Consider the following 72,089-nt stretch of genomic DNA (forward strand, 5'->3'; position numbering starts at 1 on the left):
ATATATAACAGGGTATGTACGAGCCTTCCTTGCGTACTTGCCGATTCCTTCCTTAAGACGTCGTAACGGCTGCAGCTATCCACTTGAGCACTATGACGTGGCCTTTTACGTGTGCTTCAGCATACAACAAAGCTATGTCCATAATGAGCTGCTCGTTCGCTTCTCTCTTCATAGAACATGCGAGTTCTTGCGGAGCTGTCCTATAGAATGCAAATTATTGTCCGCCAACGCGGTACGCTAATACATATGGGTTGAGTACCTCACGAATTCCTGTTAGCCCAGCTGGAATTTAAGATGTTCTGTGATTGATGTGCCTACTTAGGCCAAAAGCAGATCCATGTTTGCAGTTTCACAGAGGATGATGCTTGCGCCTCGTGCCGTATATACCGTAAGTCCATACCAAGGCTGTTAGGCAAGAAAGGTCCTGGCCAGGTTTTCGTGGGACACTGCAATTCTCCCTTCAATAGATGTATGGAGTGGGTTAGGGCGAGAGATGTGTTCAGCGTTTCAGCCTACATTATTTCCAGCAGGTGGCTTACACAAGGACTGATTCCTAAAACCATTGAGGTACTGTATACGCTGCAAATAACACAAAAAGAGGGACGGGGATCTTTCAGGTGCTCTATATATTTTTGCCCCGCTCAGAACATAGGCAAAGTTATCTGTTTTTTTCTCTTGCGTTGCAGTGTGCCTGGTGCCGGACGGCTCTCGGTCTGCAATGTAGCCACACCAAGGAACTTGGGGTGGCTGACTCCACGTATAGGCTCTTGTCCGTCAAAAGTCACGAGATACTATGTCGGGAAGAAAGGGGGTTAACCGAGGGGCTCGATTTTTATTAGTCATATCATAAGAAGCCAACAAACACTGACACCAAGGACAACATAGGGGAAATTACTTGTGCTTAATAAATGTAATAAAGAAACGATAAATTAATGGAAATCAAAGTGGATGAATAAACAACTTGCCGCAGGTGAGAAACGATCCCACAACCTTCGCATGCGAAGGTTATGGGATTGTTTCCGGAAGGTTGTTGGATCGTTTCCCACCTGCCGCAAGTTGTTTTTTCATCCACTTTAATTTCCATTAATTTATCGTTTCTTTATTTCATTTATTAAGCACAAGCAATTTCCCCTATGTTGTCCTTGGTGTCAGTGTTTGTTGGCTTCTTATGAGATACAATGTCGTCACTTACCCGTGATCATTAACAGTACAGTTTTATTGGCTGAGCGCAGAAGCCCTTGGCGACGCCAGTAATATGTAAATTTTTACATATTTTTAAAAATAACCTGTGGCAAATAGCATAATTCCATTCCTTGACCTGTAATATTCAAGGAGCCGGGCACTTGACCGAGAAATCGAAACGCATATTGAACTAAATAACGGAAGTTGATGCACAAATTAACTTAATAAATTACATTACCCACATGTTATATCATGAGAAGCCAACAAACACTGACACCAAGGACAACATAGGGGAAATTACTTGTGCTTAATAAGTGGAATGAAGAAACGATAAATGACCCACAACCACACCCAACCACACACAACCAACCCGAACCCACAACCTTCGCGAAATGCGAAGGTTGTGGGTTCGGTTCCCACCTGCGGCAAGTTGTTTTTTCATCCACTTTCACCTCCACTAATTTATCGTTTCTTCATTCCACTTATTAAGCACAAGTAATTTCCCCTATGTTGTCCTTGGTGTCAGTGTTTGTTGGCTTCTCATGATATGACTAATAAAAATCGGGACCCTCGGTTAACCCCCTTTCTTCTCGTTTATTACATAACGAGGGTCTCGAATCCGGCAACATTGATGCCTTCAGGTAGCATACGTGGGTTTATTGACCAGTTGCCTTCACCCAAAAAGATCACGTTCTCGTGACGCCTGCGGCAACAAGGACGTTCCACGTCCGCCGCCAATGTCTATGAGTGGTGGCGCTGGCTAACACTCCCAGGGTTTACTAGTACACATAAAACACACAAGAAAGTGGATGGGGAAACAGCGCCGTGGTAGCTCAATTGGTAGAGCATCGCACGCGAAATGCGAAGGTTGTGGGTTCGGTTCCCACCTGCGGCAAGTTGTTTTTTCATCCACTTTCACCTCCACTAATTTATCGTTTCTTCATTCCACTTATTAAGCACAAGTAATTTCCCCTATGTTGTCCTTGGTGTCAGTGTTTGTTGGCTTCTCATGATATGACTAATAAAAATCGGGACCCTCGGTTAACCCCCTTTCTTCTCGTTTATTACCCACATGTTGCAATTTACGAATTGTAGCCGATGAATTTGCAGGGCGTATCCACTTATAATAAATATTTAGGATAAAACAAGACGTCGTTATATGAATTGAAACACAAAAGTAAACTGACACCCCAATGCACACCTCCGCAAAACTCGGGAATTAATAACTCGAAACTGGTGTCATCCTGAGATTTCCTTCCAAGTGGATCCGCCTTGCGAACTCTACGGCAAGAATTCGTAATTTGCAATATGCGCCATATATAAGGTAATTAGTTAAAAACTTAATTAATGATTTTTGTTAATTAGTCCATTATGTATTCCATTCTTTTTTTTTTTCAAGTAATGTCCGCCTATTCGAGCAGATCAGCTCATGAACTAGGATTGTGCTATCAGCCACAGGCAACCTTTAAAATTTTTTGAAAGTGTTCGCTGAAACACCCTGTCTATAGCTGAGCAGTAAGAGTTTCGTTAAACAAACTCTTGCAAGAGCCACCGCAACCAATATTTTACCATCGAAGGCTCACGAAACTGACTTGGAAAAAGAGCGCCTATATAAGACGTCCGCCTCACCGCCGCCGCCTGTTGCCACCGTCACAAATGGCACGGCCCCGTCAAGAGGTGCCTTGCGGATCGCCTCCGTTCTTGCCGCGCAATGCCGTGTTGCCTGCGGCACGTTAAATTATATGCACCATCATTGTGTCGTGCATCGCACCTTCGGCGCAGCAAGCTTGCGGCACTCAGCGTTCGCCGATACCGGCATTAAATTGTTTAACTACTTCCATGCTATTGAAAAAATAGACGAAAAAAAAGGGAATAAAAAGTCGAAAGTACACCTGCCGCGAGGTATATCGGACTCGCGGGGCTATCCATGCCAGTGGCAATGCGATGAAAGGTGTAGTGCCGCGAGGTCGACGCATGGAGGAAGAAAAAAAAGAAAAAAAAAGCTAGGAGCGAGCGTTGCGCAACGCGACTGAAGCCAAACGAATCGGCCTAACACGTGATCGCACGTCTGGTCGCGCTGTATGTTTTAGTGCTCCGGCTCTGCTGGCGAACCCACGGCAGAGTAGCCAAATAAGTGTGCATCGATTATAAACTACCGCGAACCAAACATTCTCGGCCGATACGCTGCGTCCCACAATTCACGTGTTGGGCCGATATACTGCGAGGAAATATAGCTTCACGCAGAATTGGCTTGCCAAGGCTGGCTGCTGCGCCACGCAGTGCTCCCGCTTATAGTTTGTTTCCTCCCTCCACGGGTCGACGACACTGCTTTTCATGCGCATTCTCGTCCAACGACCACCAAGATTTACTGCCATATAAGGCGCATCGAATCGCGGGATCATCGTTTTCGTGCTCGCTTGTATCGCGCGCGCTTTAACGCATAGAAGATCAAGTCCCGCTGTAACCAGAGCATGCATGCCACGCAAGCAACGAGACTGCGCTCGCGCACAGGGAGCCTTGGTGTTCGAGAGAGTGCGCGCACAATGGAGCGCGCGGCGAGGGAGTCCGAGACGCCCAGAAGGCAACCGTCTGATTCGTTTGACTCCGCGGGGATCGACGCTCTGCTTCAAAGGAACGAGAAAGGATGCCAACCGAAGGATTACCGCGGCTCCGATGGGCAAACACTGCGACCCGCGGCCATTGTGCGCCGGCGACAGTGCCCACTTTGTCCGCTCTAAAAGAAGGCTCCGTGGCACAATGTGCGCCGGCCCTCTTTGCATACGAATATATATATGTACACATAAGCGGCCGCTATAGACATGAACGCCCGCTCCCGAGCTGCCAGACGAGTGTGTGCCACACACGGGATCCCTGCAAAATGGGGATTTAGCTTTCGGCAAATCCCGACTCTAAAAGACGCGCCAGACAAGGAAAGAGAGCGACAAGGAGGAACCGAACAAAAAGACGAGGGGAGAGGACGAGCACGCGGAGAGCGGCGGCGAATTTTGCGCCGCCTTGTTAGCGTTTACTCGGCCACCGCGCGAGAATGTTCGCGCATTAAAACGCTCCGGGCTATCTATAACGCCGTCGAGAGATATATATGTGTCTATTGGGAGGACATAATAACGGCGCCTACAATCACCATAATGGGGCCGGCGAGAATGATCAGCAAACAGGATTCGCCAATGGAGCTGCAGGCGCTTTGCGCGCGTGTGCGAGCGCCAGCATGGCGATGAATAAAACGAACCGTGCGCCGGCGGTCACGCAGGTTCCCAGGGAAGCGCGGAGTTAACGCGCCACCCGCGCCTACCGTCACGTTGCCATACGTGGCGGAGGGGGCGACGCCGAGCACGGGCTGAGGCTCGGCAAACAGCGGAGTGAGTGTGCATAAGGGCCGCCCACACTGAAAAATGGGGCCCGCTTTATGACGGCTTCATTTGCCTGCACTGTTGCTCTCAACATGGGGCGAGCCTCCGGTGGGCTATAGACCACCGCGGAGTGATCGCTCCAAGTCCCGGTTGTGGGTTTCACCGCAGTGTTTGCATGGACAGGTGCGCCGCATTCACTGCTTTAGTCACAAGCACGAGCGCAAATGGTCGGGGGTGCGCATGCTGACGCTATCATTTATTTGGCACTGAGGATCATGATAAACGAGTCTGCGGTCGGGAACACAGGTACATGGTCATCGCAAAATTTTTTTACTGGTGGACACTATATGCAGTGCGCTGAGCTTTCGTGCGATGGTCCCACACATAATTTTCGTTTTGTCTTTATATGGGGATACTCGCTTAATATTTTTGGTGTTAAGACCTTTGACAATCATGTTCATCTTTTCTTTGCTTAATTCTTTCCTTTTATTGTGTCATGATAAACTTCATTACGAATCACTAGTTTAAGTCAGACCTACACCACTGTCATATAGAAAGATTTACCCTTGAAACAAATTTCTTATCCCTACATAGTCAAGCGCGTCTTCATTTATTTATTTATTTATTTATTTATTTATTTATTTATTTATTTATTTATTTATTACTTTAACGAACTTTACATGAAAAGAAAAAGGCAAACATCTATGTAAGGGGCCCCTATTCAAGTTTTCACGCAAACAAACGCAGTGCTCAGATTACGTCATGACGACCGTGCCCGCAATATATCACACTGATGAAAGCGGCGATCACAGCTGAAAATAATTCACCGGCGATTACGATACTCCCTAATGCGAAATTTTAGCGCAGCTGTATACGTCTTTTCATTTCGCGATATATTGGCTGGCGCGGACAATCTGTCTCGTGCGACACGTTGCAAACAGAGCGATGTGTGGCGCGACTGCCTCGCTAATCGGGGCATCGCGAGAGGTAGCGGGTGGGCGATGCGTGGACACGATTCACAGCAGGGGAATATAAGGTAAAGCTATTCCAAACTTTTCTATTACAACTCTGCAATGAGCCCTCCGCGATTGGTCAAAAGCTTTTTGTGCCACCCCCACTTCGCCTGTCAGTCACGCGACGTCACGCAAACCGCGATAGCTGCCCCCCCCCCCCCCCCATCTAATATGACGTGTACACTCTGATTATGCATGATTGGACTGAACAAAAGAAAAATAGCTATTTCTGATTCGATGCCTTTTTGCCATTAGCCCTCGGATATTGGTCAAAAGATTTTGGGTTGCACCCCCTTCACCTGCCTTCACGCGCCGTCAAAACCACGAAAACAACTCACCGTGTCAAAGTGACGTGTGCGTGTTAAAGATGCATTAATATGCCGAACAAAACTGAATTTTTTTCTGAATGGCCGCAGGCTGCCCCTTCCGAAAGGAATAAAAGTGGCTGCCGCCGATCGCTCAGGCACTGGCTACTAACACCTGCCGGAAAGCATGTGTTTATTTGCATACAATAAAACTTTTCGCGCGGCCGTGTAGCATTTTCGAGCACTTTCGGCACGTTTACGACCTCGCTGACCCAAATCTTCTTTGCTGAAGATCCGTTTTAGCGTCATTCTTGACCTTCCGTTGCATGCCGCCGCGATTTTCGACCAGCCATTGCAAGCTAAGTAAGGGAAAACGGACCAATCGCAGACGCCACCACCACCCTCTTCGTCCGGTTATCGATTTTCAGTGCACTGGCTCAACCCCATCAAATCCCTCTCCACTTGAGCGTGCCCCTCGCCTCTTATCACCCAATTAGATAAGACAAGCCACTCAGTGCGTGAAATGCTATTCGTTTTTAAAGCAAACAAAAGTGACCTTCTATATAACGAGGAGAGCGTTTGTTTAGGTCTGTTTAGACAACCCTGCGGGTCACTGCCCGATGCTTGCGTCGGCAGTTACGGAAATTTTACGTCAGGAGATTGGAATAAAAACATATTTGTATAGTTTTACGTTATAGGGCCCCAGCCCCCGCAGACAGACCTTCGCTCATGCAGCGCTTTGTTTCCATATATGGTATCGGTGGTGTCATCGGCGAACAGACGACGCGGGCTGCTCCACCGCCATGTCGCAGTCATCGTCGCCGCCAAGCACGTCTTGCGCGGCACCACGCTTATCTTCTCACGCTTTCGCCATAACCACCTCCTCCGCTTTCCTCCTCGCGCTCTCTTCGCTATTGCCGTCTTTGATCCGCTCTCCGTGTTCACCCTTTCATCCTTCGCTGTGCTTGTTCGCTCGGTTACGAGGACGCCGAGGGAGTACGCCGGCGCTCCCCGCAGGAACGGCCGCTTAAGAGCTGCGCTCTAAATTTAAGTAAAAGCCCACGCGGCCTTATCCTCGGAGCAGCCAGTCCCCTCAGTAACAAAGATGGCGTCACAGGCCTAGCCTTACGCTTCACGATTCCCGCCTGCAGCGGAATGGAAAGGAAGGATTGGTGGAAAGGAATGGAACCGCACGCAATGAAGAGAAAAATAATTTAACATATAGTGCATAAATGTATAAACAGATTAAGACGCTGAAAGCAGAAAGGCAAGAAGAGCGAGACAGAGAAAATGTAACCCTTGCCTGCGATATCTTCTCGGGGCATTATATATATATATATATATATATATATATATATATCGCTCATCACATCATTAACTTATTTAATGAGGAGCGGCCGGCCTTAGGGGCTTTCGCCCTTGGTGGGCTGCCCAATGAGCGTATAGATCAAATAACAAGGCAAGAAAACACCGTCATGAAAAGGACAGGTAGGACAGGACGTGCACAGTCCTGCTTTACGTGTCCATTCTGCATCCTTGTTTTTTGCGCCTTACTCGGCCTATACGCTTTCGAATTCAAGCAGCAAAGCTTTATTTCTGATGCACTAACTTAGGAGCTCGAGTCTCCACTTCGTTTCAGAGGTAGTTTCATTTTCAGTTTCAGTTTATTCTTCATTCAAAAAACAATGAGTAAATTACAAATAGTGTGCAGACGAGGGTCCTAAAATCAATGACTGCAACGGGACCCTCGGTTCTAAAAAAAAAAAAAAGTTTACAAAACGTGGTTAAAGCAGCAAAAAAAAGTACAAGAAAAACAAATGAATGCGCGTAATGCAATACATTGGTAAGACAAAACAAACAAAAAATACATATATCAAAAAGCATAATTATACAGATAACATGTTATAGGACATGAAACTATCCACAAAAAGAAATAAAACATCTTAACTCATGTTTGAATACATTCAAAGATGACGTTAGTTAAGTGAATGGGGTAGGTCGTTCCATATTTTTAATGCTGAAAACGAGGATGCCATTTTTCCATAGTTTGTGTTACATTTAGGTAATAAAAAGTTGTAATTATGCGCGAACCTAGTATGGTTGGTATTAGTGAGTAATTTGTAGTCCACAAATTCGTAAGGAAGCTGTTCGTTAAATAATTTAAAAAGGAGAATACTTATATGATACTTAAGCAAGCCAGATACAGGTAGTATAAAGTTTTCCTGGAGTAGCGGGAGAGCATTTGAGTAAAAGGAACTGCTGGTGCTTATTCGAATAGCCTGGTTCTGTATGTGTTGAATAGACGAGAGGTGGCAGTTTTACGTGTTTCCCCAGGAAGCAATACTATAGGTGATATGACCATGAATGAACGCAAAGTATAAAGATAATAGTCTGAAAAGAATGCACGTGATTTTATGAGAGCTCTTATGTCAAAAGCTGTTTTCTGTTTAACAAACGCAATATGATTAGTAAATTTCAAGTGAGAATCTATTTTTATGCCAAGGAACAACACACAGTCCGCTGCAGGAGTAAGGTGACTATCCAGAGTTACTTGGGGGATACACGGCACGATCCTCTGCTTTGTTTTAAATAACATGAACTGAGTTTTGAGAGGGTTTAAAGTTAAATTATTTAACTGACACCATTCAACAACTTTCGCTAGTTCTATGTTCAATTTAGTGATGATGATGACCACAAAACTGTGGCGCATGCCAACTAAGAGGGCGAGGGCAGATAGAGCGAATATCGTTGTCATCTTCTTCGTCGATCCTCTTCTTCGTCATCATCGCTGAGCAAGTGCCATATTCACAAAGTTTGTCGTTCTTAACAGCTGCATGCCGTTGGCAGGCCACCTTCAGTAATAATATGGTCATTTGGTTTTCATATATCTGCTAGTATACCAATAGCTTTAATGTTTATATCGAACTTTGCGCTTAAAGTTCCCGATTCTGTGACTGCGACTTTTGAAGGGCTCGATGTCATCTACACGAACACTGCTGATGCATGTGGCGTAACTGAAAAGTCTAAAGCCTCAGGGCGCATTCAAACTGATTCTTCTGCATGTTGGCCGCGACTTTTCCATTACCGTCAACTGACTACCCCAGCAAGCAGCTCGGGTGTGCGGACAGCGGGATCATTTTTGAGCTTTATGGAACTTTTAAATATCGCCTGTGGCATACAGCATAATTCTTTTCCTTCAGTTGGATTATTCGAAGAGGCGACATTACCAGCACGAGAAATCGAAACACATGTTCAACAAATTAGCAAAAGTGTTCTAATTAAGTTCTTAATTATTCCGCTTACGCCACCTATTGCAATTTACGAATTATATTCGGTGAGCTTGCAAGACGTATCCACTTAGAACGCACTTCTAGGCTGACCCCAGTTTCGAGATATTAGGTCCCAAAGTGTGGGACAAAATACGTGGGCGTTCCAGTTACTTTTGCGCTTCAAAACATAAAGCGTTTCGTTAAAAAAGTAAGTGGAACAACAGTGAATTTTACGGCAAGTTTGATGGCGCACATGTATCTCCAAACTGGCGTCATTCTGGAAATTCGTTCCAAGTGGATACGCCTTGCAAACTCACCGGCTACAATTCGTAAATTGCAATATGTGCCGTAAAGTAATCAATGGAATATATAACTAGTGGATTCTTGTTAATTAGTAGAATAATTGTTTCGATTTCTCGTGCAAGTGATGACGGCCTCTCTGAATAATCCAGCTCGAGGGCTAGAATTATCTGCAACAGGTTATTTTTTTAAAAGTTCCATAAAACGTAAAAGTGATTACCCTGTATATGTGATGCTCTTTCGTGCCATGTAACATCAGGGTGTTATTTTGTTTTCTGCGAGAGCTGTATAGAAGTCTGACATCCGACTAAATGAGCCCGCGGCAGACAAGATGTTATGTTTCACGCGGCAAATGACAGATCGTTTTACATTGTGTGTTGCAATTTCGCAGAGCTTGTATTAATGAATGTGATTATGATGAAAACATGTTTATTGACAGGGAAGGGAAAATCCGGAAGGGGCCCCTAGTCCGGGGCTCCTGTGACGTCTTTGGTGATGGCCTGTGCGCGTCGGATCAGCGCCAGACGGAGCTCTTTAAGGTTCCGCCGCGAACGACGTCATCCCACTGCTCTGCGGTATATGCGGGAAGGCTACGAGGAAGGGAAGGTTAATGAATGGGCTACTGCCACTTTCATTGAAGCACTCTACTCGGAGCTGGAAACAAGCTCTGAGCTGATATCACGCAAAACCGTTTGTGTCAAGAGCAGTTCCTGTAAGAACGGGTGTACGCCGCAGCCGCGGTATAGTGTGTCGCGAGACGGTAGTGAAAATGCCGTGCAGATATATACACCAAGAGATTCTTATGAAGAAAGGTTTCGTCAACAGAGTTGCAAAGAGAGAGGGACAGAGAAACAGACAGTGACTCGCGTTCGTGCTAACTGCTTTAAAGGCCCAAAGTTACTCAATTCAATTAAACACGCATTGCCCAAAATAAAATTGACGAGGGTGGTGTTCAATACCATCTGTTCAATTTATGCACGTAGCTCATACACAGAGTTTAAACACCACTGCCTGTATATTTTCCCGTATATAGGGCCCAGAATTTTTTTTCTGCATTGTTCATTACTTCTGTCCTGCTTTCTTTATTTTTGCCTTTTATTGTCACGCACGGAGTATACAATGCTGTTTTCTTTTTTTTAAAGATTTACCGTGACCTCCTTGTACCGGATTTTGAAGGAGAACGTTTATGACAGTGAAGTCCACGTCAGCTGCTACTCGTCATCCAAAATGACACCGAGCAACGGTACTTCAGCACGAGCTCGATTTTTAATTTCTTTACATTGCCTGTATGCCTGTACTTTCCTGTGAAATGTAATATCTTTGATTTCGCAACTGAGATTTGCACATTCTTTATTATTAAATGATCGTCTATTGCATCATTCAGTCGACGCTTATAGCAATGTCAAGTAACTTGTACGACGTCCATATGCAAATTATGGCTGCATATATGGATGCGTTTATCCACGCCGGGGCTATCGCTGGCAGCTATATATACTCTACTTCTGCATTGAACGTACACAGCAAACTGAAAACACTTTCTTCGTGAGCTCTTTTGCTCATGAAGAATGCGTCTGCTTCGCCCATCACCTCTATTGACATAAAAATGCTTGAATAAAAAATTAGCTCCTAATGTGGAATTAGTCCAGTAATAACTATGTAGCGATTCATTTTGTCGTTTTTATTTTGCTGAAAACATTTTCAAACAACATTATTGCGCCTATAAATATATATACGTATTCAGACTTTTTTTCATTACTTTTTTTCTAATTAACCCAAAAGTAGAAGCCAGGCAAATCATTTAAGAACATAATTTTTTGTTAGGTGAGCATATTTACTACTCTGCACAGCATAACCATTGGACGGCAATACTTACAGACTCCGTCGCGACTATAACATGCAGTCTATACACGACTTGTACCTCTCTTGTAAAAAACGTATATATATATATATATATATATCGCCTGTACGCTACTGAGCTTCCGTGAAACTTGTGATCAACGAGATAAAGCGGCAAGAAACTTCGTTATCGAACCTTAGGACCCTTACTGGTAAATCTTCTGCAGGAAAGCTCTTCCACAGTGTCATAATTTCATCACGATAAAAACGTTCTTCTTCTATCACATAGTTTTGGTTTGTTTCTGGGTTCATTTTGTTTTTACTGTACACCAGCGTTCCCAAGCGTGCTTCTTATACACATGCTGCTACCGCAGGCATTTGGCTAATCGTCTTACGATAACATACAATACTGTTACGGGCCGCCAAGCACGGGGAAAGATTACAAGACAAACGAGCGAACAGACGAGAAGGCGCCCGGCAGGTGTGTCTGCTGCGCGGGCAGTGGTGTTCGACTCCGCTTAGTTAGCCACTGACGATCTCCGCGCTTTTCAAACATTGCACTTCCTGCTGCCGCAACGCGACCGGAGTTGGTGGGATTTCATTAGGCGTGCTTCGAGTCTCCCGCCGACGGGGCGAAGAAGAGCAGCCCGGGCGTCGCGGTGCTTATTGAGAGGAGGCCCGCCGCGCGAGAGGGGCACAGGCGCGCACTCCATAAGCGCGCGCGCGCGGGGCATATTGGCTGCGCGGCGGCGTGCGATTGGCGTCGCGGGCGCCGCCAATGGGGCGGCGCGCCCCGCCCCCCGCCGCCGCGGGGCGCCTGCCCACGGCGCGCGGCGGTCGCCGGCACTCGGCGGCCAAACGCACGACGCCCATGGTCGAAGCAGCGCGGCGCGATCCTCCGCGTTGCTGAGAGCGCGCGTGCCATGCTGGAGTTGGGCGCCGGCACGAATACGCCCGCGAGCAGCGCCTCGTCCATGCTGTCCATGCTCAACATGGAGTCGTCCCGGTCCAACGCTTTCCTGCTGGGCAGCCCGCCGCTGGCCGCGCTCCACTCGATGACCGACATCCGCGCCAGCCAGGCGTCGTACTCGGCGGGCTCGCCGGCACTCAAGGCGCAGGGCTCGCTTTCGTGCGCCTACTCGAGCGCCTCGGGGACTCCGCACGGCATCAACGACATCCTGGGGCGGCCGCAGGCAGCCGCCGCCGCAGCCGCCGCGGCCGCCGCCGGTCTCGGCGCCATCGGGCTGCCCCGCTTCGGCCTCGGCGCCGCCGGCGTCTATTTCAACCCGGCCAACGGCGCGTTGCACAAGATGGGCCTGGCAGAGCTGCCCGGCCGGCCGCACCTCTACTGGCCCGGCGTGGTCCAGAACCCGGCGCTCTGGAGAGACCGACTTGCGTCTGCCTCAGGTGAGCGCTTGTACCTGCTTTCGCATGCACGAGTGTACGTCACTAAACTGTTCCTTTGGAAAGAGGAATATTTGCCATTTTGGTTTTTGAATCCCCGCAGCCACATACCTTTGGTCAATATCCAAGTCTCATGACACCACCGCGTTTCTCTCGAAGGCACGTGCATGCTCTTCATTTAATGCAGCGCACGTGCTCAGCGAGCGCGGATCTAATGTTCTGTGATGGGAATCTCCGTTGGTACCACGTCGCATAACACTGGGTCTAAAGCGTCCTTGGCTCAAGTGATACTTCCTCTCGTAACACACGGCACGCCAAACACCGACGCCCGCCGCTGCATGGGTGGCGTGGGTGGCTGGCAGCCCCAACTTCAGTGCTTTTTCAGAGCGCATCTCTTGCATGTTCTAACAGCGCGCGCAACATGCACCGCACGCTTCTGGTAAAATTCAAGCACGCTGCGATGGCGGCTTTGACACACCGCTCCCGGGTGGTGTGGCGAGGAGCTTGAGAAGGGTTTCTAGCTTTGCCGGGTCCGGACATACTGAGCATGTTGTTGGGCGCTGTATAAGCACAAATCACCTCAAAGAAGTCGTTATGGCTGTCCCCGGGAGTGCATGACATAAAATAACTGTAAATGAAAGGCAAAAATGCAATAACCGCGCAGTGTCACGATTACTGTCAAGCGTGCACCAAGTAGCGAAAGCTAACGAAACAGCTCGTTTAGAACCAATTCTCAAGTTTTATTGTACCAAGTACATAATACCCCGTACTTTTTCCAACAAGATATGCAAGCGCTTCGGTATTTACATAACTTATTCAGAATTACTGCAGATCTATGTACGGTGTGAAAGATTTCGTTTCGCAATGCGAGACCACACATTTTAGGCAAGGACTAGATGTCCTACTAACTTTCACATGGTTCTTATAACTCGGTCGGTGTCTTCAAATGCACCGCTTTTCCTTAAGTTGCAAACATCTTCGAGTCAATTCAACATGTATTCTATACTACAGCACTCGAGCCATCCTTTAGGTAGTAACTTGCTGTTGAAGAGCACGCAAGCGATACACTTGCCAACACTTTCACCGCCATCAAATCAATCAGTCAAGCATACGTGTACCTGAAAGCACACCCCTGTATTTGGCAGCATGCTTCCTTTTGCTGTATGAAGGTCACTAGGTAATTACGACCAACACACAAAGAGAATGAATTGTAATGACAACAGTAATAACATTGTGAGTTGCTGATGACTGTACTCGTAAAGGCCGAACTATACTTTGGGGGTCGCGATGACTGTCAACAGATTAGTTCAAACCAATATGGCCTCGTTAAACATACCGTTGTTTCGTTGCATAGACGTGCCTGTTGGTCCCCACATATCCTGTCAGAGTAGGAACGGTACCAACTGCCACTCAGGGGAGCATTGGAAACTCAGGGTGATTTATTTAGATGTAAGTAAACGTTGGCAGCTATATTTTTTTGCCGGCTCGTCCACGAAATAAGAATTGTAATCACACGACACAGTTTACCATTACATACACGTTCAATATACCATGGCCGTTCGCATTCCTGAGCGAATACCGTTCAATAACACTGCATGTTCTCCCGAAGAGATTAGAAATCTTGCACACGTGAGCTTAACTCAGAGGAAATGCCGTCCTCCATGTGCCACTTGAGTTAGCTTTCACACGATGCTAACTGCGTGCGTTGTGAGCAGCATATATATACGGCAAACATAATTGCGTTTGGTATGTTCTAAAATCGTTTACTGCTGTTTGGCAACTTCAGGGTGCAAATGAAAGTGGCTAAGCAAGCTATTTGTTCGTTAATCTACTAGTTCTTCCTACTAAGTCTCCTGTGCAGTCAGCACAGGAAACGTAGCAGAAAGAAAGACGACGGGGAGTTCACTTTCAACTACAATTTTATTAAGAAAAAAGAAACAGCTCCAAACGAATAGTGCTTGCATGCGAAACCACGCCAATCACTCGCAGCAAAAAAAGAAAAGAAATATAATAGCTTGCAGACGATCTCTCCACACAAAGAAGTGTGTCAACGCAGTAAACTGGATGAGCTCGTGCATTTTTACTTTAAACAAAGTGATCGAATATATATATATATATATAGGAGATGGCAGCGACGGCCCTCTTGTCTGCTTCTCTCCTTTTTAATTCTCTCCTCTCCTTTATATATATATATATATAAATTGCGAGCCTGCCAGGTTCTTCGTGGTTTGGTCTTTCTCGTGTCTGTGATTGTTAGCTGGTTTTCTTTCAGCAAACTAATATCGCATTATATAATTTCAAACACGACAAGATCACACAAAGTCAGGTGCTTCATTGCCCTTACTGCCTCGAACACTTCCACTTACAGGCTTTTTTCTTGTCGAGAGACGTGAGTTTGATCTTCGAGTTCTCTACCAACCTTGTCATGTCGTGTCCTGAAATGACAGTCTTGAAAAACCAGCTCACATCCACATTTCAAGGGCAGGGGCAGATATGCTCTGACGTCGTTCTCAAGTTTACAAGCGCTTCATTTATGGGCCGGCCTTACTGCTGGATATAAATTGTACCTCAGCTTTATTGCATATAGAATGTAATGCACTATACTTCAGTTGCACCGACAAATCATTCGTTTTTCGTGCTTCTAAGCAAAACAGATTCTTTGTCGGCGTCAAGGAACTTGTGGAGGCAAAGGCACTTTTCTTCTCTAGAAAAAACAAAACAAACCCTAAAAGCAAGGTTCTCTTGAACATTAAATTATACTGGTAGACTGTGTCATGTTTCTGGCTGTCTTACAGTGGCCGTCTTACAGCACACGTGTGCGTTTTTGTGGGGTCAGGGGTTGTCAGAGAGAAGGCGAGACATGGTGTGGTTGCGCATGTCACTGTTGTGGGTGGCTTTACGCTTAAATTTCTCATCGTAATTGAGCACACTCCCCGCCCCGTCTCTACCCTCTGTTCCCTGTGCGTTCTTTTCCTCAATCAATGAATGCACGTGATTTTTGTATTATGCTCTCCACCCGCTGCTATACGCTTTTGTCAAGAAGCTTTGCCTGTGACTTTTCCAGAATTTTACTCTTTAAATGCTTACGTAGCGCTATTGTAGCACGATATTCCAAGACTATTTTATTTAGTCGCCGTAATTTTAATGTCCTTGCTTGCACTATGTCTCGTTTAGTAAAACAACAAGAGCAATAATGAAAGAATCTGCTTTCACATATATTTCATAAATGAAGCTCAAGCAGGCGAAGTGCGTGAAAAGCTCAAATGAAGAATTATGTTCTGTCAACGTTAATGCAAAATTAAAGCGAATTTGTTTCATAGCTTTCATTACTCTTTCTCGCCAACTCGTATGCTTCTTGATATAGATATTTTTGAGTAACATTTTTCACTCAGTGCTCGTGCTGCATGCGTTCGTCGTTTAGATTTATCATGCAGCGGAATTATCGTCTGATTGCTCAATCACATAAGATAAAAAAAAGAATCACTTAGTATATAAGGGCAACAAGCTGGCAGTTGAGTATGCCTGGCAAAGGATAAAATATACGTTTTCATTTCACGTTACCTAATTATGATCTCAATGTCAATACTAGTAAATTTATGATGTTATATATGCTCTTTTATTTCGACGCAGTGTATGAAATATTGTTTGATCAAGCAAAATTTATTCATAACATCTTCTTGACACAAGACAACAAAAATTTGTTGAACTAAAGAATGAAATATTTATATAGAACAGTTCTGGTGAGTGACAAAGTTCACATTTATGTGGCATTACGAGTAGGCATGTAAGTTATCAAGAAGGCGCTGCGTTTGGGCGAGAGGGAAAAAGAGAGATGACAACGCAGCTCTTCACTTTACACACAGTATGTGCTTGACAGATGTCATGTGTACGCGTTTTATGGGGGAGCTTCTTAATAAACTTGCATTTCGGTATATCGGGTGAATAAAAGAGCGGCATTACTCTTCGTTCAGACCAAACATAGTGCTGAAGCAGTCGAGTGAACTAGCACGCGGTGGGCAAATGTAACTTTCGAACACTTTATTCAACATAACAAAGAAAGATCTGGCCGTTCATTATGTGTTGCTACCGTACAATACATTTCTTCCCACCCATTAGACGGTGTTGGTATACGCTTAACGACAGTTTAAAAACGCCTTTTAAGAGTCTGTTCTAGGCTACTGCTGCTGCTGCTTCAGTGACAGCGTAAGCATTTGTATAGTGAAGACTTATTACTCGTAGAGCGATGACAAGTACTGCGCAGGAGCTCCGCTGAGCTAAAACAAGGTTAAGTGCAAAGCACTACAAGGGACACTCGTTCGTCGTGCTTGATTTTGCTTCAGACTTCGAAAACCTGCCCACTACTTCAATCGTCTTCAGCAAATATATATGTTCTGCTGGGTAACCACCTTTTCCTCTGGCAGAAAATTGAAAACTGAGGGTGAAGGCTGTTCCTGCGTCAATTAAAGGTAGCATGCAAAGCTAGGTTCGCCTGGCAACAACAAAGCATGCACACTCACGGTCTACTATCTATAACAACCATTTTCATATACGACGAGAGGATTAGCAGCTGCAGTTTCAATATCAAAACGCTGCAGTTCTTGGAGATAGCAGAATCGTCTTGCTGATAACTCAATGAAGAGTGAGCGAAAACTACGATGGGAGAGGGGGGCGCTTGGGCGAAAGCGGGGATGTATACTTGCTGTGATGAGGCATTCTGTTTGCGTGATCTTATACAAACATCAATGCCAAGTAGTTTCCGTATAGCGAGAAAAGGGGGACATTTTAATTGTCGAACTGTATCAATGTTTTGTATGAATTCGCAAGCTTTTTTCTAACGAGGTGTATTCGCAAATGAGAAAATTCCGCCTGTAAATTTTGTTATATTATCTGTAAAATTTAAATATCAAGGGTAATGGCAGTAAGTCAATCGAAAGGGGTGAGGTTTGAAAATAATTCGATAGGACCACGAACTTTTTTGTACACTCACAGTAGCAATGCTGTTTTACAGTGAGCACTAATACTATCTCCAGCCATCCTCGTGGGTGCATCTGGGCCATTTTTTGAAAAAATACAGGGATAACTTTGGTAGACTTCGCATACATGAGCCGAGAGGCTTCGTACATTTCGACGCTCTTACGAACTCACAATTCCAGATAGCGGTAATGCGAAGCTAGGTATAAAAGAGCATAAGCGAGGGTTAAGCGAGCGAGTCCGTGACGTCTGGACTGTTTTGCGTAACTTTGCGCAGACAAATATAGTGTACTGTCATCACGACGTAAGGCAGGCTTAAAGCTAGGAGTTCTTTCAAAATTCATAATGGAAAGGTTGAAATACTTGGAGTTTCTATAGTTGGAAACATGAATCGCAAAAGCGGAAAGGCAAACACCACAAAAATGAATAAATGCGCAGTCCAATTGTGTTTTAGGTCTTAGGCACTCTGATTGCGAACCACGCTAATGACGTTGATTCGCGTCAACAGCTGGCACCTTCAGGCAGAGGCGGAATGCAAAAACGTTAAATTAATAGACACAATTTTACGCAGTATCCCAATAGCCTTGCTGTCAATGACGCTGTATTTGGGGGTCTCCGGATTAGTTTCGACCACTCGAAGTTCCATGGCTTTCCGGAATTAAAGAAAATCGCCTGTTGCGGTTAACATAATTCTAGTCCTTCAGCTGGATTGTTCATAGAGGTGAACATTACTAGCAAGAGAAACCTAAACACATATTCAATTAACTTACCAAAATTATGTAATTAAGTTCTTCATTAATTGACAAAATTTCTATGAATTGCCAGAATGGAATCAAATTGGAGATATGCGCCAGCAAGCTTGCCGTAAGAATGGACTGTTGTTCCACTTACATTTTTACAAGAAGCTCTTTTATGCATTGAAGCGCAAAATTAACTGGAACGCCTATGTATTTTGCTCCCCACTTTCGGTGATATCTCTAAACTGGTGTCATCTTGGAAATTAATTTCCAAGATGACACCAGCCTCACAGGATACAGTTCGTAAAGTGCAAAAGTGCAATATTTGCCGTAAAGTAATTAATTAAGATGTTAAGTAGTTGAATATGTGCTTCGATTTCTCGCGTAGTAATATCAGCCTTTTCGAATAATCCGGCTCAAGAACAAGGATTACGCTATCTAAAAAAGGCGATTTTTAAAAATTCCAGAAAACTTAAAAATGATCACCCCGCACATAGCTTCCGCAGGAAGGCGGTCGCATGGAATGAAGCTCGTATATAGTTTCGTACCTAAAGCAGTGAGACGCCATAGCCATGAGCCACTGCATTGGGTCAATGCCAAGACGTCCCTGTACCTATAGGTTTAGGTGAACGTTGAAGAATCCAAGGCGATGAAAATTGGTCCGGATCCCCACACTACGTCGTCTTTCATAGCACATTGTGTAGCCTTTGGAGCTTGAACCCCATGAATCGATCAAACAGTTACAAGAATGCGACGGTACGTTTGCTGTCCTTTCTTTCTTGTTCTTAATAGCGCTCGCCCGCACCAGACTTAAATGACGCCACAACCTGCGTTTCCACACGTAATAGAAGGAAACCCGATTTTATCTTCACGCACCACGTAATGGCAGCTTTCAAAACTGTTATAGGGGGCTCACTAGTCGGTGCAATTCTGGCGCCGTGATTCGCGCCGTGATTGAAGTATTCGCGGATTGAATATGAATGGCTCTTGCTGATACACTATGACGCCGCCTCATGCTATTGTTTTTCTAGAGCTGTACACATGTATGCTATATGCGCGTGGTACTTGAGGCACATTTCCAGGCCGTGTACACTTAAAGCCGCAAATCCTGACCGCCTTTAATTCTCTCTGTCAGAGGAGCGCGATGGATGACAAGTCGCTCTAGAGGATTACTAGATACGATCGCACATGCACCGTTTCAGATAGGTGCCACCATATGAAGCTAAAAGACAGTGAAACATCAAGTAAGGACGAAAGAGAAAATTCACTGCTTCGTTTTGTTGAAATGTACAATTCATAACAAATGACGGTTAAATTGGCGATCAGCTTAATATTACTAATAACTAATAAGAGAGACGAAAGAAAACATACCACCGCTGGAAGTCGAGCCTAATTTGATCTATTAAAAGGCCAAAACATGCAGCACTTCTTTCGGTTTACCATCTGAATGGTAGCGCCTCTGTTTTTACGGAACACTCGCAACATTCGATAGTACACCCCCTTTTAGACCACAAATTCCCAAATTACACTTGGAAGAGGATTATACCGAAACAATTGATAATATTTCGCTTTCTTGGGGCGAATATAATTAAGGATTCCTTTCACTCGATTCTATTCTTCTCTCTCTCTCTCTTTTTTTCTTTTTTTTATCACCCACCGTTTACGACCAGCGGATAGCAGTGGTACCGTTGTCGATGCACCGTTCTGACTCCTGACCGAACGCAAGAAGAAATAGCATTGGAATACAATCGTTACATTATCCCGGCCATGCCCACGCATTAAATAATGCTCGCGTCAGCGCGCGCATTCTATTTTAATAGTATGATGACGGAGGATGGACGTTTTCTTCACGTTCTCTCTTCTGACACTGGGGACATGCAGGAGCAATTTGCGCAAACTCTTTAACTATATTTTCTTATTCATCTTAGGAGCTTATTATTCGCCTAAGAAGTTAGCATATTTTAACATACTGCATCTATTCCGCCATGGCGGCAGTGACACAAACAACGAACTGCAACGTGATTATACATCGTTGTATTTGTTGTTAACAGGTCGAGCACATATCTCCCGAAACAATAGGTTAAGGCGGAATTGCGGGCTTGCACAGCCGAACCTATCTGTCGCATTATGAATATGCAAGTGGAAGCACCAACACATAAACCTGAAACTCGTCAAGAAGTTAGAAACCGATCAATAGCGCCTTTTGCGACAGAGAGAGAGTAGAATATAGGAAGGCAGGGATGCTAACCAGTCAAGGGTCTGGTTGGCTACCCTACGCTGGGGGAAGGGAGAAGGGGAAGAGAGAGAGAAAGGAGAGAGAAGGTGTAGGTACGTGTACGGACAGTACTTCAGTTAAAGCCGCTCTCGCAAACCAGACGTTCTGAGAAAGCACAAAAGTTCCTTCACTGCCTTCTGAGCCGATGATCGGTGGGGACGGTGCTCTACTTTGCGACAGAACATATCGAACGAAAGCAACGCTGGAAAAGCCAAAAGCTGCTCAAAGGTGAGATATCTCTATAGGCTCCAAGATCGAGTATTTTGCTGTATCAAGCATAACATCTCTTTACGTAATCGCTAGCCTGATATTAACTCAACTGTTTTGTTTCTTTCTCGGGATATTTTTTTCTATGAAACGGAAACATACCTGGGGCTGTATTTTTATCACGCCACTTCGTTTTCCATTTTTCGTATCATGAATCGCGCCGAGTGGCAGATCCTGGTGACAATGGCAGTGCGGAGGCTTTCGGGCCAATGACTAAGAGCGAAAAGACTGGAAAATGGATGGGTTGTCGCAAAAATGCAGTCCCAGTTTGCTACGTCCGCGTTCTGGTGTATAAACGTATAGGTCTCATACTGAAGACAGCTGTGCTAGGCAGCGTGCTTATCGGTAAGCTAAGTATTTATTGTCTACAAACACAGCCACCGGTCTTATCTTCAGTGATGTATCCTGGCAACGCCGCTTTCTTCACGGGCGCCCCACCGATACGATTACTATCACCGGGGCAATAAATCCCTCATCGATAACTCATACAATAAATCCATAAATCCGAGCCAGCACCATAAGCCGCAATCCCATGTTCAGAAGCAATAGAAAAATGATGTATGGGTTTCACGCCAACGCATTTCCTTTGCGTTATAAACGTTGCACGTATACGACGATCCTCTGCCATTTCCAAAGAACACAACGTATACGTTTGTGTGTAATAGAGTTGAGTGTTCGCTTATTATCGCACTTAAGTGTTGTGCAACCTCCCTCTCTCTCTCTCTCATGAAGGCACGAAAACCGACGTAATTCGTCAAAAAAAGAAACGCGTCGTTCTTCCAGAGCTTATAAAGAGACAGAAGCTTTTTTTGTTCTTTCCGTTTCGTTCGACGCGCACCCCCGCAACAACAATTAATTCAGAAGGGCCTTGTTCGCGTTCGGTTTCATTGACGTGACCAATGGCATTCAGACCGCGCGACCGACATAGTAGATGGTTTGAAAAAAGCGACGTGACATGCATGCGTGTACGGTGAGTGCACTGCGAGCTGCTCGGCTCGCGAGGAAGGCCGATCAGCTCGCCCATCGTGCGCGGCCCTGTTTGTTGCGCACGCCTTGACGCCGCAAGCCAAGAGGGCGACAGCCGCGCGCGGACTGGAGAGAAACAGCGGAGGGGGACGCAAATAAATTAAGCTCGGACAAATGAGGATCGTTCCGGCACCATCTGGCGGCACCAAAGGCTGACCGCTTGACACTTAACTGAATGCCCGCAGAACAAAGACGAGGCCGCCTATCAGCACGCCAGCGGAGCCTCCGCAACCGATAGCAGCGGCCCCTACAAGGATCGTCTCGGTGGCTTTATAACGAGCGCCCCAATCTTTTCGCTGCTTTTGTTCTCCTCGAGCAGCGAAGGTGCCGGTGGGCCGCCGAACCCGACGCGAGCCGCTTAAATGAAGTCGTTGGCGGCGCGCCGAAGGCACTGCGGGCTGCGTGCCTCCCTTGGCCCCCTTTTGTCACGTGACGGCCTTCGGGTGGCTGGTGATTGGCCCAAGCTGGCCTCTCATCTCGTCTAGGCCCGCAGTATGGAAATTTGGCCCAAGCAAGGGGCGACGAAGGGAGCGCAGCGAGAGGACCGACTTAATGAACGAAGCGATTTGGACGCCTTGGCCACGCAGACCTTAGGTTTAATGAAAGACCCATGACGAGGGACAAATTAGTCCCCGAGAAGCCCGGGCCACGCGCTAGGCGCACCAGCTTGGCGCGCATATCTCGGATGGCCACTGCAGTGGCACGCGTTTAAAGTTTCGTGCGCGCAGTTGTTGGAAAGCCGCCGTTAGAAGTTGTAAAATTGCTTCCAAAGTTATTCCGTCCCTCGCTGGCGACCCAGGCCTGCTTCGGTCCAAAGTTGCGCCGAGCAGCACTGTGGGGCTGTCGAAGCTTGCCGGGCGCTGTGTGATGAGCGCCTCTGGCTGGCGCACAGCGGTGCCACTGGCCCGCGCTATGCCAGCCCGCAGGTCATGCATGCTATCATATAGGCGCGTGCAGCGCATGCCCATGCAGCGCGGTCGCCTTGACAACCTAGCAATGTTCTCTGATCAGGCGGCGGCGGTGGGCTCGATCTTTCTAGAGGAGCTCCCAGTGAAATAAAAGAAATAATACACAGAAAAAGGAAAGACGCTGGCAAAATGCGATTTGAAAATAAATGCTTGTTTTTTTTCTTCAAGTTACATCAATGCTATAAAGTGCTACTTAGATTCTCGTTCGAATTTGCCACTAGTCTTTGTTGCGACATTAGATAAGAAGGAAAGGAGGGGAAGTCATGGGTCGAGGATATGTACTTAATGCTTCAGTTCAATACTCAGTCTCATTTAGTAAATTAACACATTTAATTAATTATGTTATATTACAGGGCTGTCATGCCGGCTCAGTTTATATTGTGTAACGTGTACGATTGCTAGATTTTAGTGTCATTGTTATTAACTGCCTTTCTTTGTTTTCCTATAGCGTTATAGAATTACACAGTTGCTTTTTATTGCTGCAAAACAGCGCGTTCCTGTGCCCATAATGTCAACAATAAACTCACAGTATACCATATTGCTTTCGGGATCGCCTTCCTCGCGTAGCAGCTATTGTCTTGCTCATGGAGAGCGTGGGCACATTGACAGCGCTCGTATAAACCCGTCACGACCGCCTCAGAAGCGTCGTAATGACCAACAACCTTGTATCCGCATTTGTGACGCGAATCGGAGGCCCATAAACGCCACTTTGGCTTCGCGTCAGCGACGTGACCGTGCCATCCGCACCGCAGTTATGGTCCCGGCGGCGAGCCTTGGCGTATACGGGCCATTACTGCCGTAATAGGGCGATGAGAAATAGCCCTTTAAGGGCGCCACTTTCGGCTCCGTTGAACCCGTCCGTGGCCCGAGCTCCAATTCCGCAGCGCAACGCCGTGTGCGCGTACAGGCCACATCTCCGGGGGCCACGATCACCGCGTCCACATCATTATGGCCACGCTCCACAGCGGCCCGGCGAACGGCTCCCTTTTCTCGTCGCATGCGGGGAATTCTTTACGCGCGCACACCGAGCTTCTGGCTGAAGTGCCAGAGGAGCCACACTGCGCACAGGTCGCACTCGTGGTTGCCAGGATACCTCTGGGTGCGTGAAAAACTGCCCCTTTTTACGTCCCCAGAGTTGAGGTGCAGCAGCTGCCGCGCACGTGGACGCCGCGCCCATTTTCTTAAATACTTAAACGCATTTCCTTTGTTATCGTGTGTTATGTGCGCGGTATTCGAGAACTGTCGTATGTGCATGCGAACGGCACAAAGATAAGCTTCACCTGAAGCGCGGTGCCATTTTATATCGCAGGTTCTGAAACAGGCCTCGCGCTGGTACACATCGTTCTCTCTAAGTCAAATCCACAGACGCCATACCTCAAATGTTGACTCGGTAGCCTTGACGCGTGCGAGTTTTTTATTTGTTTGTTGGCTCGTTTCCGTGGTAGCAAAAAAATAGAACAAGAACTTATGCGTGTAGCAGCTCATGTCTTGTCTGCGGCGCTAAATCATCGCATGCCGGCAGAATAGCAGCCACCCGAAATGACTTTTCCGCCGCAGCCTTGTGGGTCGCGGGCGGGGTACAGTGCATAGGGGTTCGGTGATGGGGGCCGCAGCCTGGTCTATATAGCCGCCATGCGTGCGGTTCAGGATAAGGGGCGCATTAGAATTCCCTGGACAGAGCCGCCTCCGCACAGCTTCGCCGAAGACGTCCAGCCTCGCGTTGCCAGGGCAACCGCCGCGTATAGATTAATCCGGCTGAAACAAAAACGGTACTCGCCCGGAAACGCTAAAGGCACTCTGCTGGGCGAGAACAGAGGCCGTGACAACCGAAAGAACAAGAAATAAAAAAGAAAGATAAGGGAAAAAAAAAAGAAAACTAAAGTCCGGCATTTGTAGTGCTGTTTCCAGGCTCCGCGAAAGAAAAAAATGAAATGTAGGAGTAGATAGAAAAACTGGCACTGACAAGCAGGCCCCACATGGGTCTGTCCAGCAGCGCTCGCTGTCTATGTAATGCGATGCTGCTCCTCTTTGCGATCCGCTTCGCCAGTGTACGTCTTGGGCTGCCGCGGCTTTGTTGCCTCTTTCGCCGAGCGAGGAGAGGCTGCAAGATCGCGGACGCAGCAGCACAACGCAGCATCTCTCGGCGGCTTCTTTTCGCGCTGTCGGTCCGCGTTCATGTATGTATTACATACACACACGCCCGCTTAGATTCTGCCGAGAAACGCCTTTCCTGCTTTGTCTCGCTCTTGACTCGTATATATTGCAATGGGAGAAAATAGCACATGGTCCTCTCTTCTTTCCTTTCGCTTTTCTGTGGACGCCGTCTTCGTATGTTTCCAGACAGAATTTGAGTGCCGCGACGTCGATAAGCGTTGAGCGAGAACAATATTTCGCTTCGTGCGCCTGTGCTTGCGCGCTGTCACCTTGTGACGCTGCCGCCTTTTTTGTACTTATTTCGTTTTGTGATGATAAACATATTAGACACTATTGCGCTCCCTTCGAACCAGAACATTGAAAGAGTGTATATTGCTGCATGTACTCAAGCGGCGACGTCAATGTCGTACCATCAGGATCGACAATGAAACGAGGAGCACACCCCGGACGTCGCTGCGCTTGTACTGTAGGTTCTTTGCACATCATCTACAAGAGTATACAGGGTGTCTCACGTAACTTGAGCCAAACATTAAAAATATGTGAATGCCAAGGTAATGTTGTTTGCCGTCGCTTGGAGATACTCAGACTATTTTTTGCATTCCGCCTAATAACATGATTAGTCTTATTTAATGAATCAACTTCTACAATATTATACTTAGACGAAAAGTGTCAATGAGAAAATTGTACAGCATCATGAAAAACTCCCGACACAGCTCTCTGTTGCTCAATATGTCCTATATGAAAGTGTTTTTCCGAGCGTGCAAGAAGCCCACGAACACACGCAAAGTGCTTCGAGTGGCCAGTCGCGCTGCAATTTTGCGTGTATTGGCGGGCTATTCTTTCAGGCTAGGAAAAACGCTTTTCTGTAGCACGTATTGAGCAACAGAACGCTGTGTCGGGAGTTTTTCATGCTGCTCTACAATTTTCTCATTGACACTTTTCGCGTAATTATTATATTTGATAAGTTGAACAATTCATTAAGACTAATTATCTAATTATGCGGAATGAAAAATAATAATATGAGTATCTCCAAGCTACGGCAAACAACAATAACCTGGTTCTGTCCAGCTACTTGGCCTTTGCATATTTTTAATGTTTGACTCAAGTTACATGGGACACACGTATATAGTGCTGCTATCCCGAAGGGTGAGAATCCTGCCCAATAGAAGCGGTATACCCGCGTAAGCATCAAATAAGCTTGAAAAAGCGATGTGGGCCCATGTAAATAAATATCGGAGAAAGGGAAAAGAAACCGGAATTCAAGGTTGTCTCGCTCTGGAGCATGATTCGTGAAACATTATTTTTATATTCCGCTTGTTTTGTTTGTTTAAACGTTTCAGCGACAGTTTAACCTCGCATGTCTTCATTTTCGCCCTCGGGTCAAAAGCGAAAGCCATCGGAGAAATTGAAAATTTAAGTTGACACGATACAGTGTATAAATGCTTCGATATGAACTTTCGACAACTTGCCAATGCGTGTATATCGTTATTCATTTTGAGTTGAAAGCACAAAAGTCCGCGCAATTTTCCATAGAAGGATACATTATATGCTTGTTAAACTGGAAGAAATGCCCAACCTGATAGGTTATATATAAGGACGACACAAAGGAGCTCCGCATTTCTCAACAGCAACGTGTTTGGAAAGTTAACTATCCAGTGCCTGTTTCGACACTCTGCAACCTTAATACACGCAAGCCCCTCGTGCACGAAGGAACGGCGGCTCATTAGGCAGTTGCGCCGACTGCTGGCGCAAACTATATTGATCGTGGCTCTAATCGATGACAGCTTCGCAGTCGTTGGAAGAGGCGAGCGGCGCCCGCGGTATAAAGACCTGTCCATTCGGAGCTCATGAGAAGCATCTGCATGTCCAGCTATAGACCATCAATCGCAAGCGCAGTCTTTCCGCTGCGCTGAGCGGGACATTTCAGTGTGATCAGTCAAACGGGCCTGCCCATTTGTCCGGCTGCTTCTCCGGCGACATATCGATTCGGGTTCTCCTTATCATTCGCTGATAGATGGCTTTCTTCTAGCCGGGGCTCCGAGAAAGTTTATTGCCGGTCATTCGCGCTTCCACTCTGAAGACCGGTGGCCACTCAAAGCTTCGATTTTGTTTCCCACATGCCGTTTACTGACACAAGTAAGAGTATACACAACGCACACAATTCGTAAATGAGGTCGACACATCAACTGGCATGGCAGTGCAACTAATGCACTATGTGATGAAAATGTCCAGAAACTATACGAAGTCCAATGACGATACCATACGTCTTCTCCATTTCTTCACCGTCTGGATATATCTATATACTGTGCCAGTCAAGACGTTGTTCAACGACTTAAAGGCACTTCATAATCGGCGTACATTGCTTAACGATAGCGATGGTTAGGAGTGCTTCATTTACAACAGTCGCTCGTGTTGCGAATGGCCCCATTGTGTCCGTATTTTAAATTACAGTTTTAATTCATAAACATTACTTATGCCGCTGAACGGGAATTGTGACAGTGCTTTTAGTGATAGTATCCGAGCAGTGGCCGGCTTCGGAGGTCAATGACCACACAGTGGCCAGGCCCGAAAACCTGAACCAGCAGGGCGCGCGTAAGCCCTCGAAAATGCGCGATTATGGCTGGGTACGTGATTCGCCGCGGCATGTAGGGGTTTCAGATGTAATTGCGCCGGTTGTCGACACTATATCCAGACGATAGCACGCGGCGAGTTCAGGTGCGCAAATCAGACTGGGCGTGGTGCTCGTTCATTCCGCCCATTATTTACGCTGTTGCGGCGCTGGAGTTTCCTATTCTCTCGAGTCACGGATGCCACAGAAGAAATTGAATGGCCGAATATATAGAAGGGGAGCTCAAGTGGCAAAGCATACGCTTTCGAGTGCCCCCCTGGCGCACTAAAACGTATTTTACGCTTCGTCCTTGGTTAACCTCCCTACCTTTAACTCTTCGTCTCTCTCTCTCTTTCGTTGTAGAGCGTCAGTTCAGCGGCGATGCTATGAGTCGATCAGGCAGATTGAGTGCAGAATAGGAAGTGTAAGATGTTTATTCATCGCGTGGCATTGTTCACGTGCTGTCACGAGATGTGGTTTGTGTTCTGCTTTTCTATTATGTTGTTAGTGGATCACGTATTTCGGGAAGAATTTACCCTTCATATGCTCGGACGGCAGAAGCCCTGATGAAGGCCGTCGACGGTCTGCTCGATAGCGTATGGCCTGAGTTGTCATTGACGCATTTTAAATTGTGATGTAATTTACCAGTCCTTAAAGCTTGGTGTTAGAGCTGAACACTTTCTTACGCGTTGGTGATATGCGTCGTGGGTCAGGCCGACATCATATATAATTCCCGTTTATGTTGGAGTCGACCTTGTAGGGCTTTCATTGTAATCCACATATATATCTATAAGCAGTCAACAACTCCGGCATTGACGGCAAGAGAATGGCCCCCAAGAAATTGAGCTATGGTTATGATGATGTTGAACACAACAGTCAAATTGAGCAATACGAGTGAAAGCTGACTATTGAATTTATACTTTAGATGGCGTTCAGATGGTGGATCTGGAAGAAGATGCAAGAACCGTCTTTTTTATTTTCATTAGTGGGTAAAGTGACAAGAGCTAAACAGCGAAGGTTGTGGGATCGTTCCCCACCTGCGGCAAGTTGTTTGTTCATCCACTTTCATTTCCATTATTTATAATTTCTTTATTTCATTTATTAAGCACGAGTAATTTCCCCTATGTTGTCCTTGGTGTCAATGTTTGTTGGCTTGTTATGATATCATTAATAAAAAATCGGTCCCCTTGGTTAACCCCCTTTCTTCTCGTTTAAGAGCTAAACAGAACCACTTACAATCCATCTTTTCGGCGAGTCTAGCCTATATGATTCTAACAAATCAGTTATTAAGTTATTTATAGTTATTTAGTTAGTTAGTTATTTATTTATTTATTTAGTTAGTTAGTTAGTTAGTTAGTTAGTTAGTTGGTTAGTTAGTTAGTTAGTTAGTTAGTTAGTTAGTTAGTTAGTTAGTTAGTTAGTTAGTTAGTTAGTTAGTTAGTTAGTTAGTTAGTTAGTTAGTTAGTTAGTTAGTTAGTTAGTTAGTTAGTTATATTAAGAATCTAACTTCGATCTGTCGCGATGGCGTTTCCAGCGTGGCAAGTGCGTATATAGTGCCGCCGGTGTGAATTCGTTCAACGTGTGTGCGAGAAAAAGGGGCGGCTGCAGCCAAACCCTTTTCCCCGTGGAGAGCCGCCGGTGCACGCCGCAACACCGAGGGCCTCTCTGAAAATTTACTCGGACCTGGCGGTCTTCGTTTCCCGGCGATTAATCACCGGCGCTACACGGCAGAGGAGGGCGAAGATGGGCGGCCATCTATCCACGCGCCGCCATTTGTCCTCGCGTGGTTAACGGCACCACCTCTCCAGCAGGCTCGCCTCGTACGGGACAGCAGCTCGCTACGGACCCTAAATGATAGCCGTGGTTGGCCGACCGGTCTATAACCGCCCACCAGGTCTACTCGGGTGTCCGCGCCACACTCTGGCCGGCCGTGCGCGCTTATGCCATAAATTGTCCCTTTTCTCCGCGGCTGTCGGGGCGTTCCGGAGCGTGTAACTGTAGGTGCGCTGGGCGCCTGCTCGCCGAACAACGGCTTCCTTCACGTCTGCGGCTTCATTTTCAGTCGATCACGTTGGGAAATACATTTGCTCTAGCTTGACATAGCGTTCAGCGCGGCGCATCACTATAGCGACGAGGATTATGTCAGTGCACTCGATAACTGCGTGTGATATGAAAACAACGCTATTGGCTTTCGTTACACCAACTTCCGACAACGGCTTAACCAATCAACATGCGCCGAAAGGGATCAATGCAGAATTATTATTATTTGTTTTGAAAACATATATGCATTTAACAGGAAAGGGAAAGCGAGGAGCAGGCTGGCAACTACCACCGGAAGGGCACAGCGCTTGCCTACTCTTCAGAAGGGAGGTGACAGCAACACAGAAATGGAAGATAGGAAGGAGGGGAGGAAAGAGCATAAGGCCTGGAATCATGCATGACCTCCGTGTGCGGAAGTTTCTACTCAAGAGTTCTTTCTTCCGCACACTGCCTCCTTTTTATCTTTCTTTTCTTTTCGTTCTCTTTTTTTTCACACTTGCCTTTCTTTAAATCTTGTTTGTCTCTTTCTTTGCACTAACCCACAGAACAGTTCAGCACTCACTCTCATCCGAAAATAGTTCCTGCGATTCGAGCTCTTCTAGAATTTTTTTTATTCATTTGAACAAAGTAAACAATTCATATAACCAGCGCAGAAATTCGCATTCATACAACGACACAAAGAAACGTATACGCAGAGCGCTGTGTCATTGTGTCCTTTTATGAATGTGAATTTCTGCCATGATTAACTAACACGGATTCGCAATTCCGATTCGCCCAGTCCAGCAATTTAAAAATAAATAAAAAAACGGGTGGCATGGAAACAATATTTCTCATTTCGCACAAGCACAGACAAAAACACAAACATACACATATATACAAAATGTGGGTAGGCGTGCGAGCATTTACAATTTCTGTTGTGATATTGGGACATCTCTATACGCGTGGACATCACCTTGCGTCGCCTAGCTTCAGTCGTTCTGTCGTAACATAGCGATGGTAACATGAAAGACAATGTAGATGTGACGCCGAATCGTGGAATGGTTGCATGTTATCGCGTTTCCACTTGGTGTGGAGTGCCTCAGTGCAGCTTCTGTCACTGTGTTACGAAATGCGGAGCCTGCTTAACAATTCTGCACGTAATGGATTTGTGCAGCATGCGATATTGGCTTCATTACCAAGTGTCAGGGTGCTTCATCACACGCTGTGCTCAATATGCTGAGGTTGCGCCTGACCATGCTCGAGCATGCAGGATAGAAATGGACGATCACCATTTTATTAAACAAACACACACACAAAAGAAAAGGAAGAAGAAATCTGATCGTGTCAGGCCGTATGAGAGCTCTGCAAGTGTCAGCACCAGATATCCGCGGTGAAATACTCAACGAATTTAGTGTTCCTATGTATGACATCGTTAGTTTTCTGTATTAGTTTTTTACGAGAAGCACAACTGTATAGCACGCAGCTTTATATCTCATTAGTACCAGTACAGCTTCGGCCAGTTGTTCCATTGTTTTTAAATTCACATATTAGAGGAAGTCAGAACAGACGAAGAGGGAAATCGGTGTGAGTTTACAAGAAGCTGCACAGATGTTATTTCTTTAATGAAATACAGTATGCAATTATGGTCTCCTAATGGCAAAGATGGTTTCCTTCCACGTGCAGCTATTGGAGATATTATATAACGAAAAAAGTAACACATACCTGATGTCTGTTCACATTGTAAGCGACGCTTTCTTAGTTTTGGAGAATGGTGAGTTGAAAAATTTCGGGCCGTACCATCCATACGGTTGCGGAGCCAGCTAAGCTGTCCATCGCAGACCAAGCAACTGTGGCCAAACTCCGCGTCTAGAAACATTCTTTTTAATTCAGAATTCGCCCCGGCGAAACTCGAAGGCTGTGGCAACTCACGCTTCTGCCGCTTGGACGCAGACTCGAACCACCTGGCTTGACGCTTACGAGCGGCCTCTAGTGCGCGATCTTCATCGGTAGCTTGCGCTCGACGTCGACGATTAGAATCTCGCATCTGATTTTGTTGACGTCCTTCGGAGGTAAAGCCACTGGCCGCATACTCCGCTTTCGCATGGGCGCATTGTCGTTGGTTATAGTCGCGTCTCCGCTGTCGACGCCTCTCCTCGTACTCGGCTTGTTCTTCATCCGTGCGCACAATGCGTGGCCTTTCCGTTTTCCCCATTTTTGTTGGAGTTGCAACTGTTGCAATGGTCTACCTCTGCAATGCACAATCCGGTTCTTGCACACGGCGGCGGCTACCGCGGCGCACGTCCCCGTGCTTTCCCGCCACAACTGCCGCGCCGTTGTATTGAGGGCAGACGTTCAGCAGACGCAGCCGGCAGCAACGGCGGCCAGCGCGGGTGCAGGTGAGGCCCGCGGTGAAATCACGTGTCCTTTCTTTCTTCTCCGCCGTACTACCGTTCGTTACTACCGCCGTACTACCGCCCCCCACGAGACCACGCATACGGTTTATTCACACAGGTCCGTCAGGTAAACAGCTTCGCTGTAAAAACAACACCAGGTACATACAAGCTGCAGATGTCTTTATTTACACATTACGACGAGTCTTTGGTTTCGTATCCCTGCGCGATTGCGTATAATACCGGTCTGTAGACTGTGAAGACGCCTACTTAACGGCTGGCATGCTGACAATTGCTCTGGCCAACACGCGATAGGGATCTACACCGAATCTCAACGTAGGTATCGCGTCGTCTAATACCGGCGAGCAGCTGCGAAACGCAACTGCCGAAAGATACCATGCTGACTATTCCTGCGTATTTAAATCGCTTGTCACTATGCGCATGCGTCATCAATCACGCGAGCGAACTGTAGGACACATGTAACGCACAACCTCTAGTAAAACGCCATAGCCGACTGGGGCTGATTATAGATATCGGAAATGGTGCAGGATGTGTTGTTCGAATTAGGCATTATATAAGCCGATACAAGACTATACAGGGTGTTTAACGTAACTTGAACCAAGGATATAAAAAAAAAAGTGGTTAACCGCAACTGATAGAAAGCAACGACATATGATTTGCCGTCATGAGGCGCTCCTTAGGGCATTTTACATATTACGCTTAATTAGTTAATTAACTAACATCAATTACGCAATTTCTAGTATTGACTTTAGGCCCTACAGTGCGTTTCATTACATTGTAGAGGGCATTCCAATACGACCGATCCAATTTTTTGCGGCAACGGACATGCTGCGTGGCGATCTTTTCCGGAGTTTAAAGAAACCTCGCGAAATATGAAATAAAGCCACGTGACTGCGCTCATACGCTATCGTACTGCCGCGCTCTCAACCGTGCTTCGTGCGAAAGCACCGCGTGCGCGCACCGTGGCGAAGTATAAGCGGCCGCGGCCGCCGCGGTTCGAAGGCTTCACAGCGCGTCAGCATCTTTGACGGCGGCACACGGAAAGGAAGCCCCGTTGTCCCTGCTAAGCGACAATCTCGACGCAAGGTTGTGCGCGCTGCGATACGATAGCGCACGAGCGCATTCGCGTGGTTTCATTTCATCTTTCGCGCGCTTTAGTTAAACGCCGCAAAAAATCACCACGCAGCGTGTACGTTGCCACAAAAAATTGGATCGGTCATTTTCGAATGCCCTCTACAACGTAACGAGACGCACTTGACTCTAAATGAAATAATAAAAATTTTGCATGATTGATCTTAATTAATTAATTAAGTGTAATATATAAAATACTCTAAGGAGCGCCACATGACGGCAAACCATATGTCGTTGGCTCCATTCAATTGCGGTTAACCACTTTTTTTTAAATCCCTGGTTCAAATTACGTGAAACACCCTGTACATCTTGTGGCACGATTTCCTTGGGTTGTGGGAGCGCGGCGTTCAGTGTGCACCTGTGCAGTCGATATGGGTTGGAAACGGGCACGAAAGTGGGAAGAAGAGGCTAAAAAAAGCTTAAAAGCTTCGCCTTGTTACTTCAGATTCGTTCACTTTGCTGTAACCGTGAAGTAGTGTTTCGTGCGCGCTAAACGTATATATACAATCGAGCTGCAAAGACTATGTTCGAGCACTGGGATAGATTCATGATCATTGCACGTAAAGCGCATGATATTCCACACCGGCCAGGTTATCAGGTGGTCTGCAGTTCTTCATTGCTGAAGCTACAAAAGTGCAATATATATATATATATATATATATATATATATATATCTTGTTTTCTCCTCGCAGAACTGACAGTTTCTGCGGTCGTGCACCGCCACACGAGTAGAATAATATCCGCATCCGTTCGGAAATCGCGCAGCTATAAACAGAATCGCACCAGCTGCGACGCAGAGCACGTCATATCGGCCGGAGCCACCCACAGTAGCGGCTGGCCCGGCTGGCGACACGTGACAAGTATGGGTACACATTGAAATTCGCCGCTATTAAACTGTGCTGAACAGCTTTTCATCATCGTGCCCCGTCCGTCAATTCGGCGCGCCGATATACACATCCATTGGCGCGTGGAAGCCGTGCGCGTTTCTCTAGCGCGTGTGCGCGCGCGTCTGTGTGTAATATCACACAAGCGCGCACACACATCCGTGCGCCTTTCCGTCTTCTGTCCGCTCAATACGCCTTAACCGCGAGAAAATCATTCCAGTCATTTCCCGCATCCACTTATCGACAGAACACGTGTCTATAGCACGCGTAACGAAACAAACCACCACTGCGGCGAGCAAGGAGACCGCGGCGGGGAAGTGCGGCCGCACGCCGACCGGCGAGCCCGCAATTCGTGTAACACGCGCGGGCCAAGCACAAAAGTAGCGAAAACAGCGGCATGGCGCTATCGCAACAGGGCCGCGCGGTGTCGAGACATGTCAATATCATATATTTGACGCGCGGCTCTGCGCGGCCCGCATTGACTTATGGCGAGCGACGCCGGGCCAGCGAGCTGTCAAAAATGCGGGGGAAGGGGGGTAGGCTTTCCCTCCAAGCGCCCCCCCCCCCCCTCCCGTGCACCCCGAGCCGATGCGCGTGTGCATTAGGACTGGAGCTGGTTTATGGCGTCCTGCGATTCGCAACCCAATATCGAGAGCCGTTGGCAAAGCAGCTGCGGCGCCGCTTCCCCCCCGGCTCGGCAGCGACAGCGGGCGCCCGCGGAGCGCGTTCGCAGCCAATTCTTCGCCCACCCAAGTGCGCGCAGCAAATAATCGCTCACCGCGGCGCCCCTCGCTTTCGAAGCCGCTTCACGAGACCCGGCGGTCGCAGTGAAATCATCGACGAGTGCGCAGCGCTGTGGAGTGTGCAGCCTTTGCGCCGTGGTTGCTCTTCTCATTTGCATGCGGATGTAAGAACGCCCTGGTGCTACCAAAAAGAGAACAAGGATCGGCAGACCCCGGCGTAAGTGATGTAGTGGACCGTGAAAACACGTGTAAACGTCATCATAGATGTTTGGCTGCCATTGTCATCTAGAGTAGAATGTCACGGTATATAGGAAAATATTCTTGGCATGGCCGAACAAAACTGCGATAGCTCACCGCAATGTGGGTCTCGCCGCTTTTATTTATTCCGTGGCTTTTATTTGCAATGTCGTGTGCACGTTTTAAATAGAGTCCATACCCTTCAGCTAAATAAAGTATACATCCAAAGCCGTGCGTCAGAAACCATTCTCACGGGTAACACCTATTCCTGAACAATTATTTTTATTTGCCTCCTGCGCATTATATCACAGAGAGTTCTAAGCAAAAAATTACGCAGGTCAGAGAAGAATGAAGGAAAGCTTCTTTCTTTTCTTTTTGTAACTTGCGAAAGTGTCTCAGTGTTTGTTTTCCGTCTTTCCTTTTTTTTCTTTCGTCTTCTTGACTGCAAAATCAACACACATTAAATACCTCGCAATCCGAAATGACAACCTGCTTATCCAAAGCTCTTCGGGTACATTAAGAAACTTGCTGTGCTTGCTGGGGACATAAAGGCGCGACTGAACGTTCTCAACGCATAGCCTTCTGGAATAACCCGGAAAGTGGATGGGAAAACGGCGCCGCGGTAGCTCAATTGGTAAGAGTCATTGGTAATTACCAGTTGAGCTACAGCGGCACCATTTTCCCGTCCACTTTCATTTCCACTTATTTATTACTTCTGTAATACAATTAAGAACTGCAGACAATTTACCTATGCTGCAAATCACTGTATTGTAATACATCTTAACGTTTGTAAACTTCATTCTGATAGTGCATTATTATCCGTACTGGTGACGGGTATCGCTGCCTTCCTCAATGCCAGCGAGCACATAAGTGCCGTCATCGCCTTTTCCCACGTAACCACGCTGCTCTCCCCTGGTTGTGATCGTAATGTGGACCTTTTAGCGACACCCGTGTTCAGGGTAACTTATAGTCGCACTTACTCTTGGTCTATAGTATAGAGGGTATATAAAGCGCGATTTATTTAGAGCTTCGCTGAAACCCATGGGCAGTGCAGTTGCTAGGGTTGTCTTCTCCGTCTGATTCCATTCTTCTCATATCATCCGGCACTCTGAATGGCCGCTTCCGGTGATACAGGGGCCACGGCTATGTGGGTGTCAATGACGAAGAGCAAGAAGACTTGAAAACGTTATGGAATCGTTATACGGTATACGCATTTTAACCATACAATTTTGTTCGCTCAAGTCAGTTGCCTCTTCGCCTGAAACGAATGCCACAAGCATCTCAGAAGCTTCATCAGGTATCGCTTGTATGAATCTTTCAGCCAGTTCAATAGACCATTTTGTTTTTGTTTTATTAATAAGAAGAGCAACAGTGTGTTAGTAATGAAACGCAATAAAATAAACCAGCAGCATAAATTTGGGACCCAAGGACATAAATTGAGTTACATCACGCGGCGTTATATAGGCAATCCGTCTAATAAAAATGGATCAGTATAAGTCGTAAGAAGTAGAAATTGTGGGATAGGTGAAACATTTGTTATTACAGAAAGTTAATGAACGAAAAAAAGGAATTACAATAGAAAAAGAAAAGAAAATACCTTAGGAAACTTCAACGACAACAAAATATCATATCGTGTTCTATGGTGTTCGTGCTTGCATGTCAATGGTAATGATATTTTTGCTATGTTTTCGGATAAATTTTTAGACTTTGTAGGATATACTGGCACAGTGAATGGGCAAATGCGAAGTTACGTCACGAGGAATAGTATACATCTGAGGGATTGATTAACTGCAGTATTTCGGAATGAGAACGCTCCATAGCTGCTGTATTTGATCAAGCAAACAGTCAACAGCGGAAATGATGCTCTATAGCAGGGCATTGTTGCACGTGTCGACATAATTTAACAAAGGACCATGTGCAACGATATTTCGAAATTTAAAAGGAAGGACTGCGATACGCAAGAACATGTGATTCGCTTGCGTATTGCAATCAATAAACACGGCCATAAAAAGAGAAAAAATATCATTTGGCTATCATGTGAGTATTCTGTCGCTATCGCGCAGGGCAGCTTCGAAGTAAACGCCGCGGAGCACCACCGAACGAGGCTGAATTAGTTTTTTTTTTTCGACTTGAAGATTATTGTCCGAAGCGCCGTGCTTGATGAGGTACCGTTAGAAAGTTTGGTGTTAACAGTCCAAGATGAAGGCGCTAATCCCCCGAAACTAAAATGGTCTGAACAGGATAAGAAGCGGGAAGGACATGGGGGGAAAGGTATTGTGGCAAAGCCATCCCCGCGGTCGCTCTCCTTCCCGTGCACAATGAATGGCCGGGCATAAACTGAACGTGGTCCTCTTCTTGTCTCCAGTGGCCCAGAACTGCTTGGACAAGGACGGCAAGAAGAAGCACACGCGACCCACCTTCTCCGGTCACCAGATCTACGTTTTAGAGAAGACCTTCGAGCAGACCAAGTATCTCGCAGGACCCGAGAGAGCCAAGCTTGCCTACGCCCTTGGCATGTCCGAAAGTCAAGTAAAAGTGAGTGGACGTAACAAGCATGCGCACATGTTAATACAAAACATTTATAAGCTCGCTCCCCGGATTTTCTTCGTCGGCGTCCGGGTAGCCCCATTCGCGCACTCCGCTCCGCACCCGCAAAGTCTGTTGGGAGCAAGCGTTCGACAAATAGCGTCAACCGTTCTCTCCCTCATCCCCTCTCGAACGCCGCCGGTGTAGTGCCTCATTCAGCGGCACGTTGTGCGTGCGCGTGATTTTTCGTTCTCCCTATGCTGGTACATCGTTCTTTGTACTACAGGCTTTCTACTACAGGGGCGCTATAACTTAAAGCTATTCCAAACTTTTCTATTCCAGTTCTGCAATCAATCCTCCATGATTAGCCGAAAAATTTCCAGGGCACCCCCACTTCGCATTTCTCTCCCGCGATGTCACGAAAGCCGCGACAGCTTCCCATGTGATATGACGTTACAGACTGGTTACGCATGATTAGGCCGAACGAAAGCAAAATAATTGTTTCTGATTCGACGCCCTTTTCGCCATAATACTCTGCCATTAATCAAACGTTTTCGGGCTGCGCCCACTTCGCCTGTCTGTCAAGCGACGTCACAAAACCGCGAAAACTCACCACGTCAAAGTGACGTGCGCGCGTTAGAGACGCATTAATATGCCGAACAAAACTGAATTTTTTCCTGAATAGCTGGAGTCTGCCCCGTTCCGAAAGCAATAGAAGATGACTGCCCCCGATTGTTCTGGCACTAGCTACTCGCAGCCGGGAAGCATGGATTTATTTGCGTATAATGAAGATTTTTCCGTTGCAGTACAAGGTTATCGAGCCCTTTCGGCACGTATACGCGAGAATTTCGCAAACTCTTCTTTACTGAGGATCGGTTCTGGCGGCATTTTTAATGTTCCGTTGCACCCCGCCCCGATTTTCCATCCGCCACCGCGAGCTAACTAAGGAGAAGCGGGCAAATCGCAGCCGCCAGCACCACCCTATATATCTCATCCGGTTATCTACTTTCACTGTGCTAGCTGGGCCCTATCGAACCCCTCTCCACTTGAGCGAGCTCCTCGCCTCTTTCCAGCCAATTCTATAAGAAAATCTGCTCAACGTAGGCAATATTATTCGCTTTGAAAGAAAAAAAGTGATCTCCAATGAACGAGGAGCGCATTTAATTGGGCTTTTCAAACAACGCTTCGGATTACCGCCCGATGCTTGCGTCGGTGGTTCCGTAAATTTTACGCCAGGAGATTGGAATAAAAACAGATTGGAATAATTTTACGTTATATATGGGCCCCAGATTACGTTGGGGAGCTTCACTTTACGCTTGTGGAATATAAAAGGGCCCTCAGAGGGTATACTCATTAGTCTGTTTTTGATGGCCTCTAAGCAAGGCGGCCGCAGCGGAAAAAATTGAATCGCGTATGTATCATTGCACTTTGCTAAACAAACGTTGGCACCATCAACCAGACGCGCAATACAAACGGGAAGTCTACGCATAAAAATATCACGTTAAAACATTAAATTACATGCATTGTGCAGCCGAAAGCTTCGCATTCACATGGATTTCGACATGGCATCGGATTTGTACATATTTTCTCTCTTTAGATCACATGTATACTCCCCACTTGCCTGAAATACGGAATACCCGTCGGCAGCTGTCATATTACTCACTGGCAGTGATAGCTAAGTGGCTATGACGACGTGCTGCTTAATGCGTCGTCGTGGGTTCGATAGCGGCCACAGCGGCTGCATTACAATGGGCCGAAATGCTAGAACGTCCGTGTACCGTGTGCATTGGGGGAATGTCAAAGAACAAAAAAAAATAATTTGTGGGGTTTTACATGCCAGAATCACTTCCTGATTATGAGGCACGTCGTATGGGAGGACTCCGGAAATTTCGACCACCTGGGGTTCTTTAACGTGCACCTAAATCTAAACTCACGGGTGTTTTCGCAGTTCGCCCCCATCGAAATGCGGCCGCCGTGGCCGGGATTCGATCCCGCAACCTCGTGCTCAGCAGCCCAACACCATAGCCACTGAGCAACTACGGCGGGTGCATGCTAAAGAACCACGCGCTGTGAAAATTAAGTGTGCTTTCAGATAGACAGAATAAAGTGCAACCACAATTTCTTCTGACTCTCTGCGGGTTGTCATACCGGCGATGAAACAGATCATCGCCTGAATATGCGTTGCAGTTGACAAGTTTAGACCTCAGAAAGTAGGCACGCCAACGAGTCTTCTTATATACATGTGATCAGTCTTTCGCTTACGATTAGAATTCTTACACTTAGCAAGTGCAACTTCCTGAAACACGGGAACAAAGTCTTCCTGCGGCGAAGCTCAGGGTAGTTGCTGCGAGCCTGACGAGCTCACTTTTTTTGTTTGTTTTGAAGTATCATTATCGAAGAACTTTCACTACGGTATATAATAAAAGGTAGGTTCCGCACTTGACCCGCTTTTTATTTTCAGGTGGTTGCTGCCCTTAGTGGGGAATGAAGGTTTAACAGGACAGCCTGGAAAGTAACGGAGAGTTATAGTCATGCCTTATTGCCACACGAAAACCACCTGCCCACACGGTAAATCTTTCCGCCCTGCTAAAGGCAGCAGGCGCAAGGACCGCATAACCGTAGACATCGCTGATACAAAGAAGCAGCAGGGCTTAAACTCTCTCGGGACAGACGCTATTAGTGGGATGATGGTGTTCCCGCGCGTACAAAGAAAAAAAAAGCTGCAAAAGATAGCGAGCAAGAAAGAAGGTCCCCGAGACATCGGCTCATCTGGTAACCACCAGTGGGCAATCAGAAGACAATAAGGCCGTTTTCCAGCCTCGCGTGTTGTTCCCTGAATAGGCGTGAAATGGCTCTCCTACTGGTCCGCTAACGACCGCCAATCTGCGGACAAGAGAAGCGCCTTCCATTCGGCAACGAGAGCCGCCATATAGATGTCCTCTCGCTGTGCGAACGGTCGCGTGCGAGACCTTGGGGCGTGCAGAAGCGGCACGGGATGCCAGGCCGCTCATACGGGAAGCAGCGGGCGGCCTCATTTGCCCTAGCCTCGTCCCGAGGCCCGAATCACAAGGGACGGGGAGGGGGACGATCAACAGATGCCCGCGGTGGCTTTCATTACCGCGCGCGGGAGGCGGCCAGGCTATTCCTTCGCGCGACCACCTCGCGGAGACACACGCGCCTCGTGCGTCTTCGTCTGTCTCGCGCTCCCCCGGAGGCTCTCATGCCGATTCGTTCTGCCTTGAATATATTGGACCCTAAACGCTGTCAAGCTGTGCTATACGTGCAGGGCGTACGCGTGCTGGAGGTGTAGCGCTGTTGTCTACTGCTGCGATGGGCACCAAATCGAGCGCCTTTCGGTATCTGTCTGCTCATTCGGAAAACTGTGCAGGCGCGTGGGCGGGGCGTGTTGTTTTGGCAAGTGTCTTCTAATGACTGCGTCTCGATGGAAGTGACACTTTCGCCATCATTGTCGTTCCACAGAATGGGCGGAATACAATTGTATAAAATAAAATACAATTTCTTGTTAGTGTGATAAATAATCTAATTTAGCTGAGAAAAAAAAAATTTTCCTTGCCCTTCCGGCATTTTCATCTGAGTGCGGGATGCTGTTGTTCGAAGTTGCATCGTAAATTCTAATGATTAAGGTCACAAAACACCTCAATATTTTAATTCACTATTCTTACGTGAAATAAAACAGACTTAAGTCAACGCACGAGTTAATATTCAATCTAGCGATATTTTCGTAGGGGCCACACCCATAACGAAAGTGGGAAAAGAAACACAATCTCTTGACCTTGAACTTGTTTTGCTTTTCCTGTTCTTTTTTTTTTTCCTGCTTCGCCCCCAATGGGGGGGGGGGGGGCAAGATAAGATGCTCTAAACGACGTAATTTGCGAAATTCCCGCGATGTTATTGGTTGTTCTAGAGGCCGTAAAAGCTATCCGCCGAACAACTTGCACGTGAAATTGTATTCTATGCCACGGTGTGTCCTTTTAAGATTCAAGGGCTGTGGCTGCCTGCTTCACAATTGGCTCGAAGTTACGCTAGCAAAGAATTGTAGTGTAAGAGCTTTTTGTAATTACCGGCCCAAGATTCGACGAAAAGTACGAAGTTCAACTACAGTGCAAATTGTCACTTTCAAGCACGTGTATGTTTCTTCAAGCACTTCGGAAAGTTTGGGGCTGAGTAGATATTTCTATGGGCAGCAGTCCTCAGCTTTCTCCGATGTTAAGCATGCTGCAGGTATTCATTCATTCATTCCAACATACTGGGGTCTCAGAGGGTTGACAGAGAAATGAGGCGTGCAAGATACAATGCAAGGCACAAGGTAAAGTACGAAGAGATCAGTCACTGATGCACAATGCACGAAATGAATTCTTCATGTGATGGAGATGGAACGTGACCAGGTAATTCATTCTAGTACTCTGCAGTCCGGGCAAATAAATATATAAAAGACATATTTGCCGAAATCAAGGAGAAATGTGTTGAGCGCATGTTCGTTTATCGTGTATGTGGGTCTGGCGGGCCTGGCACATCTGATTTTACACTGAAAACAGAGGATCGATAAAAGTTTAACCACACATATCGAGACCAGTCCGAGAGAAAATGAGAAAGTAAGTGATGTAGTTAACTAAGGCATGGCTGTTAAGAATTATCTAAATTATTTTTGTTCATCCCCTTAGAATAAGTGCCAAGGTCAAATACGTTGAATATATATATATATATATATATATATATATATATATATATATATATATATATATATATATATATATATTGCGTCGACTTGATTATCAATGTCAAAGCTTGAATGCCATCATTAGCTGGGTAGTAGTGCCGAAGCCACGAGTTAAGCTGTGTTGAGCGTCATATAAGACAATATTTGCTCCAAATACCCAGGAACATGTTTGAGCATTATGTGTTCTAATAACTTGTAACAGTGGAATGTAAGAGCGATCAATCTGTAGTTCGAAAACTTGTTCCAGGAATTGTGTTTGAAATATTATACCTAAGTAACGACTAGTCTATAATTATTGAATTGTGAGCAATAAGTTGTCAGTATCATTAAAACAACCTTTCTTTAGGGAATCTAAAATAATTATCAAATTTAACACACCCTGGTTAGATGCAACGATATCACCAATTTAGCTGTCTGATTGACCACCAAAAAGATGAATTGCGGAGTTGTCGCGTGCAAACACAGATTCATGGTAGGTATTAATATCATCCATGGTATTCGAAAAATCGATTGTAACTGTGCCATTTATTACGAGTGCATAAGTACAGTGATAAAAAAAAAAAAAAGGATACGCTATAGCTAAGCTCAAAGCTCAAAATCAGATATAAGTAGCTCAGCAGGCCCAAATTGCGAAATGGCAGAAGAGCGGGACCCTGAACTGGGTAGGTCATGTAAGCCGCCGAAAATCAGAATCCGTGGCTGAACATTCATTATCGCTGCCACCTGTGCACTACGGCTAGAATTTTCCCTAGTTCGGTTGCCTTTTAAAGGGAGGACCATGGGGTTAGCTCCGCGTCCACACTCAAGCACGAACTGTACTGACAGGGTACACTATTTGGGCATAAACGGCTATTCATGTAGAAGCAAAGGCGTGTTAAGCGAGCAAACTTCAGTAAACGGTGGTTATCATAACGGTTACAAAAAGCGCTGTCTGCGTAAACTCCCCTATCCCCTTCCCCATACACATGTGCAATAAGCCAACAAGGCACCAACATTTTGCCGCTGCGGCTGTCGCCTTGCCCACTTCGTGTTCGATGTTTGATCTTTATTTGTTGCCATTAATAGTATACGGGTTGTTCTTTCTTTTGCTTTTTGCCTGCACCAAATTAAAAAAAATATTGCCTGTGGCAGATAGCACAGTTCTAATCCTTGATGTAAATTACTCGATCAGATGGTCATTACTTCTACGAGAAATCAAAATAATGAAATAATTAACATAATTACGTCACTCAACTTTTTAATTATTAACATTACGGCCACTATTTCAATCTACAAATTATAGCCGGTGAGTTCGCGAGGCGTATTCACTCGCAATTAATTCCCAGGACTGCACCAGTTTCGAGATATTAATTTTCGAAGTGTCCGACGAAATGCATTGGCGTCCCAGTTACATTTTTTTAAAGAAAACGTTGTTTTATTCATTGAAGCACAAAAGAACCCACCGTGGTTGCTCAGTGGCTATGGTGTTGGGCTGCTGTGCACGAGGTCGCGGGGTCGAATCCCGGCCACGGCGGTCGCATTTCGATGGGGGCGAAATGCGAAAACACCCGTCTACTTAGATTTAGGTGCATGTTAAAAAAAAGAAAAAACAGGTGGTCCAAATTTCCGGAGTCCTGCACTACGGCATGCCTCATAATCATAAAGTGGTTTAGGCTCGTAAAACCCCGTAATCTAATTTAATTTTTTTTTGAAGCACAAAAGTATCTGGAACCGAATTTAGATCAAGGATTAGAATTTTGCTTTCTGCCACAGGCAATTTCGAAATATGTGGTGCAGCTAAAAAAAGAAAGAAACACCCTGTATTGTTAAGATGCCTGCTAGAACATAGCGTGGATTTTGTTATTGTGTTTCGCCACTTCCTTTAATTTGTTTTAATTTCTACACAACTTATTGGGTAACGTGTCAGCCCTTTGCATTCGATGAAGCTTTATTTTACCGAAAGCTCTAATAAAGGTGGGCCAAATAGGCAGGAAGTGGCCGGACATTGGCGAATTCTTTTGCATTCTTTAATGCGCTTTAACCAGTGTATGCACAGCCTAAAACTACAAGACTTCGTCTTCTCTTGCGCTTGTTCATGGGATATCCAGGCGCCACTGTAGCATAGGAAGTGACTAAGAGAAGAAGTTGCAGTTATGAGAAATTCTGTACTTTTCGTCTTTTGTGTAGGCTTCCCATAGAAAAGTTGCTAATGCGTGTGCAGTAATGAGTGTTTGAATAAATTTCTTAAATATAAGTATTAAAGTGCTTTTAGAGAGCTTTTCTCGAGCGTGCTTTCTAATTCCGTTCGTATAGTTTCTGATATTCACAATGGTCCCTTTGAATCTCTTCTTCTAGTTCATATTTCTGTGAAAGATTTGCATACTCGAGGTGTCTGCCAGCGCGGAACCTCCGCACTGTTTATCGGCTTTATCGGTGACGAAACGACACTCAAGTGGCGCACATGTTTTTTCACGCAGGTGTGGTTTCAAAATCGGAGAACGAAGTGGCGGAAGAAGCACGCCGCCGAGATGGCCACGGCCAAAAAGAAGCACGACAACGAGGCCGAGCAGCTGCGCCACGACGACGTGTCGGACCAGGAAATGGAGCACGGCGACGCCAAGAAAATGCGCCAAGAGGACCCGCTGCTACGGCACCACCACCGCGACGACCGCCGGCCCGACAGCTTAGCCTCCATTTAGGCGTCCCGGCTACATCCGCTTACACACACACAGTGCAATACTCTTCTCCCCTCCCCGTGCATTATCGTTCGCCCTGTACATAGTTATTCTCCCAGGAGACCCAGAGACTGTACATACTATAAGAGACTGCGTGCGCTTTCGCGCCCAATGTGCCACACCTCAGGTTGAGTGAGAGAAAAAAAAGAATCACCAAAGGGACAAAGACTGTGCGAAGCGCGCGCACGGCGTCGGCTGTCCCTCTGCGTCCGCTCGCCTCCTCTTTGGGACTCGTCTTCCATGCGCCTCCTTCATGGACTCTGAGGCTGTGGGAGGGCCGCCCGCCTGGCCACGGCCCAGTGAGGGGACTCCAGTCCACAGTCGCGCCCTTCTAACTGCGCGCACCTCGTCGCCGCTTACCACCCAGCACGCTGGCAGCGCAAGTTCGCGCGCGACCTGCGGGCGCAGGCCGTCGGCAGTGGGTTCCCGCGCCAGGAGTCCTGCTGCTCTGTCAAGTGCGCGGGCATGCTTGCTTCCACCGGTGTATAAAAGAACGCGATACGTCGCGACCCGTCGCACATGTCAGTTCCTTGTACACTTGGAGATGTCACACTCGAACTGACGCTTCCGACGACGCGCGAGAGATAACAGAGGCAACATCTTTGAACGAACCATCGCGAAAGACGGGACGCGGCGAGTGGCGAACAAACACGGTCCCGTTTTTGGCTCTGTTTCCTTCAAAGACGTTGCCTTGCCGAGTAGCTCGGATTCAGACCTTAGTGCACAACAGAGGAAGTCGACAATGCGCCCGCGTGTGCTCAGCGTGGCGCGATCGTTGTATAGACTGATGACGAAAGCATCTGCTGTTGCACGCAGCCGTGGTTCTTTGATTAGGTCTTTCATATGAAATACGTATCGTGCATGCATCTGATACCGCCAAGTTCTGTTAATATTGCAGCGCTCCTTGCGTGTATGTCTGACATCGATTGATAAGTGAATGGGAATCGATGTGATATGCGTGGTATATCTGTTTCAAGTAGTTGCGCTACTGTCCATGCTTTCCGTTGTTGTCGTGCACCAGCGTAAAAGTGCTACCAGAGAAAGGTAAAATAGGGTCTGATCAATGAATGAGCAAAATGAAGGAACGCTATCTTTGCTGATACTTTTAGAATGATTAATAATATTCTCAATATATGCGCACATAAAAGAACACTATTTAAATATTTATTTTTAATGTTAAGATGTAAAACAAGGTTGAAGTTGTTGACGAAAGCTCAACACTATGTTCTCTTCATGAAAAATTGCTTGAAATGACTCGTCAGCGCTCAATGTATTTGCAATAGTTGCGTCGTTGTTCAATGTTCAACTCCAACCGAAATGCCTACTAGCGTTTCTTCCCTGCGTTCGTGCACCACTGTAATACATTCTTCCGGAGATTAATAAACTAAATTATTGCGCTATTGATTCTTTTTTGGATTTCAAAGGACACTTAATACAACCGAATCTTTGAAAGCAGGGACAGCATCACGAAAGAGGAAAATGGCGGTACTGCGAAATACTCAAGCGTGACAGCACACTCATGTGTTCTGTACAAACAGTGTGACAGAACAACATATGTGAAGGGCTTGCGGGCAAATCGTTATGCATGAATGCGACTTTCTTGCATGTGACTAAGTACTTTGTGGTGTAATTTTTTACAGATCGTTGCGAAAGTAATGTAAGATATTTCTATAAGTAAGTGCAATTTAGATTATGTGTTCAAGGTATGAGCCGACGCAGTGACAAAGCATCCGCAACTCCGGAATTATTTCGTTGAAGTCCAAACAAGACAAGTGGGTCACAGATATATGGGGCTTGGATTGATCAACAATCGGCAGAACAAAAAGCAGTCAGCTTAAGACAACCGTTTCGGCAAGTGAACTTGCATTCGTCGGGGCTAGCTACGACTTGTCTTCGCCCACGTTGTCTTTGTCAGGGCACTGTCTTCGCCTCCTGGCGAATACAACTGCCATTGTCGAAGCGTTCAATAAGGGTCGAATCTGATAGCTCACTGTCGGTGAATTCATTCAGCAGGGGTTATACAACATTCCTTCAGGGAGTAAGCGGATATAAAAGCTGTGTTGTGAGAATCGAGCCGTTCATTTAGTCACGACGACTTGCTGTTAGCGCATCCTACACCCGAGGAACGTCACCCAGCGGAATCCTGTAGACCAAATAGCGTGACGTCCCTGTCGGTTGTGCCGGACTTGTAACCCTTTTCCCATAGGGCACAGCGTGAGTGAAACTCCGTTTGGGAAGCCCAGGCGAGCATCGTGTTATGTGTCTCCCACAGTGTCCTTTGTTTACATGGCTTCGAGTGTACCAGCGTGCACATGTAAATAGATGCTGTGACTTAAACTTGCACGTGGATGGTTACTCTCTAGTGTAGGAAATTAATGTAGAACATTCGTCATCTTTCTGGAAATGAGGATATGTCATTTAAGACATGAGAAAAAATAATTACTGGGAAAAGAGAGGAAGTGACAACTTTCTTGACGAGGCAGAACGCTTTTTTTTTCCTGTTTAAAAGATATATTTAAGTTCAGTAGTTCTAGTTCGCAACCTTGTGCTGATCGTTGTGTTCACCGAGCGTTGTGCAGAAGTTGGTTACGTAAGCCGTGCGGACGTCTTCGATTCAAAATATTGTGACTTAGTGCGTCACGCTAAAGCTAAAAGTATCCCTACGCACAACTCGTGGTGCTCCGTGTCTTCCTTTCTTTTTTTTTTTTCTCCTCAGTGCGTGATTAGTGCATGTTTCTCGCTGGACGAAGAAACCAACAGGCCACATTAAGAAAGCTACTGTCGTGTCTAGATGATACGGCGAAGCTTTACACAACAACGGCGTTCCTTGTGATCTCGACAATGTATACAGTTGGCGTCCAAAGTACATCGCTGGAGTACGCTGAAAATCGTGGCATTCTTGCCGTGTGTGCCATGCAAAGTTATTCTGAACGTTTGTGTAATTTCCTTTCTTTTATTTTTTTTTCTCTCCCTGGTGGATCAAAACTGATGGCGTGATAGCCAGTGTCGCTCTCCTGTCGCATCTGCACGCGCCACTGGGCTTTTGTGCTGGTTCTGTATATTAACATAAATGTGTTATTTACAGTGTCTTTTTTGCCGAAGCAATAAGAACAATAAAAAATGGCATCTTCCAAGGCATATAAAAGTTTGTTTTTTTCCTCTGAAGAGATACGACTCGTTTCAGCCTCCTGTCACAGCATATGAGTATACAGTGTGTGTAAACATTCCAATCATTAGCATGGCTGTGGTGCCGACCACACCCGTGGAGGGGTCAGATGTGCGCAGTATAGTGCCCGTAGGTTAGCCTTGCCACAGTGTTTCTGATAAAAGAAATAACATATATAAATTCAAATTACATACGCAAAGCACCTGCAAAGTATACAGCGCATTGACAGTAAGCCGATGGTAGCGGGGCAAAAGCAGATAGCTCCGATCTGTTCTAGTTAAACATTAAAAAATATATGGACTGACAGTTGTCTTAAATGACCATAAACATTGTTGTACAAGCTGGAAAAAAAAAACGCGGAAGCTGAGCTTGAATCGCACTAAACTTGGTTATTAAGGCCATTAGAATGTAGCACGAGGTGTAGCACCAATGGTTGATTAAACGCAGTCGGTTTTTATCTCGAGCAGTGATTGCCCGAGCCGTTAAAGAAAATGTCGAGATAAGCTTTGGGAATGAGTGCGAGGTACGCTATACAGATACGCACTGCGTTGACGTAGTCCACACGGAGTACACCCGCACAAGCTGCCAATAGCATTACTTTAGCCAAGATTTTATACAAGTATTGAGTTAAACTATCCTTACCGCCACATGACCTATGACTTGGTCAGTTAATTAACCAGCGACTATGAAGTGCTGTGAAAGATTGAACGAAGTGAAGCTGACACAATAATTCATACGAACTCAGAATCTACACTCCGAACCCTCCTTCAAAAGTGAGTAATAACTAATTCTCACGGCCACGATTTTGTAGTGACGCCTTTTCAGGTTCTATTCATTTTCGCGCTTTTTCAGTGGTCAGAGCGGCGTCCCTCCCACGTTATCAATGGGATCAGCCGGCCGTGGAAGGTGAATGACAAGAGTGGCATAGAATCGAGTGGAAGGCATCGCTACACGTTGGCTGCCCAACATTATGTTTGTTTATTGATACTTTCATTCAAGCTAAGTATAGATGCGTCTTTTGGTGTTTGGGCAATTTTTAGAGACCACACTCTCTGCCGACCATCTTGCTGCGGTCATGAACTAGTAAGAGCGCGCCTATCTATTTAAATTAATCATCACTCATCATGCCACTTCAGGTAGCAATCGACTCACAAGAATGACAAAGATTGAATATTGAAGTTCTTATAAAATATAGAAGCGCTTATCTTTGCAATTGCAAAGATAAGCGCCACTTGTGATGTCCTATCAAGAATCGAAAACAACAAGATTACACAAAAGCGTGAGTGTTCGAAAAGGAAAGGCGACAAAAAGAAATATATAAAATGGAGACAAAGGGGCGTTATGCCGGAACTACGCCCAACGTAGCCCGAAAGCATGACGAGAGTTGGTTATCGCTACGGAGCTTATTTTGCGACTATCCAGGTAATACGAGGGGCGCACCAATAGCGGCGCTTTCAGACGGGCGTTCCGCGTGCGCTCTCACAGTTCACTGCGAGCGCGCGATGCCGTTCGTGAGAAACGTAGAGGGGCGCGACCTGCGGTGCGCGCGAGCTGGCCACCAACGGGTTCCTTGCATAACAAATTGAGTGCCAGGGCGGGCACAAAGGAGGTTGACCACATAATCGAAATATCTCTCGAGCTCCAGTGCGTGTGCGTGTCCCCGCCGGCGCGATCGTCTTTTCATCGCCTCCCTATCAACATCCTGTGCAACAAAAGAAAGCCACCGGCGAGCACGCACTTTTGTCACTGATAAATCTTCAGCTCTCTCTGACTCTTCAGCGGGTATTAACAAATGGCGAGCGGTTGTTGTCGGCGTGCCCGGCGCTGGCAGTTCACCGGGCTTCCTCTTTGCGGCACATTGTCGCCGCGTGAAACGGCACCAGAACAAAACGACAGAGCACGATCGCTGGTGCGGGCCCCGCGTGCGTGCCTCTGCGCTCGTTCTCTCCCCGCCGCCCTTTGAAAGCGTGAGGTGCGAAGGGGGGCCGGCTGGGTCCATTGTCGGTAGCCGTTCAACGCGGAGTCGCTCCGTGCACGCACCGGGGCCTGTGAAAAGATTTAATCGCTGTCCCCCCGCGTACTGACCGCCGCTCGGGCCCATTATATTTAAGGCCTATTAAGAGATGCCGGTGGTTTTCGCAGGCCGCATTGTGTCAGCCCGGTTGACTTCCGAGGAGGGCAGCCGATCATCGGCTGTTGACGACCACTGCGCCCCGACGGTGAGCACGCACGGCTGTCAGCGCGGCCTGAAAAGGCCGAGTCAAGCGGGGCCGCGTCTCAAAGGACCCGACGGGCTCACCCACGGCTCGAAACGGAGCCCTCCGCCCCCCGCTTACCTCTCCGCCCTTTTTTGTCGCGTCACGCTTGGGTCCATATGGCCGCCTGTTCCTTGAAAGGCCGCTCGAGTTAATACCGCAAAATTTGTACACACTGGCTGGCCGAGCCCCGCGATCGGCAAGCGAGAACTGGGGACATCTGGACACGCTGAGGAGGCGCTTTCCCCGTCGTGCAGAGAAGGCGAAGGAACACTCCGCACACTATAGTGCTGGCATGCTCTGACTCGTCAAGCGGATCGGCAGCAGAGGAGAACAGAACGTTGTCACATCCGCCGTGTTCTGTTAGTTTATCTCTCATTTTCTTGCCTTTCTCTTTGTTTACAGGGCTCAGCACAGGTGTAATCGTTTAGCGTGAGCGATATCAGGATACGATTAAATAAGTAGGTTCACTGCCTTCATTGCTCGCAAGAAATACGGGCGTAGCATATTGGCCGTGAACTTCTTGTAACGGAGCTTACAGCGTGGTTTATCAGAGAACCCGCAGCCTGTATAACCTAACGATTCTTTTCACTCGATTCTACTTCGTTTCATCTACCACTCACGGCCGGCGGATTGAGATGATAACGTAGGCGGAACGCTGCTGAAACCACTGATGGCGCACGAAAAGGAAAAGAATTGGAAGAGAATCACTACATAACACCGGCCCACTGTCCGCAGTCTATAGGGCCATTAGCGAAACTAACATCCAAAACAAAGGTATCTATGAGCGAGAAATCGGCAACCACATTTGCCCACTGCTTCGCCGGCGGCGCGTTTTCGCAGTCAGAAATCTGTCTGGCCAGACTGATGCCCGGAGAGAGGGCCGGAAGAAGCGGAGCGACGTGCCGGACGGACCGGGTTTCCGAGGTCGGGCCCTGGGGCGACTGCCTGTGCAACACGGCATACAATGACACCCACTTAACAAAGCGGCCACTCTGGCAAAGCCCAAAGTCAAATAACAAAGGCGCGGGCATAGCAGCGAGCGCTAAATGGGGCAACGTCGGCCAGCGCGCGCGCGCGGCCATCGCCCAGGGGCTCAACCTTCCATTCAAACGAGTCAACATTATATTCCGATGGGCCGAAATACTCGATGACATTTCTGCCTTTTAGCTTGACAAACGACCGCTCCCCGGTCTTAATCCCTCGCCCTCTCCGGCACGAGAAAGGAGCGAGGAGGAACCGAAAGGGCCCCGGACCCAGCCGAGCGCGCCGGCTCAATGGAACGAGACTGCGCAAACACGCGGCGACGGCGATGAGAAGGGTGTGGGGCACACACAGCGCGGCGGGGAGCTCGCGCGCGCGACGCAGAGAAAAGAAAGCCTTGATTTGTGCCGAGCAAGGCGCGCGAAGCCGTTGCTCAATGGAGCGGGGCCTCCGCGCGAGCTGCCGCTCGCTCCGGGGTCTCCGGCACCGCCTTGGGTTTCGCCTCTCGAGAGGATATCGGCGCGATGGCGAGCCCTCCAGGCGTTTCATTGAAATTTATTGACTTCCTTTTGAGTCTCTGGATCGCATGTCAGCGCAAGCAATTCCCTCCCCCCCCCCCTACTTCTATTTCTTTTTCTTTTCGTGGTGCCCCCATCTGGACCCTGGCGCCACTTGAATGCCACGGTGCGCGATCGTCCTTGTCGAGCCGTGTCCGACAAGGTACGACGGCGCAATGGGCCCGTTCTCGCGCAGCCCCCTTTTCTGCTGCGGCAAGGGCCGGAAACGGCGAACCTGAATGCGGCCCTCGACCTGGGACCGGAGACTAAACCACGGGCGTCGGTGCAGATTACGTCCTCGACACCCCACCCGCGCACGATAGCGCAAAATAAATAGGTCGAAAGGACTTGTTTTCAAGACAATGTAGGCCTAGACATGACATGCTAAATCTGCTATATATACTGTGCGCTTCACGAACTGTAAGGAAAACGCGAGCTAGAGATGGTGCGGAAAGGAGAGGATAAACCTAACCGAAGAAATTATATCCATATCCGTGGTCATTCAACACGCACGCGACTTTATAGTTCCGTATGCGCACTGCGATCGCGGTGAGCACTATAGTTTATAGACTTTTCACCGACTATAGTTGGCGCACTACAAAGGAGACGGCACTTCCGGCCCACCTAACCATTTCTTCCCCCAAGCTCTACCTCGATGCCTCAGCGGCGGTTCGATTCCCGATCGCGGCTGCCGCCTTCTGATAGGGGTGGAGTGCAAGCACGCTCTAGCACTTAGGTTTAGGTGCGTGTCAAAGGATCCCAGGTGGTCAAAAGAAAACCGCGAACTCGCACTATACGGCGTCTTTCAAAGCCCGTGTGTTGTTTGGGAGGTAATATCCCATAATTTTATTTGTAATGTTTCCTGCCGCAAAATAGAGTGAATCGTGTGTTGATTCGTGCACTGACACAGTGCGATTCCCACTTGATCAATGTTGTTAGATACGGGACCTTTTCCTGAGCCTCCTTCGAGTTCACCAGACCACATCGAATCGCGCCACAGCTAATTAAGGAGCGCAGAAGCACATCTACCGCGTTCCCGAGGCGCGGCACGTGCAAACGAGTTGGCGTCCCCCAACTCGTGCGCCGCAAGTGGAGCTATTCACTGCTTGACTCTTCCCAAAAGTGTAGCGAGAGCCTGGCACTGTTCCAGGTAACGTGGATCCCGAGGCGAGACGGCTGTAATGCACCGTGAAGCCCTGGCAGCAATCCCCCCCCCCCCATCCGCCTTTGTGAAGGCAGTTGCAGACCGGGAAGGCAATACCGCAGAGAGAAGTAAGCTCTCGGACAATTGGGGCCCAAGGAGCGACCCTGCGCCGGGTGTGACACAATCTCACGGGCGCCTACCATTGGCCGAAAATAACGACACCTGAGCGGGCTCACCGATTAGCCGAAAATGGCGTCACCTGAGTGGGCTCGCCGATTGACCGAACGTGACGTGACTTCGAGACACCGAAGGGCTTAAAAGACACAGACCGGGAGCAGCAAGGGGGCATTCATTCATTCATCTCTTTCGAGCTTCTTGCCACGGACCGCAGCGTCCGACTTGCTGCCGGCCCGTAATGACTTTATGACTGTTAATTTCTTTGTACTCTTACCGTAAATAATGTAAATAAACCTCCAGTTTCCATCCCGACGTCCTCCTCAATCTCGGCCAACTCCCGCACCCAACGGCAAGGTCCAAAAATCTGGGGAACAGCAATTGGGATCGTCCTCCAGATCCAACAACGGATGCCAGCGGTGGGATCGTCCTCAACTCCAACAATGTTCAAAAGGTTTTCCCCTTCAGCGAATCTTCTATAATTAAAAGCTAGTTTGCGTTAGAATGCGCTCTCTCCTATGTCATATAACCGCAGACAACTGAAACCACATTTGTAGAATAACGGCGTTAGTACACCGCAAATAAATAAATAAATAAATAAATAAATTAATTAATTAATTAATTAATTAATTAATTATCAGCATAGAGAAGACTTGCGCAGCAGATCTATATGTTCGAATCCTTAGTACAGATCTTAATAAAGTCCTCGCGCATAAATGTGCGAAATGTAACCTATACTCATTGTGCAGCACGGACATATTTGAGTAAGATTGCTTCCTTGTTAGTGGAGTGACAGCTGTGTCATTCTGAAATCGATATGTGTTTTGAAATCAAGAGCTCGACGAAAACTCGTCTGGTCGCGATTGCTCATATAGTCAAGGGTAACATAACATTAAAAGAAAGGAAACCAAGACGTTTAGGCTCCCATACGGGGGCCTTGTTCACAATGAAAGTAAACGAAAAGGGGGAGATGATTATGTACGTGTGAATAGATGGCGCAAACAGCGTGCATAAACGGAAAGAAGGCTGCCGTCATTGTGGTTCAGCGTGGTATGAATAGTCTGGATTAGTGCTGGCCACTGAAAGTAATCTAACCTCGCGTTTGCATCTCGAGTCATTACTAATCCAGACTACTGATACCACGCTGAACCGCAATGACGGCAGCCATCCTTCCGTTTATGCCTGCTGTTTGCGCCATCTATTCACACGTACAAAATCATCTCCCCCCTTTCGTTTACTTTCATTGTGAACAAGGCCCCCGTATGGGAGACGAAACGTCTTGGTTTCTTTTCTTTTAATGTTATTTGTCAGCGTCCACTTTACCTTTGACTACGATATTTGTTTTAAAAACTGATTAGCTCGCAGTGTTTTGCTAGGGCAATGCAGAAGCATTGAATAAAGATGTGCCACTTGTAACCATGCTGAATGACTTTTTGCCAACTCTGCTTTAGTGTAGCTTCTGTCTTATCGCGAATCGCGGCCGAACGCACTTGCTTTCAAGACAGTGCAAGTAGGCCTAAACATTACGTGACAAATCTACTACTGTGCGCTTCGAGAGCTACAAAAAGCGCGAGTAAGCGATTTTGTCATTTCTTTTCCACCACAACTCCAGAATAAAAGATTGAACCACCGTCCATACCTCAAACCATGGTTTTTCTGTAGCGGCACATTTCTTGCGTCCTTTTTTCTTAATGAAAGGCAGCCTTCCAGGGAAACTATGGTGGCCAGATACCTCGGAAGAATTATTCGGCTTTCAGTGATGCTCGTAAATATATTTTTTCCCTCTCTCTATTTCGGGCATCTACTAACATCCATTCGCACTCACTCAAGCTATACCGAAACTCACTCGCGCCCAGAGTGCAGCTCACTAGTGAATATGGCGACCAAGGGTACTTTACATCGATTACACACATACACACATTAGCAGGTGAACAGCGTAAACGAGTGACGAGCGATATTACGTCTTTTTTCTATAATTTCAGTAGAAAGTTTCAAAACAATCATGTTCTAAGCCGGGAGCGCGGCAAAAACAAGTAAATCATAACTGAACATACTCGTGAGAGTTTCTCCAGGAAATAACCAGATGACATTCAATCAAAAAAAAAAAAATAAAGTTACTGACACAAAAGCTATCAAGCTGTCGCTACAAAACGATCGTCAAATAAAGAGGACAGAAACGAAGAACAAAGGACAGTGACGCCGCGTTTAATTCAGGGTCGGAAACTGTGTCCTGGAATCCCTGCCTTTTAGCACACGCTCCGTCAGCGGTGCTTGCAGTAAATTAATCAAGGCGTAAGGAGCTTCAAACGACTGACATGCGTCCATTACACGCGCTCTGAAGTTTTCTCCAAAGGTTCGTGTTATTCGCGCAGTCGGCAACAACCGCCAAACCAGTGGTTTGCTGCGCCTCACCGGGCGCGACGCGCTGCCGTCGTAGACAGGGCTGACCGTATAGTCAAAATGTGGCCTTCATCTGATGTGGCATTTCATGATACTGCTGGCAGTCCTCCTGAAAAACAATGAAGCCTTTTCACGACAGTGATGTTGATACAGTGAAAGAAGAGAGTCTCCCACCACCTCTAGCGCTTCGTCAAGGATGCAATCGGCTGGTCCGATTTAAAGATTGACACCGGGGATCGCAATATTGTCTTGACACATCTTATCTCTTTTTCTGTTGTAAGGACACGTCTGTTGGCGGTGTGATCTTTCCACTGCCGTATGCCGCAGCCACTTGACATCCCCATTATAAATCAGACGATGTAATATATATTCCTGTGATATTGCTAGAGTTAGTGCGCCGACTGCAAAAATTAGATGTTGATGCGCCACATTTACGATCAGCGCGCATTCTTTTCGGCAAGAGCAAGAAGTCATACCCCTTTCGCCATTACGCACACACTTTTGCTCCCGCAAGGAGTTGCGTCAAAAATCACAATTCCGCCGCAGAAAGGAAATTAAACGTGATTAAGGGTGTTCGAATGTGACAATTTTCGAATCTATTGGGATAGAAATATTGCAGAAAAAAGAACCTTCAAATATTGAAGGCCTGGCTGGCTTATATAAATGATTTGGCCTCCTTTATTGATGAGAACGTCAAAATTAACCTTTTTGCCGATGATTGCATGTTGTTTAAAGAATAACGTCCTGTCTAAGATCAAAGCCTGCTCAATGCTGCTTTGAATAATGTTTAGTCTTGGTGTGACAAATGGGGGATGTCACTGAACTTTGAGAAAACAGTATTTATGAGCATCACCGGGAAGAAGACGCCTCTTACGTTTAACTACACCTTCAACACTGCATCTGTGACTCAGGTCACGAAATACAAATATTTAGGCGCAATAATTAACAACCAGCTTACTTGGACTGATCTCATTTGCTTTATAACCTCATCGGCTATGAAAAAACTCCGGTTGTTAAAATACAAGTTAAGGGGAAGCACCTGTCAGTGTGAAGAAATAGCTTATGAATCCATTGTTAGGCCAAAACTTGAGTATGCCGCCGTGGTGTGGGATCCTCACACGAAAAAAGACATCGCACAGATTGAGAAGGTTCAGAGGTGCGCCGTGCGATTAATCTACAACAAATACACAAATTGTAACTCTCCATATCTAATCATGAAAACTAATCAAATAAAGCTTCTCTGTACCAGAAGAAAAATAGCGAGGATAGAATGCACTCCTTGTTACATGGAAAGCTCGGCATCCCGGCCACATTATACGTCACGCCCGCTTTAACCCGCGAAACACGACACACACGCACACACACACACACACACACACACACACACACACACACACACACACACACACACACACACACACACACACACACACACACACACACACACACACACACACACACACACACACACACACACACGCACGCACACACACACACACGCACACACACACACACACGCACACACACACACACACGCACGCACACACACGCACACACACACACACACAACTATAGCTTACCACCTCATTTCGCAAAAACAAATTCCCACGGGTTCTCATTTTTTCCGAAAGCAATAACTGACTGGAATTCACTACCTGAAGAGCTCATGTAAGTATCCCCATTTTTGTCAGGAATAATCTGATTCTGATTCACGTGTGCAAACGTTAAAAATGCCATTAACGATATTTTTAACCTTTAATAGAGAGTTTTTTGCTACTTGCATTGTGATCCTTTTGGAGGTGCCAGATACGTATATGTATTTGTAAGTGTTTTATATCTACATGCATATATCTTAATATATATGTACATTGCTGTTTGTACAGTGCATTGTATTCCTTCTTTGAATTTGCCCTTCCTGTTTAGAATAAAAAGGTCTGCAGTATCATGTAAATAAATAAACAAATAAATAAATAAATAAATAAATAGGCTGCATACTTGGGCTGCATACATTATGAAACCTTACAATTTTTAATACGGCACCACACTACGCCGACACTAGCGCCGCCGCGGTTCCATGCATGCGCCGCAACCGCTGCTGCAGCCACGCCGGCACCTCCGACGCGGGTGATGTTATAACACAGAAGCCCAGGCAACGTGCACAGGCGCCGTCGCCACATTTTTTCAAGCAGGGGCCCTACAACATAAAACTATCCCAATTTGTTTTATTCCAATCTCCTGACGTGAAATTTGCGCAACCGCCGACGGAAGCATCGGGTGGTGACTCGCAGTGTTGTCTGAACAGGCCAATCAAACATTCTCCTCGTTTATAGGAGGTCACGAATAATATTGCATACACTGAGCAGCTTGTCTTATCTAATTGGCTGACAAGAGGCGAGGAACACGCTAAAGTGGAGAGGGATTCGATGGGGCCGAGCCAGCGCACTGAAAATCGATAACCGGATAAAGAGGGTTGTGCCGGCGTCTGCGATTGGTCCGCTTTCCCTTGCTTACCTTCCGGTGGCTGGTCGAAAATCGCGGCGGCATGCAGCGGAAGGTTAAGAATGCCACTAAAACTGATCCTAAAACGTGCCGAAAGTGCTCGAAAACGTTACACGGCCACACAAGAAGTTTTATTGTACTCAAATAAACCCATGCTCTCCGGCAGGTGCCAGTAGCCAGTGCCTGAGGGATCGGCGGCAACCATCTTTTATTCCTTTCAGAACTAGGCAGGGGCGCTATAACGTAAAACTATTCCAAACTTTTCTATTCCAATTCTGCAATCAGCCGACCGCGATTGGTTAAAAACTTTTTGGACCACCCCCACTTCACCTGTCTGTCACATGACGTCACGAAAATCGCGATAGCTCCCCATGTGATATGACGTGTACACACTGATTATGCATCAGTTGACCGAACAAAACAAAAATAGTTATTTCTGATTCGACGCCTTTTCGCCATTGGCCCTCGGCTATTGGTCAAAAGTTTTCGGGCTGCACCCACTTCACCCGCCTCTCACGCGACGTCACAAAACCGCAAAACCTTACCGCGTCAAAGTGACATGTACGCGTTAAAGATGCATTAATATGCCGAACAAAACAGAATTTTCTTCTGAATAGCCGCAGGATGCCCCGTTCTGAAAGGAATAAAAGATGGCTGCTGCCGATCGCTCAGGCACTGGTTACTCGCACCTACCGGAGAGCCTGGGTTTATTTGCGTGTAATAAAACATTTTGCGTGGCCGTGTAACGTTTTCGAGAACTTTCGGCACATTTACGACCTCGTTCTGCCAACTCTTCTTTGCTGAGGATCCGTTTTAGCTTCATTCTTAAGCTTCTGTTGCATGCCGCCGCGATTGTCGACGAGCCACCGCAAGCTCAGTAAGAGAAAGTGGACCAATCGCAGACGCCGGCACCACCCTCTTCATCCGGTTATCGATATTCAGTACAGTGCCTCGGCCCCATCGAATCCCTCTCCACTCGAGCATGCTCCTCGCCTCTTGCGAGCCAATTAGACAAGGCAAGCAGCTCAGTGCAGGCAATGTTATTCGTTTTTCAAGCGAACAAAAGTGACCTCCTATGAACGAGGGGAGCATTTGATTGGTTTGTTCAGACAACCCTGCGAGTGACCGCCCGATGCTTTCGTCGGCGGTTAAGCAAATTTGACGTCATGAGATTGGAATAAAATAATATTGGAATAGTTTTACGTTATACGGCCCCAGCCTGCGGCTATTAAGAAAAAAATGCAGTTTTGTTCGGCAAATTAATGCATATGTAACGCGTACACGTCACTTTGACGTAGTGAGTTTTCTCGGTTTTGTGACGTCGCCGACAGGCAGGTGAAGTGGGTGCAGCCCTAAACTTTTGACCAATAGACGAGGTCTAATGGTGAAAAGGCGTCGAATCAGAAACAACTATTTGTTCTTTCGTTCGGTCCAATCATGCATAATCAGTGTGCAACGTTATATCAGATGGGGAGCTATCGTGGTTTTCGCGACGCCGCGTGACAAACAAGTGAAGTGGTGGTGTTCCATAAACGTTTTTGACCAATTGCGGAGGGATGATTGCAGAATTACAATATAAAAGTTTGGAATAGCGTTACGTTATTTAAAACAAATAGAGCGCATGAAGGCCAGCTTGCTACACTAAGGGCACTTTCTTATATATATATATATAGAGTGGGTCGGCCCGCTATTTCACAATCTCCGAGATCGGCCCACGGGTACACCAACCCGGGAACGCATGGCCGGTACTGCCCAATGTCTGGGATCGGCGCACATATTCCTATCGCCCATACGGAAGTAAGCCGGCCGGGATGCCCCCCGGGGAACACATGCAGGGGATGCATACAGGGGCTAGAGGTAAACAGCTTCGCTGTAATATTTTCACTTTGTAAACAAATGTAACTGTATCGTGGAGCTTGTCTGGGAGCAAAGGCTTACTTGCCGTACTTACCTGTATTGCATGCTAACTTTCTTTTATTCTTTATTCTTTATTCAGTGAGTGCTGTCAGGATTGGGGGCTCAATCCCATCGCTCGTAACCCGTTGTCAAGATTGGAGTCGGGCATGAATTAGAAGGTAGCTGGCCCATGCCGTCGTCCAACTTATCCACGCTGAGGACGTTGATGAAAGGAAGGACTGCTTCTCACCGAGAACAAGGAATATGGGTTTATTTACAGTATCTACATCAGTCTAGCATAACTGCAAGAGAAAGTACATCAGTCTAACATGATTGCTTGAGAAAGTACATCAGTCTAACATGACTGCTTGAGAGAGAGTGTCCTGAGCAGCCGCACAACAGCGGTTTATAAACACTCGGTCCTCCCCCGACACCCAGGTGACGGAAACGGCCGTCCAGGCACCGTAGGGCGAGCTGACGAGGCAGAGTTGACGAGGCACCGTGGGGGAGACGACCAGGCACCGTAGGGGCCTTTTATTCCCCGAGCTGACCCCCGCAGCGCGCCCGCCGGCTGCCCATTGTCTGGCGTCTTGGTCGGCGCGTGGGAAGGGGTCTCAGTAACAATAGTTAGTCCGCCGAGCCCGTTTAGACACAATGGCGACGAGGCTAGAGCGTAACGGTGGCGTTCCGAGACATGGTTGCCGCTGCTGTCGCAACTGGCAGGCAAAACTTGCACGTCATCGGGCCGTTCTTAACAGTGCCCCGCTTTGCCAGAAAGATGTTACAGCAGGGGGGTTACAGACTTAAATAAAACGCTTCTTCATCTATACAGCACACTTGCGTCTCTTGCAGCCGGTTCCGATCTCTGATAGTCATCACAAAGAAGGAATATTAAAACATAGTTGTCCTTGCACGGTACTCTTTCACTTTGTGCCGGTGATTTCTACTGGATATGTAATTGGGTTGATAAAAGTAGTTACTACAAGCAATTTTCGTGTTACCATGAAAAATACAAAAGAAAAACTTCAACCACAGTTTTTTTATGCGCAAAGAAAGCGATTCCCAACCCAATTCCGTTTTCATAGCGGTACAGCTGTCTGTCCGCTTGTACCGCCCTAAAACAAACCGCGCAGCTCTATTCTGAATTTTTTCAAGTTTATCCATAGACCTGGCCTGCATCGGGTCCCATACAGGGCATGCGTACTCCAAAATCGGCCTAATACAGGTGAGGTGGGCTGTGTTCTTTAAATTCTGGGGTGCCCGTCTTAGGTTCCATTCGATAAAGTTAAGAGCCCTTGCTGCTTTACCAACAACATAATCAATATTGGCATTCCATGAGCAATCATGCGATAAAACAACACCAAGATATTTGCATGTTGGTCCAGTAGTAATCACATACATATTTAGGCTATAAGCTGTTTCAATTTGTATCTTTTTTTTGGAAACACGCATGTGCACACACTTTTTTGGATTCAACGTCATTTGCCACTTCTGGCACCACCTTGTAATACGATCCAAATCGTCCTGCAAAGAAACGCCGTCACTTGTGTTCCTAATCTGCCGATATAAAACACTATCGTCGGCAAATAAACGCATGCGCGATGAAATACGCACAGAAATATCATTAACAAAAATAAGGAATAAGAGGGGTCCAAGGACGGAGCCTTGTGGCACGCCTGACGATGCACCAACATAGGATGAACACCTCCCATTTAAAAGCACGCATTGACGCCTGTCGAACAAGTAATTGGTTATCCAAGTTAGTACATTCTGACTCAAAATTTAGAATCTGCAGTTTGACGAGGAGAAGGGAGTGCGACACGGTGTCGAAGGCCTTTCGAAAATCTAAAAAGACACAATCTGTTTGCGCACCCTTTAGGAATTTAAGCTTGAATTTCATATTTTCCCTAATTTTGTGTTTGCAAATTTGTGTGTGCAGTACTTTTCTGCTATCTAAATTCACTTGAAAGGGGCTCCGGATTGGTCAAGCTGCACAGGGTGCAGCTTTTATATGCACTTCTGTATTTGCGGTTCAATTAGGTAAATAAACTCATTTCGGTTCATTTGATGCAGTTGCAGTTATAGTAGTTAACCAGATGTCAGGTCGACTGAGAAGCTTGTAAGTATGAAACAAAGGAAAGGCGGTCGTATCTGGTACTCCATGACAATCACAGCAATGAAACAAAGGAACAGCATGTCACCATATTCACGTAGTAAGTGACATTGCTCATTGAAAGAGCAAAGTGCAATACCACAGCGCTGCACATCGTTTTAACGTAATCTAAACTTGGTGATATTGGCCAAATAATAGGCGAGATGTGCATGTTTTAACAACTGCAAACCATTGTGCACAAGTGATCTCCTAGCTCCATGCGTTCGCTTAGGAACTGCTTTGACTGCGCAACAACCATGGCTTTCTAGGAGCAGAATCATTCGCAAGTGTATCCATTCGCACTTCTCCTCGCTGTAGAGTACAACTGTTTCTGCTTATACACTATGTGTTAGAACGGAACGAATAATCGAGAACTTCAAACGCTTAACGCTCGAGTAGAATACGAATCGAATAACACAGACTATACGGGTCAAGTGGCAAAGACTGTTTGATTCGTATATGAAATTTCGAATATTCGCGCATCCTTACTTAGTCTAAAAGCCCGTTTCTTGGGCCAATTACTAAATGGAGTTACAAGTCTGCCAATATATTTAAACGTGCCGTAATTAGCGTTTAAAATTGCAAAAATTATGGGGATCGATTTGAACAGGAGTGGTAACGAAAGAGTTAAAACATTGAGCCCGGCGATATTTCAAGCAACTTCCGGCTGATATGGCTGTCTGGACCCTTATTTTGTGGTGATAATTTCCATTTTTCGTTCACTCTCTCTCTCTCTCTCTCTCTCTCTCTCTCTCATTCTTCGTAATCACCTCGCACGACGCGGAGCCCCAACTTTGCTGGGACCGGTCACTCAGACGGAACAAAAGGTGAGAGATGAATATAATTGGACGAAAATAATACTTACGAAACAAGTACCCTGATTTGAACTCCCGTGCCTGCTAAAGTTTTTATTTGCTACACACTGTCTCATATCAAAAACTGTCTGTTCTCCTCTGCGGTGTCCCATATACGAAATGTGCCGCTTTTGAGAAAGAATATCGCAAGCAGAGAGAGAGGGAGAGAGAGAGAAATTTGATTATATAAACACAAAGAGGCCGGCTTCCTGAGGTATAGCTTGTTTTGGTCCGCTACTCTGCACCAGGAAAGGGAAAGAAAATGTGCGATGAGTGTTGATGATGAAGACAAGAAAGTGCGTTTACACGTGTCCACCACGCTGCGGCATTTCCAAAGCCGTGTGCCTAGCCTAGCCCAGTTGCTTGCAGAAATTCTAGAGGTCTTCTTATAATCATGGCTGTGCTGGTCGTTTAGACCAAGGACCCAAAACGATGTCATCAGATAGCGGTCTGCTATCGACGTATGCAATCAGTTTTCTTGCGCAACTGCGTTAGTGGTCTGGAATCTTGCTTGGTTTTCCTCGGCGTAGGAACCGACTTCTTCGCGCCGCAGTGTTGGCAGGCTCAACTTGTTCCTGCTGATGTCACAGGGACCAAGATTTCTTTCAGTATGAGGATCGCCTTGCTCGACCGATCGAGCTAACAGACTTCAGTAGTGCCGATGGGCGCGAAGACCACGTATACTTCAAGCTTGTCCCAAGGCCTCTTTTCGTGCGTCCGTGCCCGGGTTGTCACCATCGCAGTTCACCATAAGCGGCAATCATGAACAACCGGATAGCCGAACCCTCCACCGTGGCTAAAGCCGACAAGGCAGCGCAGTCCAAGCTCCACTTTGAGGGTGCTATGAGATGGCAAGGATCATAGTGTCCCAGCATATACAGGGACACTGTAGAAAAGACGTAAAAGCCAGCCATTTGCTGATTTCAAGGAACATATGAAGCGAAATTGTATCCAAGACCACAACGACCAATTTTAGCTCCCCTATTCGGCGCACGTGTAAGTAAATGTTTTCGTTTCCTCTAAAAACTAACAATGTCAGTCACTGCTTGTACTCAAGTACTGTCTGTATCAAGGTCAGTAACTCCTCTGCGTCTCGATTCGAAACCCTGGTACCATTTATAGAAAAAAAACACGATGTGCAAAATACCTTAATCTTTAGGTTTATAGACATCCGGATCATGCATATCTTCATAAGGTTCTTCTGAAGGAAAAGGCCGAGTGCTATGACGCCGCAGACACTGAAGAGGTTACTGACTGAAAGCAGCCTGTCTCCGGCGTGTATACGCAGGTAAAATATTAGTCGGCATTGTAGTGAAGAGGTCTGAAAGAATTCCGATATTGTGGAAAGGTGGGTTTGTTGGTTGTTCATGACCAGCGCGAGGAAAAGACGACAGACGTGCACGCCTGCTCCTGTATGTCTTATCTTCCTCGCGCTGCATACCTATATGGTCGGGAAGAACACAGGCCTGCTCGTTTAATAGAAATGTGGCTGTAAGTAGACAAATTACCCTAAAATATATGTCAGCGTAGATATTAGCGTAAGATCCTGCTTTAGTACAGCAGTGGCCGATGGGCAGTTATGTTTAGCTGGGATGACCAGGTGCAATGGCTTTGTTGACGGTAATATGCTATATATCCAGTGCGGAATGGTAGCGCAGTCCAGTATACGTCAACTGTTGCTCTGAATTAAGGCCACGACATTTTCGACCTCTTCCCAACTGCCCACGACCTGATGCGGCAAGGGGGAGACTGAGGGATGGTGTAATGGCGTTGGTGTGCCGACCACCAAAAGCACATTTAAGAGACTAAAATAAAAATAAATTCCACACAAGAATGCTCGTAACAAGAATGCTCGTAGAAAAATCAAGCAATCCAAGTGTATAGCATCACCGAGTTCGCGCAAGATTTTGTACAGAGGTCTTGCACACAACAGATAATTATTTCGAGGATTAGTAAGGAATCAGGTGGCCATGAATCAGGGGTTAAAAAACGCGGGGTTGAAAGTCCCGAAACTATGGGCTATGAGATACGCCGTATAGTAAAGGCCTCCGGATTAATTTTGGCCACTTTTGGCCACTTAACGTGTATATAAATCTACGCACACGAGCGTTGTTACAGCGAAGCTGTTAACGGCTGCTTCCCTCCCCCCCCCCCCCCACATCGTGTCCGAGTGTTAAAAAAACTATCATCATCAGCAGTCGCTCCAGCTTTGTCGTCTTCTTCCACAGTTGGCTCGCTGGCGCTAACACACGCGCGTTGGTCGTCGTCATTAATTAATTAATTAAGAAACACAAAGACGTATCCAATAACTGAGAAAGTATTTAATGAACCGTCGTGATTTACTCAGAGATAAACACCGGTGCCGCACGTTTCAGCTTCGCTGGTTAACCATCTGCACGGGATGCTTGGGCTGACGTTTTCTTTTTCCTTTTTTTTTTCTTTTTTTTGCATTTTGCCTTTACAGAAATGTAGTCGCCACGGCCGAGGAAACGAACCTGCGACCTCTTGCTGAGCAGTGTAACGCCAAAGCCACAGATCTACTTGCGGTGGGTGACCTCTCATATCCCAAGTTTTAAACTTCAGCGATGACTGCCTCAGAATATTTAAGATCGGAGAGAGAGACACAACTTTATTTATCCCATCTTAAAGGGAAAGGGGCTGCGAGAAGAAGGCGAGGGGGGTTATCCTACTCGCGGTAGGCCTCAGAACCTCAGTATAGCTTCCTGAAGTTCGGGGTTGTAGCTGCGCATGGCAGCCTCCCACAGCTCCCTACTACTTAAAGCTCTACAAAGGTGAGGGGGAGGGGAGTGGTTCTTGCATTGCCACCTAATGTGGTTAAGGTCCGATCTGCTAGCAGGAGAAAACTTGCAGGCTGAAGTAGGGTATATTCCCGGGTGAATTTTGTGACGTAAGGCAGGAGATAAAAAAGTGCGAGTCTGTAGTTTACGCCATAGTACGTCGTGTATGCGTGACGACCGAATCAATAAAGGTGGGAGGGTTAGGCAACCTAGGCGGTAATGCCCACAAATGTCGTTGTATGTAAGTAATCTGTCTTTGAGGTGAATGCTGGAGGGAGATTATTGGCGTCTGAACCATCCCCTAGTCTAGCCTGCGCTCGGTTCGTGAAAGCTCGAGCACTTAGGTGGGCCGCTTCATTGCCGATTAGGCCTGCGTGAGCAGGTGTCCAGATTAAACTCAGAAGTTGGGCTGGCGGATTGTGAGATAGAACGGCTAGGGCTGTCCTGCAAACCCTATCCGCTCCGAAGTTGTGTATGGCAGTTTTTGAGTCACTTACTATTACAGAGTAATTGGGTATTGTTGCGGCGAGTGCCACCGCCGCCTCCTCCGTTTCCTCCTCCGAAGAGGCTATAATGGATGCTCCCGTCGCAACACTGCCAGTGGAGTCAACGACTGATATGGTGAATTTGTGTCCACACGGATACTCTGCGGCATCAACATAGACCACGTCGTTACAGTTAAATAACTTTTTCTGCAGTGCTTTAGCTCATTGTTGCCTTCTATGTTCGTGATGAACAGGGTGCATATTCTTATAGAGAGGAGGGATATGAAAGTTCTCATGTATCGTGTGGGGAATATTGAATTTCTCATTGGTCATGGGTGCTGGGGCAATACTTGGGGAGTTTAGGTTGTGCCTGCCAATGTGGGTATTTGATACGCGCTGGTATTGAGCTGTCAGGTGGGCTTCTGCGAGCTCACTAAAAATATTCAAGGTACCTGCAGCCAAAAGTCTCTCAGTGGAAGCTCTACTTGGCACTCCAAGGGCACATTTGTAGAGTCTGCGTATCAGTGAGTTAACTTTATCTTCCTCAGCCCTAGTTAAGTGGAGATAAGGAAGAGAGAATGTGATTTTACTGACGGAAAACGCCTGTACCAGTCTTAGCAATTCTCCCTCGCGGAGACCTCCGTGCTTATTGTACACCCTTCCTATAAGCCATGTGGTGTGACCTACGCTGGCAGTAACTGTTTGAAGTGTATACGTATTGAGTCGGTTAGATTGAATGTGCATGCCAAGTACACGGCTTTTGTCTACTACGGAAACTTGCTTCCCGTTAATGTTAATATTAATGTTTGGCGTAACGCGTTTATTTGCGGATAGAAGTAACAACTCGGATTTGGCGGGCGAGCACTCGAGGTTCTTGAACCCGGCTCTCGTGGCCACTGCATCTGCAGCCTCTTGAAAGGTATCTTGAATGTAGCCACCCGAGCCACCCTTAATCCATAGGGTAATGTCGTCTGCATATAAAGAATATTGGAGATCCGGTATTTGTGCCAGCTTCCCAGCAATAGACCTCATAGCTAGGTTAAATAGAAACGGCGAGAGCACAGATCCCTGAGGAGTGCCAAAGGTACCTAGGGTGATTGGGGCTGAAGTTTGATCATTGAGACTAATGACAGCTGTGCGATTGGTAAGAAATTCGCGGATGTAGTCATGCATTTTTCTGCCACAGTTAATAGCATTCAATTCACATAGGATAGATCCATGATCTACGTTGTTGAATGCACCGCGAAGGTCGAGACCTAAGATGGCTTGGGTATCTTTACTAAATGTACGAGTAAGAAGGTCATGCTTGAGCCTTAGCATGGCATCCTGGCAAGAAAGCGACTGGCGAAAGCCGATCATCTCTGGCGGGAATAACTGATTGTCTTCCGTGTATTTATTTAAGCGATTAAGCATGACATGTTCGAGCGTTTTGCCCAAGCATGACGTGAGGGAAATACGTCTAAGATTAGCTATGTCAGAGGGTTTATTGGGTTTGGGAATAAAGATTACTTTAGCAGTTTTCCATGCGTTCGGAAGAGAGCTGTTATCGAATCAGTGATTGTAGTATTCCGTGAGGGCAGAGATATAGATTTGTCGCCCAGATTTCGGAGTAATTTATTATTTACATTATCTATACTCGGAGCAGATGTAGTTTTAAGGGAAGATATAAGGCATGTCGAACTTCTGTCTCCGTTATTGGGGTGTCGAGAAGTTCATTAACCTCGCCTGTATAGTCTGAATTCTCGTGAGTTGTGGTAGGAGGGAGGCGTAATCGTGAAGCTCCTGAAAAAGATGGGGAATATTATATATCCGTGTGTTTGTGGCAATAATTAAGTGATGTGGTGACTGTGTTGCGCGCGCGAGGTCGAGGGATCAAGCAAATGTCTCAGCAGTTGCCAAGTCTTTTTACAACTGAGATTACCATGCATGCTCTCACATACTTGGCCCCATTGTTGATTAACTAGTTGGGTCGCATATGCTTGGATGTCATCATAAAGTCTAGCACACGGATGCGAAGCCTGCGGTTATGGCGGCGTCTTTACCACCGCTTTAATAGTGATTCCTTCGCTTGCCACATGTGTGTTTGGAATCAGCTGTTTGAAAGGGAGAATCAGGTGGCATAGTTGTAGCATGATTGTCAACGCCCGTTTGGAGTAGACTGATCCATTGCTGTAGATCAAGTATGGAATTGGGAGCATTATTTCCGCGAGTTTTACTAAATTTGTCCCAATCCGTAAGTTTAGGAGGCAGAGTGTGAAAGGGCTTGTGAGATAAAGTAACAGAAATCTGAATGACGTAGTGATCGCTAAGAAAATTGATTTGAAGGTTTTCCCACTTAGTTAAGTTAACCCGAGAGGTGAGGGTGAGATCTCGCGATGTATCTTTGGAGACACTATTTCCTAAGCGAGTAGGTGTGTCGAAGTCATTGTGGAGGGTGAGTTGATGATCCTGAATGTGGGTCCATAAAGCTCGTCGTTTAGGAGTGGAAATAGCGTGACCCCATAGCTGATTTGATGAGTTAAAATCGCCAACAATGAGGAGCGGGTTTCTCCGAGCTTCCTGTTTAGCACGAGCAAAAACGGTAGTAAAACGGTGGTGTTTAGAGCTGGGACTGCTGTAAACGTTAAGGATGTAAATAGGAGCCGACCTGGTCTTTTTAGGAAGTATTTCTACGAAGTCGTGATCAATGTCGATACTCTCGAAATGGGAGCAAGTAACAGTCAAATGCTTTTGTGCTAGGATCGCGGTATTGGGACGTTCGCATCTTCTGCATTGGAATGTGTTGTATCCGGGGGATTTACCGTAACCATTCGTTTCTTGTAAAACAATGACTGCGGGCGGCTGTGTGAGATTGGCTATGTATTGTTGCAGACTGGCCTTCTTTTTCGAAAAGCCTCTACAGTTCCACTGCCACATAACTATGTTGGAGCGCTTAGGGGATGCGGCCATGCAGTCAATCGAGTCTTTCGATAATTTGATTGAATCGCTCATCAATTTGGGTAAGTCGCGCGTCATCCTGGCTAAATTTAGCATTTACATGGGTACTGAGGTTATGAACGTTAGTAGTGAGGGACTCAAGCTTGGCTTCTACGGCATCTATACGTTTTTCAATGGGCTCAAAGAGATTCTTAGAATTTCTAATGTGTGCGGCGAGTTTACGACTTAGCTTATCGTGTTCCTCCCAAGTATCTCTGCCATCATCAATAGATTTGCGCTTTGTGGCGGTTAGGGTAGTGGGAGGAGGAGAAGTGTCCATGGTTAGAGTATGATTGCCATTCTCACTGAGAGGGGAAGGAGTTATAGTAGATTGTTCATCAGTAGAGGGTTGAGAACGAGTGGTAGTATAGTTGTACATGGAGAAGGGGTTTGGAGGTCGAGAATTTGTTTACGCAGAAGACGATTTTCTTCCTGAAACTGCTGTAGGAGTGCATAGATGGAGGCATCAGGATGCTTAGATTTAGGTATGCTGGGGTAAGCTACTGATGCCCAGCTTACCTGAGGAAAGCTTGATTTGTTGTTAGAGGGAGCAGCGGATAGAAGAAGCCAATCTTCATCTTATTTTTTCATAGGAAGAGGTCCCTGCTTCTTGGGCGAAGGAGAAGACTTGGTCTTGGATAGAAGAGGAGTCATGTTAGCCTTGGGGAGTGAGATGTTGGGCTTATATCGTAGTGCACACTGAATGGATCCAGTCTCATGACTTCCACTACATAGTACACACTTGGGAATGCACGCATGATCAGTCGGAGGATTCACAGTTCCGCATTTATGGCAAGTATCCTCAGTGTACCTAGGGCACACGTCCGGTCGATGTCCAACTTTCCAACAGCGTGTGCAGGCCTCCATTCTTTGTCGAAAAGGTTTGCACCGGAGCATAGCTATTTCATATTTGACCGAAAAAAGAACTTTCGTTCCCAAGAAAGTCACGAGAACTGCGTCGGAAGTTCTTCCCATTCGTCTGGCTCCTAAAAAGTGCATTTGTGGGTTGCACTCACGAAGCATGGGTAGAATGTCTTTTGCGTAGAAAACCTCTCCCAGGCATACTCTGTCGATGTAGATAATGCCTTTGCACGTCTCGGAGTTTGGAACGCTGTAGGAGGTGAGTTCGTGCTCTTGGCCGTCGGCCGTGAGCGACTTGATGTCGAGATATTTTTTCAAGCGATCGCAGCTTGCCTACACAGGGTAACTGTGTAGGTGGTGGGGTTGATGGTAACGACGTCTTGGCGCAGCTCCACAGTGGCTGCAAAGCCGGCTGCCGTAGAGAGAAGCTTGGTGAGTTGGAAGTGGCTGAAGCGGGAGGCGTCGAAACCTCCGCAAATGCAAAAAATAGCCTTGTATGAGCCTTCGGGTAACTTGGGAGGCCTCACTTTGTTATTCCCGGAGATCATCTGTTTCCATATAGCAGCCTTGGCCGTGGCAACGATGGTGTCCTTGCGGAGTGAGCCTTGATATGCGGCGTCGTATATGTGCGTTTGCTGCCACTCGAGCATCTCATCCGGGGAAAGATCTTCCCCTTCTACTACCTCAACCTGGTTCATGACGCCCGCACGAGGCGTGTCAACGCCTACGGCGTCGGAGAGCCACCAAGCTCTCGTAGGCGAAGAACCACAAAAGTCACAATAAAAGGCGTTCTAATGCACAGACCTCTTCAAAAATAGTCTCAAAACGTCGCGGAAATCTTCACACATGTTGCGTGAAAGAGCCACTAGGATATAACAAAAAGGGCTGCCGTTACACCCAAAAACTCACGGAGCCGATGAGATACGCCCACACGCGGCGACGCCACCTCGCGTTCCCTTAAGGTCGGAGATCCGAGACAAGAAAGGTATTTCGGCTTCGAGAAGGCATCTGTCCGAAAGAAGACGCACGCCCCAATCAATAAGAATGAAAATAAAATAAATGTAACAACACACACACACACACACACGCACGCACGCACGCACACACACACACACGCACGCACGCACGCACGCACACGCACAGGTGCTCGTTATCGTATTCACTCCTCTCCAGCGCCCAGATTATTCCTCCGCAACAACGTCATGCTCGGGGCCACGGGACAAAAAAGCCCATTACCCTGTCGAGCAAGCACAAACGATGCAGCGCATGTTCCGGCACTTGCGGCGGCGGCGGCAGCAGCACTCGTTCTCATAGCAGGGCGGCGGAACGCGCGGGGTCGTTTTATTGGCTCCCGTGTGCGAACCCATGGCTGTGCACGTGCCACGACGAGCCGCGCTTAGGTAGCGTTAGCCTTTTCTCGACATGGTATGTGGCATTCAGAGGCGGCGGTGCTTTTTGCTAGTAAGATGCCGCGCACGATACGTGCACACTTTGGCACAAAATGGTACTAGCTAGGTATATATGAGCGAGCACGTTGACGGCTTCGACATCTATACAATTTGTAATAAAAGAATTATTTATAATTCTCTCAGCACATAAACACTTTTTATTTATTGATAATAAATGATTATTTATTATTTATAAATTATTTTGTAAGTGATTTTTAGCTGCTTAGCCAACTAAGACCGTCGGTCATATCTCCCTATCAGTTACAACTTTAATTATTTTTTCTGCTTAGTAAAACGCGTATAAACGTCCGAGTTCAAGCATTTGTTGTTGTTTTCAAGGCGTTTTAGTTACTT

At 46.7% G+C, this 72,089-nt stretch overlaps 1 protein-coding gene across 1 annotated transcript; it reads left to right on the plus strand.

The window, feature by feature from the left end:
- The first annotated feature begins 12,121 nt into the window (after positions 1–12,121).
- On the plus strand, positions 12,122–48,231 carry HGTX (HGTX homeodomain transcription factor). Its single transcript, XM_050193482.2, has 3 exons — positions 12,122–12,680; positions 37,474–37,643; positions 44,829–48,231. Exons 1-3 carry the CDS (start codon positions 12,197–12,199, stop codon positions 45,048–45,050), a joined length of 876 nt encoding a protein of 291 aa, XP_050049439.1. The 5' UTR covers positions 12,122–12,196; the 3' UTR covers positions 45,051–48,231.
- The last annotated feature ends 23,858 nt before the right edge of the window (positions 48,232–72,089 follow it).

The sequence above is a fragment of the Dermacentor andersoni genome, chromosome 1 (assembly GCF_023375885.2).
Source record: "Dermacentor andersoni chromosome 1, qqDerAnde1_hic_scaffold, whole genome shotgun sequence".
Classification (NCBI taxonomy): domain Eukaryota; kingdom Metazoa; phylum Arthropoda; class Arachnida; order Ixodida; family Ixodidae; genus Dermacentor; species Dermacentor andersoni.

Bases quoted from the DNA above. Each gene is read 5' to 3' on its own strand.
- HGTX (XM_050193482.2), top strand. From the start codon at position 12,197: ATGCTGGAGTTGGGCGCCGGCACGAATACGCCCGCGAGCAGCGCCTCG. The intron at 12,681-37,473 runs GTGAGCGCTTGT...TCTTGTCTCCAG, and splicing joins CCGACTTGCGTCTGCCTCAG to TGGCCCAGAACTGCTTGGAC. The intron at 37,644-44,828 runs GTGAGTGGACGT...TTTTTCACGCAG, and splicing joins TGTCCGAAAGTCAAGTAAAA to GTGTGGTTTCAAAATCGGAG.